Source organism: Ursus americanus, chromosome 25 (genome assembly GCF_024610735.1).
Source record: "Ursus americanus isolate L20-20 chromosome 25, mUrsAme1.1.p, whole genome shotgun sequence".
Lineage (NCBI taxonomy): Eukaryota > Metazoa > Chordata > Mammalia > Carnivora > Ursidae > Ursus > Ursus americanus.
Genome location: NC_142151.1, coordinates 11,712,721 through 11,773,668, shown reverse-complemented (window position 1 = coordinate 11,773,668; position 60,948 = coordinate 11,712,721). Strand labels below are relative to the sequence as shown.

General features: G+C 36.3%; 1 protein-coding gene across 1 annotated transcript; it reads left to right on the top strand.

Moving 5' to 3' along the window:
* Nucleotides 1-15,341: 15,341 nt before the first annotated feature.
* Nucleotides 15,342-29,575, top strand: LOC148107766 (natural killer cells antigen CD94-like). The gene is made up of 7 exons (XM_087855411.1): nucleotides 15,342-15,449; nucleotides 17,458-17,557; nucleotides 17,828-17,911; nucleotides 22,726-22,833; nucleotides 23,396-23,547; nucleotides 26,467-26,573; nucleotides 28,688-29,575. The coding sequence occupies exons 2-7, from the start codon at nucleotides 17,467-17,469 to the stop codon at nucleotides 28,812-28,814; spliced, it is 669 nt and encodes a 222-aa protein (XP_087711537.1). The 5' UTR covers nucleotides 15,342-15,449; nucleotides 17,458-17,466; the 3' UTR covers nucleotides 28,815-29,575.
* Nucleotides 29,576-60,948: the final 31,373 nt, after the last annotated feature.

The following is a 60,948-nucleotide window of genomic DNA, read 5'->3' as shown; positions in this document are numbered from 1 at the left end:
GAGTAATATGCTAAGTGAAATAGACAAAGACAAATACCATATGATTTCCCTCATATGTTGAATTTAAGGAACAAAACGGATGAACATAGGACAAAAAAAGAGAGAAAGGGAGAGAGAGAGAAGCAAATCAAGTACAGACTCTTAACTATGGAGAAAAAACTGAGGGTTACCACTGGGGAGGTGCGCAGGAAAATGGACTAAGTAGGTGATGGGGATTATGGAGGGCACTTGTGATGAGTCCTAGGTGTTGTACGTAAGTGATAAATCACTAATTGCTACACCTGCAGCTAATATCACTTTGTATATTAACAATCTAGAATTTAAATAAAAACTTAAAGGAAAAACAACTACAAAATAAATAAATTTCTTTGGTAAATAAGAATTAAATAAAACAAATCTTCACATGAAACTCATCTCTGAGGGCCTGATGAGAGAGAAAAATGATAAAATAATATCACCTAGAAATTCATCCAAGTCTTCATTAATTAATTGGGAATAAAAAAAACTTGAATTACAGCATTGTGAGGCACTCTGATTATATAACTTGAATCATCCTAACATTGTTCCTCACCTTCCTCTCTGTGAGGTGAGATCTAAGTGGATCTCACACAAATATAGCAGAATTGCTTGTTTGAATGTTGCTATAATTTTTTACATGCAGGATTCAGATGTAAATTATATTTCAACCCATAAGATACGTAATAAGCATCCATTGTATTAAGATGCCATGAAATTTCTTGTGGCTAAGGAATATAAAAGTTTTCACTTCTAAAGAGGATATTAAAATACACGTAGAGGACTCTTCCTCCCAGAATGGTAGCATGATAATCTCTGTAGAACTACTCCTCAGCCGAACAAACATAACCAGTGTAAATCACCGTATAAAAATATCAACATTTAAAGTCTTTGGAACTTGTCTAAGGGCATATGTTAAATTAACAAACATTTATTTAAGGAGACACCTGGGTGGCTCAGTTGGTTAAGTGTCATCCTTTGGCTTAGTTCGTGATCCTGGGGTCCTGAGATCGAGCTCAGCATGCGGCTTCTTGCTCAGCAGGGAGCCTGCTTCTCCTTCTGCCTGCTGCTCCCCCTGCTGTGTGCGCATGCACTCTCTCTCTCTGTCACAAATAAATAAATAAAATCTTTAAAAAAAGATACAGAATAAGCAACGTCATGAAACTGGGCAAGCTGAGTCTTATTTGGAACAATGCCTTCTGTTTTAAGTTACGTGAATCGCATACACAGAGGTTAGGCAATTAAAAGATGGGTAAGCTAGGTCTTCTAAGTGAACTTTGTCTTTTTCTTTAGATGATTCAGTTTTTGTTATCTTTGATTGCAGTTTGAAGTATGTGTTTTCACTTCTGAGTAAACTGGCTTCTCTTTTATCTCTGAAGATTAAAACAGATGTGCCTACTGCTTCATTTCATAGTCTTTGTGACAATGCATGTAAGTTATTAATATGCATGAATAGGATTTTCCCAAATTAAGGAGGTCCATGGAGTCGTTTTCTGCTCAGCAGGTAAAATCCATCAGGTAAATCTTATGAATGACAGAATTTTGAAAATAAGTTAGACATAATGTGTCCTATGCTAAATTATAATGAAATTCTTTAGAGAAATTATTCACAAGGAACAGAAAATAGCATAAGCATTCAGTGAAGATTGGAGAAAAATACTCACTTTCCTTTTGCATCCGCTTCTTGGAAGGAGGATGTTTGATCTTTGTATGTGTTCTATGTTTTTCATTCATCTTGGAGAAATTTTGAGATACAATTCTAAAAGTCAGAGAAATTGATGGTTTTTATTTTTAAAACTAAGTTTTGAGGTTCTACCCTTCCTGGGTTTTCTGTATACCACTGAACTTAGTCTTTCATGCTATTTAACTACCAATGTACAATTTTACCTTTGCAGTTTACTTCCAAGAAAGATTTTTGCTTCAGAATACTTTCTTTTATCAGTGATCATCATGTCTCTTTACATGCTTAGGTATTGTCATTCACTTACCACCTGGAGTCTTCCAGATGTGGTCTTAAATTAATTTTAAGAGAGCAGCAATCTTATGATCTATGAAATATTTAGACTACACTTAAAAGTTGTCCCTATCCAGAAAAATGCCAAAAAATTTGTTATGAGTCATTTGTATTGTAAAGAAAAGTATGTTACCCAACAAGGTATTCTAAAATTTTCCCTTCGTGAACTGTCCTGATACATTATTTCCATTTATCTTTACTGTTTCTTTTTCATGACTCAATGACAATTTGTTTCCCATAATCTCCTAAAGGATCATTGTCACCTCTTCCAACATGATGTTAAAATTGAATGCCCTACAATTAGGACCAATTCAGTTTAGCTGTGCTTCTCTGGGGTGTATTGTGGTATTTCCATAGTATTTGAAGGTGTGGGGTAAAAGCAACCAATTCTCCTTGCAAATTGTTGATTGTTGAGGAGTTAATTAATTTGTTTCAAGTATTTTAAATATTATTTTAAAGTCAAACATGGGGCTCCTGGGTGGCACAGTCGTTAAGTGTCTGCCTTTGGCTCAGGGCGTGATCCCAGAGTTCGGGAATCAAGCCCCACATCAGGCTCCTCTGCTAGGAGCCTGCTTCTTCCTCTCCCACTCCCCCTGCTTGTGTTCCCTCTCTCACTGGCTGTCTCTGTCAAATAAATAAATACAATCTTTTTTAAAAAAAGAGTCAAACAAAGAAATTTATATGAAATAGAGTTCTGATTCCACAAAAATTTTTAAAATTCTTATGCTTGCTTATTTGCCAGAGTTCCATCGAGTTGAACACTTTTTGCATATTTTAACATTTTCAGAGAATTATGCTGGTTTGTTATCTTTTATAATTAGAAGTATATAAGCCTCTATGTTCATTACATTTACTTATGATATTTAATAATTCCCCCAAGACAACTTCTCCTAAGAAAACATGGTCGTACAGAAAAATATTTATAATGCCTTTAAAAGCTATTTGCCAAGTCTGCAATATATCACAATGTGGAAGCTATACACATAAATAAGCAAAGTCTCGATGTGGATGTGAAATAGAGAAGCACATTATTATATAGACAAGAAAAATTAATCATTGATTAAATAATTACTCCTATCCTACCTTCATTGAAGTGACCACTTGCTCTGCTTACTCATGTGGTTAACCCAAGGGATCCAAGAAATATTTGCTAACAAAGCTCTCAGCTATATTCAGTGCTAAACCATGAAAAATTACAGGAAGGAATTCAGCTCATAAAGTAATTTTTAAATCTGAATTGATTAGCTTGTCTGCCTGCAAGGCTGAATTTACTGGATAGAATTTTTAAATCTCTATTCTTTGTGTTCTGTATACACAGTCAAGAGGCTCTAGTTTCAATGATGTATGCTGAGAGCAAGAGCTGCAGATAGAGTTGGTGATACCTGCGTCCATGGGGTGCAGCTTCTGTTGGCTCCAGAGTCTCATCCAACAGGATGAGGGGAGCCCCAGCAGGCAAATGGAGTAGATGTGGGAGCTGGCACCCAAGGCGATTCTTTTGGGCTCTATATGCTCTCTGCTCTTGTTCCCAGGGGACTTCACTATTTGTCAGCTACATGTGAAAGTGTGAGAAAACAGTTCATATCTGAACTTCTGGCTTCTCATCTGCATTTTATCACAGGAATAGGCATTTTTTTTTTAACAGTGAAGGTGAAAGGGCAAAATAATTTAAAGGGCCATGTCTATTTTGCACAGAATCCAAACAGGAAAAAAAGGGGGGGGGGAGACCATCGAACCACTACAATCATCACTACCAAATACTAAGATTCTAAATATAATCCCTATAACAGGTACCAAGCTTCAGAGTTCTAAATAGAAACTGTATTAATGAGATATTTAAATCTGTCTTCTAAACTACTATAGTGTCAGTTAAGTGAAAATCCATGAACACTAATAATCTATCATTATGTACATTTATCTGAAAGAGATTTTGAATAATAAATTCTCAAGTCTTATAGTTTATCAGATTGAGAGCCACTCAATTTCTGGTTTCTTTAAAATACATCTAAATTCAATTGCTTTTTCTTATGAAGCATTTTTCTCCATAACATGATCTTTCTTCACTTTGCTTTTCAGTTCATTCCAGCATAAACATAGAGTATACTGAAACTACATTTCAAGTCTTGATGATTTTTGGTTCCCTTCCCCTCCAGTCTGTAATTATGAAGAACAGAAACATGTTAGCTTCCTTTGTAGTCTGAAGAATAATGCACAATAAAGTACAATGCTTTGCCTGTGGTATCATAAGTAAATGGTGACAAATCAGGTGAAATATATGGGTTCCAGCTCACTAGAAGAAGATTGAAATAGCTTTATCTGTTTTCACATTTAATAATCACAGACAAACACTATAAAGGGATACATTTCAATTGAGGATTTCATGTATAGAGAAAAACATTTGGGAGTGGGACATTTGCAAACATCTACCACTGAGTTCTAATCTGGAGAATGATATAATGGGAAATCTGTTTTGATATTAAAAACAAGGGTTTACAGAAATGTTCAAACAGAATGAGTGCAATCAAATAACCATAGGCAGACTTTGACAGAATAATCCTATTTCTGTTGGCTCTATGTTCCTTTGGGTTTTCTAAAGCCATTTATTTTTGTCCTGCTCTCTCCAACTGCTAAAGACTTCACGACAAAAGCCATCTGGCAAGCTCAGCACTCAACACCGTTGCGATGGGAATATTAGACCCTGAAATTATTTGCTTAGGCCTTAGCTTCTCCCCCTTGCAAGTCCATGAAATGTTTCCATTCTTCTTAGTTACTACTTTCCTCAATTTAAACATTATATCAAAAACCAATGATTTACTATACCTTGGCTAATTGAATTTAAATGAAAAAAATTTAAAAAAAATCATTGCTTTTACTAAAAAAGTAATAAAAATAAAAATGTCAATTCTCTACCCCACTTCTTGATCATTTCCTTTTCACTGTTATACTTTTTTCTGGCACTTTATCTTTTTTAATGAGTGATAGACTGTAATAGCTATTTTCATCATACAACACACGTGCCCCATTATTTCTAAATATTTCATTAATTATTTAATCTTTCCTATTCAACATGGTTCTCTCAGTCTTCACTCTGATTATGTTTCACCTTACAATGTCCTCAAATTTTTAGATATTAATTCCCCCAGATTACTAACACTTTACAAGAATTCAGCACTGCGCTAAGCACATTGCAGGTGTAATTTCACTTAATCCTGAAATAATTTCAAATTTCTAAAAAATAAAAATCACATTTTTTTTATTAGTAGGTGATAATACAGCTAATAGGCATTGTTATCTTTTTGTTTGTTCCTTTCTGTCTTCATTTCAAAAATAAGCACATGTAGATAAATACAAAACCATCCCAAACACTCAGTCCACTGAAGAAGCTGTTATGTCATGTAAGCTCCAGGTAGCCATTGATCAGCATCAAGATCCCAAAAAGCACATTTAAATAACTCAACACTTGCAACATGGAAAACAGGAGAATGATAAAATTTTTGTATTCAGAACACAATATTTGTCATCTACGAAGTATGCTTACTCAACTGGTTTTATTATATTTTTCAAACAATCTTTGTGTTTTATTTCTCTAATTATAAAAATTGAGTCAGTTTTATATTTTCTTACTTCTTTTATACAGTAAATACAGTGGAAGTCTATTTTACTTTCTGTTTCATTTGGTATTTGAATAATATGAACTAATTGGTTACAGCCATTAGCAGCAAATATTTTGCTCTTTGAAGAAAGAAATAGTTTTATTATGTGAGTAGGGTTAAAACAAAATTTTAACAAGACAATAATCACTGAATAAAAGATTTAAATATTGGATAACAGAATGATCTTTGTTATGCCTTTTAGCAAAATTACTGACAGATTTTATATCTTCTATTTTCTTCCAGTGACTAATAGGGCTAAGTGTTACATGTTGTTGCAGACTAGTATTTTTTAAACATAATTTTTTAAAAATAATGAATTATTTTAGAACAAATTTAGATTTACAGAAAAGCGGCAGATGTAGTATAGAGTTTATAGTGCTTACTTTGTTTCCTTTAATGTGATCCTCTTATGTTTCCACAGTCAAAACCCAGACTACAGAACATTGATACATTATAATAAAGGATCTCCAGATTGTACCAAATTTCATCACTTCCTCTATCAATCTTTCCTTCCCTTCTCTTCTCTTCCCTTCCCTTCCCTTCCCTTCCCTTCCCTTCCCTTCCCTTCCCTTCCCTTCCCTTCCCTTCCCTTCCCTTCCCTTCCCTTCCCTCTCCTGCTTTCTTTTTTGCTTTTCTTCTTTCTTAACGTTTCAGTTCAGGATACAAATGACAGCCATTGCCTCACCTTTGTTCTGTGACACTTGCAGACTTTTCTTGTGGTCAGTTTTTAGGTAAAATATCTCTCAATTTTTCTACTTTTCATATTTTTCTCAAGGTTGGACTGGAGCTATGGGTTTCGAGAAAAGCTGCTACAAAGTAACCAACTCATCAAACCTCATCAGAGATACATGTTATCTATGTGACATCACTGGGGATTTTAACCTTAGCACTTGGTTAATTTAATGTTTGCCAGGTTTGCCCACTGTAAAGTTACAATTTTCTGCCTTTCATTCTGTGTTCTTCATATAAAATCAGCAAATCCTGTCCACTCTAGGTGGCGTCTAACCTCCTGGAAAGGGAAAGGTTGAAAATTTTCTGTAAAGATTTCTCTTTCCCTCTCCAATTTATTTCATTCTCAGTTATTGAATCATTTATAATAGCAAGGGCTCATGGTTATTAATTTTATATTTCAGTTATGATCAAATACTACTTATTTATTTTGTTGTAAATTGTTCCAGTTTTGTCTATTGGGAGGTTTTTCAGGTTAGCTGCTGGGTGCCTTTGACATGCCCCAATCTTTATATTTTTTGTGCACTTTCTTACTTTCTGGCCTTATAAGATGGTCTGAGCTTACTCTGTATTTTCTCTGCCCATCCTTAGAATCAGTCATTTCTCCACGGAGCTCTATCTAGTTCCTTTTCCTGGTGAATAGTATTTAGAAACCAGTATCTGGTGCTGGGTACGTGTCTTGCTTGTGGGGTTTCATTGTTTTTAGGTTCTTGAAGCAGACAGAGCTCCATGATATACTAACCCATGTATACACACATATGTATACTTGTTTATTTATTAAACCATCTGTAAATATACTAAGCTAAACATGAGTACACTGACTCTCATCTACTAGGCAGGATTCACTGTCAACTTCCCTTGTTGCTTATCTGTAACTTCGCTCTCAAAGTGTAGAACTTATTGACTGTCAGCCACCATTTATGTGTTTGTGATTTTTTTCATGCTTGGGTAGGTCAGCAGTTTGTTTGGTTTTTGTTTATTTATTATTCCAATTTTTTATCTAAATCGCAGAGTTAACCTATTAGTTTCAGGACTACAATTTAGTGTTTCATCACTAACATTTAACACCCAGTGCTCAGTACAAGTACCCTCCTTAATCCCTATCACCTATCTAACCCAGACCCCTGACAGCCTCGCCCATGGTAACCATCAATTTTTTCTCTATCATTGAGAGTCTGTTTCTTGGTTGGCTTCTCTTTTTTTCCCCCCACGATGTTTATTTGTTTTGTTTCATAAATTCCACTATGAGTGAAAACACATGGTATTTGACTTTCTCTGACTGACATATCTTAGCCTAATACTCTGTAGCTCCCTCCATTTCACTGCAAATGGCAATATTATGGATAATATTCCCTTGTGTGGTTTGTGTGTGTGGGGTTACATCTTTATCCATTCATCAGTTAATGGACATCTGGGCTTTTCCCATAATTTGGCTACTATCGATACTGATGCTATAAACATTGGGTTACATATATTCCTTCAAGTTAGTATTTTTTTATCCTTTAAGTAAATACCTAGTACTACAATTGCTGGATCATAAGGTAGCTCTGTTTTAACCTTTTGAGGAACCTCCATACTGTTTTCGAGAGTGACTGCATCAGTTTGCCTTCCCACCAAGAGTAGTAGAGGGTTCCCCTTTCTCTTGCCAATATCTGTGCTTCCTGTGTTGTTCATTTTAGCCATTGCGACTGGTGTGAGGGGATATCTCATTGTAGTTTTGATTTGTGTTTCCCTGAGGATGTGTGACGTTGCGCATCTTTTCATGTGTCTGTTGGCCGTCTTTATGTCTTCTGTGGGAAAATGTCTATTCATGTCTTCTGTTCATTTTTATAACTGGATTAATTGTTTTTTGTGTGTTGAGTTTTATAAGTTGTTTATGTATTTTGGATACTAACCCTTTATCAGATATGTCATTTTCAAATATCTTCTCACATTCTGTAGGCTGCCTTTTAGTTTTGTTGATTGTTTCCTTTGCTGTGCAGAAGGTTTTATTTTGATGAAGTCCCAAGAGTTTATTTTTGCTTTGGTTTCCATTACCTCAGGAGACATACTTAGTAAAAAGTTGCTATAGCTGATGTCAAGGAGGTTACTGCCTGTGTTCTCCTCTAGTATTTTGATGGTTTTCTGTATCACAATTAGGTCTTTCATCCATTTTGGATATAATTTTGGTGTATGGTGTAAGAAAGTGACCCAGTATCATTCTTTTGCATGTTGCTGTCCGGTTTTCACAACACCATTTATTGAAGAGACTGTCTTTTTTCCATTGGATATCTTTCCTGCTTTGTCAAAAATTAATATACCATATAGTTGTATGCTCATTTCTGGGTTTTCTCTTTTAATCCATTGGTCTATTAGTCTATTTTTTGTGCCAGTACCATATTGTATTCATGACTACAGCATGATCTATAATTTGAAGTACAGAATTGTGATGCCTTCAGTTTTTTTTTTTTTTTCATAGTGGCTTTGGCTATTTGGGTCTTTTGTGGTCCCATAAAAATATTAGGAATACTTGTAATAGCTCTGTGAAAAATGCTGTTGGCATTTTGATAGGGATTGTTTTGATTGTGTAGATTGCATTGGGAATATAGACATTTTAAAACTATTTGTTCTTTCAATTGTTGAGCATGGAATGTCTTTCCATTTCTTTGTGTGATTTCAATTTCTTTCATCAGTGTTTTATAGTTTTGAGAGTACAGATCTTTCAGCTCTTTGGTTAGGTTTATTCCTAGGTATCTAAACGGTTTTTGGTGCAATTGTAGATGAGATTGATTCCTTGATTTCTCTTCCTGCTTTTTTATTATTTGTGGATAGCAATGCAAGGCATTTCTGTATGTTGATTTTGTATCCTGCCATTTTACTGAATTCTTGTATCAATTTGCACTCATGTCAAAATCTAGCAATTTTTTGGTGGATTCTTTCAAGTTTTCTATATAGAGTACCATGTCATCTGCAAAGAGTGAAAATTTGAATTCTTCCTTGCCAATTTGGATGTATTTTATTTCTTTTTATTGTCTAAGTGCTGTGGCTGGATCTTCCAGTGCTATGTTAAGTAACAGTGGTGAGAGTGGACATCCCTGTCTTGTTCCTGACCATAGAGGAAAAACTCTCAGTTATACCCATTGAGGATGATATTAGCTGTAGCTCTCTCATATATGGCCTTTATGATGTTGAGGTATGTTCCCTCCATCCTTACTTTGTTCAGAGTTTTTATCCTGAATAGATATTATACTTTGTCAAAAGCTTTTTCTTCATCTGTTGAAAAGATCATATGGTTCTTATCCTTTCTTTTATTAATATGAACCATCCTTGCAGCCCAGGAATAAATCCCACGTGATCGTGGTGAATGATTCTTATAATGTACTATTGGATTCAATTTGCCACTTATTTTTTTGAAAATTTTGGGTCCTCACTCATCAGGGATATTGTCGTTTAGTCCTATTCTTTAGTGGAGTCTTCGTCTGATTTTGGAATCAGAGTAATTCTGGCCTCATAGAATGAATTTGGAAAGTTTCCTTCCACTTCTATTTTTTGGACTAGTTTGAGAAGAATAAGTATTAAGCCTTTTTTTAAATGTTTCGTAGAATTCACCTGGGAAGCCGTCTGGCTTTGATGTTTGTTTGTTGGGAGATTATTGATTACTGAATCCATTGCTTTGTTGGTTATCCATCTGCTCATGTTTTGTACTTCATTTTGTTTTTGTTTTGGTAGTTCAGTTTGGTAGTCCATTTCTTCCAATTGTCCGATTTGTTGGCATATCGTTTTCCATAATGTTCTCTTATAACTGTTTTATTTTTGCGGTGTTGATGTTCTCTTCTTTTACTTGGTGACTTTATTTTTTTGGTTCCTTTCTCTTTTCTTTTTGGTATGTCTGGCTAGAGGTTTATCAATTTTTTAAAATTTTTTCAGAGAACCAGTTCCTGGTTTCATTGTTCTGCTCTATTGTTATTTTAGTTTCTATAATATTAATTTCTGTTCTAATCTTTATTATTTTACTTCCTTATTTTTTTAACTCTTTCATCACTGCAGTAAGAGTCTTCATAAAGTCTTCTAGTCTTTTCTCAAACTCAGCAAGTATCGTCATGATTGTTTATTTAAATTCTCCAACAGGCATAATACTTATATCTGTTTCACTTAGATGTCTGGTCTGACCTTATTGTGTTGTTTCATTTGGGATGCATTCCTTCGTCCTGAAATACTGTCTAAGTTGCTTGCTTCTTCTGTGTTTAGGAAAGCCTGTTATGTTTCCTGCTCCTGAGAGTAACGGAAGAGGCTCTTCTGTTGGTTGTGGACAGTGTTTGGTCCTTAGCCACAGTTTGGGGAGTTACAAGTAGGTGTGTTCTTGTGGGTTTGTTAAAGGAGACCAGATGGTACTTCCACTAGAACTGAAGCTATGCAGAACTCTCGGGTTGGGAGATGTGGTTTGGACAGAGGTTTCTGCTGGTCTGCTGGGGAAGGGGCCTAGGGGCTGGGGCAAACTTTGGGACTGGGGCAAACTAGGCCAACTAGAGCAGTACTCGTTGAATGCAGGGCTGTGGGACAGTGTAATCTGGTTGGGCAGACAGTGTTGGCGCTGTGCTGTTTACTGTACATGTTTCTGCACTTACTCTGAAGGACAACTGTTGGCAACGGTGCCAGTTAGCTCCTTTGTCCCTGAAGAGGGGTTTCCATGCTCGCTGCTCTCAGGGAAGCACTCTAAGCAGAACGAATAAACTCCTGTGTGTCCCAGGCATATTTCAGATCACAGTTTTCAGACTGTTTTCCTTCAGATTGTTTGCCTTTCTTCTCTCTGGGAGGAGCACAGTGCCCTCCAGACTCTATCACAGCCAAGGGTGCTGACTTTTAAAACTGTAGGTTGTTGTGGGCTGGCGTGGGCAGTGGCCTGTGCTGGTCTTCTGGGGATCGGTCTCACAGTGCCTGAACTGAGGGAGGTTTGACTGAGAATAGCAGTTGTACCTACTCATAGCGGGGAAGGACTTAGAGCAAATAGGCTCGGCAGCCAGGGTAGGGGTGAGCCACCCTCAGCAGCTGTCTCTGTGCCTCTGGTGAGGAGCAGGGAGGGAAATCACACCTACTGGTTTCTGTTCAGTGGAGAGGTGACTCTGCAAACATCACCTCTCACAGATACACTCCAAGAAGAGTGAACAGTCTCTCCCCATGCGCCTTAGGTGATCCTCAGATTATGCCATCTACCCTGGGTTCATTGCCTGCCTGCCTTCTCCCCAGGAGTCAAGCAGTGCAATCAGGGCTCTATTCTAGCCAGGCCCACTGACCTCTAATACCCCAGGCTTCAAGCCCCACTAGTTGCAAAAACTCACGAAAATCATCCCCTCTCATTTTCCCTGCCAATGGTTTGGGGGAAGTGTTCTCCTTGTGCATTCTCCCTGTATAGGTCTCTCCCTCTCACATTTCTCTGTGATCAGGGCTTCCACCCTTCTTCAGCACCCCTGATCCGTTTCTCTCCCAAACTACGTCCCTCTCCTTCCTCCCTTCCTTGCTGTGGCTCTCTCCCCTAGTTGTGGAGTTTGTTCTGTCAGTCCTCAGGTCAATGTCTTGTGTATTCAGAATGATTTGATAGTTATCTGGTTGTGTTTGAGAGAGGAGAAGAACCTGGGGTCCTCCTACTAGCCACTGTCTTAGCTGCCCCAAGCCTGGCCAGATCACCTTACTTCTGATTTAAATCTCAATTGATAGTGAACTCAGTCCCTTTCATATTTTTAGATAATTTGAATATTTAGAAAAGTCAGTTTTGCATCACTGCCTCTACCAAAATGACATTAAAATATGTGACTAGAAAACAAGAGTCTACTTGACATTTCCTGTAAAAACATAACTGAGTATTATTTATTCATAATTGTTCTAGATGGGGTATATGAAATTGACACGGCAAAATGGAAAGTATGAGGGGAAACACGTATTTTTTTAAATGATACTTCTGTTTCTGCAGGCAGCTGTACTGGACTAGAGATTCTTCTTGAAGCTAAGGTAAGAAAGATACCAAGAGAAACAGCTCCTGGAGAAGGAAAATCGAGGCCTAAGTCTTTAGCTACTAGAGGCAAAAGTGTAACAGGAACCCTCCCAAATCCTTTGAGATTTAATGAACCAATGTTTATTATTGAGCCAAAATTACACATGGAAATACTCTAAGGATGACAGATGAAACAAACTGCCTCCCTTCACCATTTTAATTTCTGTTCACACAAGCTCCTATTTCTTGTCAAATTATATCACTTTTCCCTATTCCTTGCCTTGCAACATAACCAAGAATTTTGGACTCATGATTTCTTCACACTCACTTAACTTTTACCAATATTATTATGAAAACAAATAAGTGAAAATAGTATATAAGAAGCACATGATATGAAAAATAAGAATGAAAACCTATTTTCACATGGACCTTTGCTTTGGAATATTATTTCAACATTTTATGCACTGTACCTGCTTTATTATAAATTTCACACTAATTTAGTTAGATCTTGCTGTCATTCTACTTTGATTTGTTTATGTATGTTAGCATGAACATCTCTCTCTCTCTCTCTCTCTCCCTCCCTCCCTCTTATTTCATTTACAATTATTTCATTTTGGGGTTAGATCTTGGTTTCCCCATCTTATCAATATTTTTACTCAATGTCACTATAGTTTTTTCTTTGACACAGGCTAGGTTTGGTGACTGTAAAAATAGTGAACACGAGTGATATTTTAGAGAAACCTTACAGGATAAATAAAATTTGAAGTAGAAGTGAGGTTAGGAAACATTTTAAGAAGCACTAAAAATACTTTGATATCGGTTAAAAAAGTGCGTGGGTGTTTTAAGGAAAGAAAGACCTTTGGGAATAATGTCTTTACAATGGATTGGTTAATAATAGACTCATTACTCAAAATAGTTAGAAAATTAAAAGTAAATCTTAAAAAAATAGTCATACATGCATACTCTGACAATAATACTTTATATTTTTACTTCTTATAAATAGTGTTAATAAAATATTTAAAGCTATATACCTTGATAGGTTTTAGAACTTATTACATCTATTTTAGTTATAGTACACCTGGCATCTTACTTAAAAAGCCCTAACAATGAAAACTGCTAATAAGTGTTTTTCACTGGTGATTTGTCCCAAATTTTTAGGGATATATATGTACCAGTTGACCTGTTAATATCAAACAATGATAAACATAATCTATTCAATAGTCAAAAAAGATTAGAGGCAATGCATTCCTGTGAATGCATACTAACTTTTAGAGTCAATTTTCCACTTGGTTCTTAACATATAGAAATATTATTCAATACCACCTAATGGATTCTGATCCTAAGGCTCAATCTCCCACAGACTCATTTGCTTGGAAGGTGTTCTGGATGCTGCTGAAGAGGATGGGGCTTCCAAAGTCAGTCACTTCTCTCAGCTGCTGCTTCAGAAGCAGAAAATTATAAACTGCAGTCAGGTCTTAATGCCCCACACCCCAAAAGACAGCTCTGCACTGAGAGTTTAGAAGTCACACTATTCGCCCTCTAAAACACACATTCACAGTCAGTTTGCTGGCTTCATCATCCTTTACCAGTAAGGTATATAGCATTCAGTAACAAAGAAAGAGTTATCAACTCTATTTCTGTTAAGTGATTTATTTTGGTATCAGGGAATTTGACATAAGGCATAGGTGGAGATGTGCAGCTGCCATGCAGAGTAATTGCACCCAGGACCTGGAAGATCTTAGTTCATAGGCATGCCTGAAGACCATGTTTGCCTTTAAGAGAAAGCCCTGTTGCATGGAGAATTTGCAGAATGCTTTCTGTCTTTATGTCAGAAACCTACTTCCTGAAAACAATTAGTTAGAGCTTAGCAAAAAATTGCATGAGAAAAAGGCAAATTTACAAGACAGAAAGCTGGAGACCCTCACATGTGCTACTACCATTATTTAGAAGAGGATAAGACTTTTGTGCTTGGGAGGGATGGAAAAGGAAGCTCAAACCATGGGAGGGTGCTTTGAAAAGACTTCACCTGGTGTAGCTGGCATAGAGGGGGATTTCAGTTGTTATTACTACACATTTCTAAGAATTTCAAACATCAGAGTATTGGGGACCTTGTGGTGCACAGATCAGTGTGGTAGATATGAAAAAAACAAAACAAAACTGCTTTTGTTCCTGCCTGACACTGACTTCTGGGGTTAAATAGAGCTTAGAGCTCCTCACTAAATTACACAAATAATCTCTTTTAAAAATTCTCTGATTGTTTTTGCTACAACTATTGAACAGATTAATTTGACTTTGATGCTTTCAAAGGACTACACACAAATCTATTCAATATTTAAACATGACTCTATGTTTGTGTCTTAATTTTTACTACTTAAGGAGTTAGTTTCTTCAGGCAATTTAAAGAGATCACAGGAAATAAGTAGAAATGTGATACCCTTCAAATCATTCATATCTCACTTTTTGTGCATTTAGAATTATTGCAATATATGAAGCAATCTGGCTATCCTTAGGATGTTTGTTAAAAATAGGATTGAAAATTTGAGGACATTAAACATTCTCTATTTTTAGTGTATATATGTAACAACTGGGAACTTACTTTCATTACATAAAAAGAAAATGTATGAATCTTGTCAGGTAGAATACAGATATTTCGCTTATTATTTTTATAATTTTTAAATTTTATTGTTAAGCATTTCCTAATCTCAAGAGATTTTAGAAGGCCCTTTTCTTTTTTCAATCTTCATGGTACCTGCTAAATCCCAGATTTAAACTGATCCAACAAATATGTACAAGATTTAGCATTTGAGTTTTCTATGACTCTTGTCTGACACAGAGTAGGGTGCAGGAGTTAATGAGATACTGACACCAGTGGAAACTGTGTGTGGGGATATCTAATGTCACATGATCATTGGCTATCTTTCTTCTGACATGGTCTCTTCTGAGATCAGTGAAACATATCAGCAAGTACCTCCTAGAGTTAAAGCAGAGGCGAAAGGCCCGCAGAGCCAGGACATCAGAGCTGTGCTCCTGACCAAGCTATTTCTCCAGCTGGTGAAATCTCAAGCCACAGAAGCAGGTATTGCAACCAGCGAACTTGTGTGACCCATTCCTGTGCTGTCCCATTGTGGAGCAATGAGGGATAAAGTAGAATTTGCTACAGGACAACTAGGTAGGAAGTTGGGAGGGTTTGGGAATGTTGCAGAAAATAATTGACTTTGGGATCTGTGTTAATTCATATCTAACGTTAACTTTATTCTACAAGTGAAGACAGGAATGGATCAGAATGAGAGTGGGTCAAAATATTTCCTATGCAGAACATAATTTTTTTAATCCCTAGATGTTTTAAGGACTATTTAATTTTTATTTTCCTTGGTGTTACCTAACTGATTAGCAATGAACTATCCAAACGTTAAATTCCCTTATCCTTTAGTTAGGTGTAATAAAAAATTTATTCTTTGATAATATGATTATTTTTCAACAAAATAAATCAAGGTTTATATTTGCAAATTTATTTTCTTGTTTTTTTTTTTTTTAATACAGATCTTCAGTTAAAATTCAACTAAACAAAATCCAGTTAGGGAGGAAAACATGACCTTAAGACAAAATTTACCCTATAATTTAGGACTTTGCTAGAAAGCATATTTATTGAAAATCAAATAACAATGTGTTTATACATTTTATAATTATTTGATAATTGTTTAAATCACATTTGTTGACATTCTAAAGTAACTGAAATGTGAAATATTCAGAAATTTTAAAAACCCATTTCAAACAGTTACCTGATTCTCTCTACCCTTACCAAAAATATTCTTTTGGGAAAAATGTTTTCTCCTCTTTAATCATTATGATTTTGTTTTTATTTCTTTATTTAAGATGTTATTTATTTATTTGACAGAGAGAGTGCAGAGAGAAAGTGTGCACAAGCAGAGGGAGAGGGAGAAGGAGAAGCAGGCTCCCCACTGAGCAGGGAGCCCAGTGTGGGACTGGATCCTAGGACCCTGAGATTATGACCTGAGCTGAAGGCAGATGCTTAACCAACTGATACACTGAGGCCCCCCAATTTTGTTTTTATTTCTAGGGGAGAGAATTTATTAGGTGTTCTTTGGAAGGTATTGTTCATATGAGTTAAGTGTAGGTGAAGGATCATATATTTGGATAAATATAAATAAGCTATATATAAAACATATATACTTAACCTAATTATATATTTATATATTACATATTTAAGTATACTCTATAATATTTTAATGTATTTATTTATTTGAACTAGACTATATCTAATATATTTTACACCTATTTATTTACCTATATTTATAAGATTTATTTTTATTTTAATTCAAGACTACCATTTACTTGCTGTCTGACCTTGCAAATGCCGTTTATGCTCTTGGAGCCTCAGTGTTCCTCATCTACAAATAGAAAGCACCACTGTGCAGCACTGTCTTTAGAATTAAAAGTTCTGCCTCTCTCACGTAATGTTACTTCTGTAACTCCCTTTTCTTGGGCCCCATGATTTCTGCATTTTCCTCACACTCTAAAAACAGGGTCATGACCCAATGACTATAAAGGTCAAGCGATAATGTAGATGAATGAGTGGGGTCTGGCATAAGCCATGTGGCAGGTGTGGAGTTTGTCAAATTGGGATGTGTGTGTCTTTACTAAAGAGGGAGTTACTCTATTTGGTGTCAATAAAGTTGCCACGTGGGCATAGAACAGGCATTAAGTGATCAGGCATAATTTTTCAAACGGTAATATAAATCTATTTTTTTAGGTAGGTATGGAATACATAAAGTTTTAAATTTGGCAAAAAATTCAATTAAAAGAAAGTGAAACATAGCATGCTCATAAACGGTAGTGGATCATTATTTAATTGTGTAGGATCTCCACTTAAGTCATTAAAAGAGAAATGTAAAAAAAGAAAAAAATTTTTCCTAACACTCCCAGATATTTATTACAACTTGCTTATTTCAGATGATCATGCTTACCATTTATTTAGTTGTCACTGTTACTTCATGATAAATAATGTTATTTTCATGCCTCAAGAAACATTGCCTAGGATTTGAGCTGCGTTTTTTTGCCTGTAGCCCACAAAAATGAGCAAGGAGAGAGTGACGTACATGAATCTGAAATTACCCTATTCAAGGAAACAGAAGGGTGAAAGACGTCCAATGGATAAAAGGAAAGGTAAAGGTTTTTGTTTCCTTGTTTCTGAAAACACTATGTCAAGTAAGAAAAAGTGAAAACATGATAATTATGTCTACACATTTTGATACTATATTTCTGGTTCTTTATATATGAAGAGGTATACTTAAATGTAATATTCAATGAGACTTGTGACCAGAGTAAATAGTGATATTCATTTTAAGTTCCAGAATTAATTTCCATTTGTTCTAATTTGAGGGGCTTCCTAGGCTCAATGCTGACTGTGCATTTTGCTTTTTGATTTTTGTACAGAATTTCCATGGCGTATTGTTTCATTATCCCTGGGAGTTATAGGTGTTATCCTCCTGCTGACAATCACAGGCTTAGGATATATGCGTGAGTATCAGGAATACAGTTCTTATGAGAACAATGAGTGGAAAATGAGATGCTATAACCAATGAACTTTTGCTGAACCTTTATAATTATAAAGTTCTATAGAAATGTTAGTCATGATGATAGTGCTAATGATAATATTGATGATGATGACTTTTTTATTTTGCTAGCACTTAGGTTTTATACCACACAAAATAGTGTGAGCAATAGCAGTAATGGCAGAAAATTTGGCTGAAATGTACAACGAGACTTACATAAATATTCATGCTTATATTTTATGTAAAAAGAGGTGCTCCATATGATCAGGGAACAGGAAAAAATCTTTACTTGAATATCATACTGCAATACTGCTTCAATCACAGAGGAATATAAAGTTGATCTATTTTCTATATCACTTTTTAGATTTCATATCAATGTTTTAAAATTTGTACTGAATACTTGTTTTTAATATCTTTTTCCTAATGTTATTAATTATTCTTTGTTTCATTCATTCAACCACAATTTTGAGTATCTTTGCTGGGTCAGGAACTATGTATGGCACTATAGATACAGGAATTTTAAAAAGGGAACTCAGAGGGAGCTCAGTTTAAAGGGGAAGACTTTTTTTTTAATGAAGCCATTTTTAAAATAAATATTATTAGTGCTGGGGCAATGGCATGAAGATATCAGATGGATAGAATAATCCATGCTGAGGTCAAGAAAGTTTCCTTTAAGAGATAGTAGTTGACATGATGTAAAAGATAAGTAGGATGTAATCAGGAAACTCATGGTAGAGAAGACTCTTCCGGGCAGAAAAACATGAACAAAAGAACATATTGATCATTTATAGAGAATTATAGTTTTGGGGCAAATAAAAGAAGTAGCTAGAAATAGGTTTGTCCAGGTAGCAATTTATGATAATTTTAATATCATGTTAAGAACTTTAGGTCTGTTCTAAAACCCAAAAAAACACAAATAGTGGAAAACTTTACCCGAGGACAAAACAGGAGTCATGTCCCATGAGCAGATAGAGACTTCGGTGTTCAATCTGAATAGACTGGAAAGTGGGTGAGAGGACAAGATAGGAGGATGTTTCAGGAACCAGGGTTAGTTAGAACGACTGAATTAGTGTCATGGAAGAAGTAATGAAGGGTTGGGAAAATCATATGGGAAATATTTAATGTGTAGAATTATTAGGATATGCCTTTTCGTGGGAGATAATGAATCAGTGATACCATTTGACATCGGGCTATACACCTTGGCAAATATATTCCACTAAATGTTTTAGAACACAAGATGGACTTTAGGGCGTGTGTGTGTGTGTGTGTGTGTGTGCGGACACACTAATAATGGTGAAGAGTGAGGTGCTGGTCTCATATCATTGGAGATTACCAGAAAGAATTAGATCAGTCTGAGTCTTCTAGAGTGAATTTTGACAGTAGACACAGATCATCAGCACATGTATGATAGGATCAAAAGTCTGAAGATCAAGAGAGATGCCTCGATTAGAGATATGAATGGCGAATTCAACAACTAATGTAACAAGTATTAGAAAGCATGGTAGAAGAAAGCGGAAGCTAGACCATGTGTGACCTTGAAAAACCAGGGAGAGTAGATTATGCTAGAAGAACAAGGGTGAGAAGGATGATTCTTGGGATAAATCAACATTTAGGCATGCAAGAGGAGCAAATAGTGAAAAACAGTGATGGTTTGGTAAAACAAGGAGGGGATCCAAAACGTTATGGCATTGTATGGAGAGGTGGGTAAAGATAGTTACAGATTCCAAGTAGTACAGAAAGATGAAGTATTATAATGTGAAAGATATGCTTAGTATATTTGGCAAGAGAGAAGCCACTAATGACATTTTCTAGAGTAGATTCAGGAAAATGGTGGGTTTGATCAAAGCTTGATTACAATGACCGAAATTTATTTAAACATTAGAAGCTGAGACACTGAGTGCAAAAAATTATTTTTTGAATTATGTCTAAGCAAAAAAAAAATTACCAAGTGTTGAAAATATGTGGATGTACAGGATCTCATACATTGTAAAGGGACTATAAACCGACACAAGCACTTTGTCAGTTTGGTATTATTTCCTAAACCTGAACATGAATCAGTCATTCTCAGCCTAAGTATACGTCTGACAGATATATTCGCACATGCACAGACATGCACTTCTACGGACTGTTTGTAGCAGTGCTGTTCACAATATCCAACATCTCAGTACACAAACGGCCATTAATGGGAGAGTAAATGAAACCTCTGGAATTTATGTCCCAATGCAGTTAATATAACAATTAAAACAAACTACAGTGGTATAGAACAATGTGAATGAAATTTATGAAAATAATATGAAATGAGAAAAGAGCAAGGCACAAAAGTTCTTGTATATCATTATACTTTCTTACAAACCTTAATATTGAAAAACAAAATAAATAGTAATCTTTCAGAAGATACATAAAGAGACAATAAAAGTATATGTAATATTTGTCAGAGGGTGTTTGTAATGGGTTTTAGTGACACTGTTTGAGAGAGGTATGAAGATGAGACGAAATAAAGTATAAAAGTAGATAAATGTAATAGTTAAGGTGTTAGCTACAATTTTGGGTGGTTAACAAATTGGCTAAATAAATAAGAAAAATAAAAGTTCTGAGAGCAAAGTTGAGAGTGTTTCAGGAATGAAGTATTATGAACAACCTTATGCTATCCGCAATCTAAGAGTTAGAAAAACAATGCTGTTACAAAAAAATAAGAAGAATAAAGGACAGGAAATTTCTTGGGAGAGGTGACTTGAGATGAGCATATGCAAGAGAAGGGAACCGTGAGAAGGAAAATGTTGAGGGTTCAAGAGGGTTCAATATAATAGTAGGAGATCGGGATCACGGAAGATTCAATAGGGGATGAAGTCCAGACCCAGAGTGAGAGTTTCAGGCTTGCTCAGTGAGAAGCAACTTCCTTTTAGATAGATTGAGGGATACCTGTGTATTTATAGGAGGTGAAGCAGGATTTTGAGAGCAATGCATACTTGCTGCTGACTGTTTCCATGTGAAATAACAGATGAGGCCATCTTCTGAGGGGGAGGGTCAGGGAGGTATTCTGGAGAATTTAGGAAAAGTATAAATACTTGAAATTGCTGTTGAATTGAGAAAAGGATGAGATTCAATAACCACACTGTGTAATGCTGAGGTGAAATAGTGATGAGAAGTGTTAGGTGTTGGTCAGCATTGAACTGTATGGGTACGGTTTTGTGGTTTTAGGTCATCTGACTTTCAGAAGCCTTGTAGAGATGAGATGGTGAATGCCAGGAGTGTCCAGGGTTGGTAACTTTCGTATGTTTTTTTCTTTCTTTTTATTTTTTAAGGAGCCTCACACCCAACATGGGGTTTTACCTAAGACCCTGAGATCAAGAGTCACATGCTCTACGCACTGAGCCAGCATGTGTCCCAATGAATTGGCTATTTTTAGATGTGCATAAAGAGTATGTTGTAAGTTTCTTGGAGGTCCTGCCAACATTAGTTCTGTACCATGTGTCCTTGGACAGACAGCAAGGGAAGGACAAGGGAATAGATTAGTCACTAGAACTTGAAGTATTTAGGTATCAGAGGTCCTTACATTTTTAAAGATTTTATTTACTTATTTTTTTGAGAGAGAGAGAAAGAGAGAGATAACAGCAGAGCACAAATGGGGAGTTGAGGGAAAAGCGGGCTCCCTGCTGGGCAGGGAGCCAGATGTGGGGCTCCATCCCAGGACCCTGGGATCATGACCTGAGCCAAGGGCAGACTAACTGACTGAAACCCCAGGGATTCCTAGGTATCAGAGGTCTTAACATGTCTTGTTTTTTTTTTTTTTTAAAATTATTTACTTATTTTACAGAGAGAGAGAGAATGAGAGCACTTGTGCAGGGGGAGGGACAGAAGTAGAACTAGCAAGCAGACTCCATGCTATGCATGGTGCTGGTGGTGGGACTCCAACCCAGGACCCTGAAATCATGACCTGAACTGAAAGTTGGAGGCTTAACTGACTGAGCCACTCCTGTTCTCTTTCATGTGTCTTTTTAATTCAGAACCAGTATATAAACATTGGAATGGATGGCTGAATTGAAGCAATAGTCATATTTATTGCAACTGACTACATTAAGAGACTGTGCAGTGGATATTGTTGATTTTTACCAGTAGCCATTGAATTTGATTGAAGGATGGATGGATCCTAGCAGATTTGGAAATTACGTTCTCAGTTGTGTAACAAATCCTTAAAGGATTTTTCTTTTAATGTTCACACACTGAAAGAGCCATATACTTCATGTTTTCACATTTTTTCTTTGTGAGTTTTGGGGAGATATTGTTATTTCTCTTAGAGTATGTTAACTTTCCTTTTGCATATTAGAAGGAGACACATGAGCTCTTACTCCGTGCACATTCAATGAATCAATTATAAGTTTATTCTAGAGGGGAACCAAATCCCTGTATTTAGCTTTTCATGAAAATACTAAATGTGAAATAATATCCTGAATACTCAATTTCACCAACTTTGAAATCTTCATTTGAAGTGTAGATGGCATAGATACTAGTAATATATTTGATTTCCTGTTTATATTTTCTATTTTATAAGTTAATTACTGTTTTACATACTTAACAAATAATAGATATCAAGTTATAGTTTTATTTAAAAATATGTTTTATGTTCTGACACTTTATAGTATCTTATCCTAACATTTCCTCTGATGGTACTTTCATTTGGTCAACAGCATTCACCAAGTAGTTTAGAATTAGAGTAAGTGATTATAATAAAGTGACCTATTAAAGGCATTCATGACCTTAATTTTCTAATATGGGTTGAAGTTTTTCAGAGGTGTCCTGGAAACACAATGCAACATATGAAAGACATAAAGGACAAAAATGCTTCCTTTGCAGAAGTTGTAGATAACTCAGTTTTACTACTTATTCCAGGTATGTACTGAATACTTACACTGTTAGTTACAGATGTGTGGTTTTTTTCATGGAATTATCTCCTTCTGTTCCTTTTTAATATATAATTTTAAAACTTTACATTGTATTTTGTCAGGTCCTTTAAGTTTGCTCAACCTTTTAAAATCAAATCCATTTTATTATAGGTCATTGAACTCTTGACTTTCACAAAGTCATGTTGATTTGATTATTTGAGTAATTTAGCCTCACGAATGAATTTTCCCCAATATAGATGCCTTGGAATTAATACCATCCTTGTATTTTCCATTGGTGGATTTCTCCTAGAAGGGAGACCTGCTCCATATTGCTGCACTTTATTTGCTCTTGAGAAGACAATGTTTCTCAGTGCAATGGTCTGATGTCTGTCAGAAACAGTCCCTGGCTTCACAATTTGGCCAAAGAGCTATTCCCAACATCAGACTTTTGGGATACAGAAATACCACTTATTTTTTTTGGCATCAATCTGAACTAAGCATGAAATATGTAGAAGGTGCAGGTCTGTAAGTGTTCTTGGTTGAAGATCGTGTTGGATTTTGTTTTCAAGATAAAGGATATACCATACTTCAAGAAAAAATATACTGCTGTGGAAAAAGCTGTTACTATTTTTCAAAGGAAGAGAAGACTTGGGAGAGGAGTCAGGAGTCATGCCAAGACCAGCGTTCTAATCTCATTAAGATCGATAATAAAGAGGAGCAGGTATGACTACTTTATAAAACTCGAGTAAACGCTTTATGAGAAGTTCCTATATTTTCAGTTAGTATAATTGCTTACACTTTCATTCAGTATTATTTGACCACTTTGTGTTGAAGTATTTGCTAACTGGTCTAGATTGCTCTGCAGAAGAGACACGTATGTCTAGGTCTAGAGACCTAGAAGAACCACTGTCTTAAACCAAAAGAAATGGCTCTGCTGTGTGTGACATGAAGTGATTTTCAGTCTTCAAATTTAGTATACATCAAGCTGTTCAGTTTTTATTTTCTCAGGGCTAATATAGGGTAAATGAAATACTGCCTTCAGTGGTATGAGCATTCTGAAAGAGTCATTTTCTCATTGTACTGAATTCTGTTCAGTATTTGGGAGGGATCACACTTCTAAGGGAAAATGAGTCTCTCACTTTCATGGCTATGGGAAAAAGGATGTAAAGTCAAGAGGCTGAATACAGCAGGAATGGTTCTCTAAAAATGAACTTTTCTTTTACTTATCTAGAATGACAGAGGAAGCACCTCTCTTCTAGAAGAGACATTTAGATCACATTTGCCATTCCTTATGGAATTTAGGAATATTAAGTCAACAGATTGGATTCTGCAGCTTTTCTTCTAATGATTCCATTTAGGTCCTGAATTCCAGTTACATTGTTTAGTGCTAGCAGTGGTCTTTCTATTAGTGTCTAGTGAAGGAAGACTTAAAAGCCTCAAGTTAAAAAGAAACAAACAACAACATTCAAGGGTGTCTGGCTTGCTCACTTGTTTGGTAGTGCGTGTGATTCTTGATGTTGGAGTTGTGAGTTCAAGCCCCATGTTAGGTGTAGAGCTGACTTGAAAAAAAAAATGAAACATATGTTTTTTTGTTTCTGAAATTCTTATTAAAATAACAATATGAATCAATCACTCTTAAGTATAAGAAACAGAAAAACTAATAATAGCATATGGAGTCAAATAAATTTTAAAAATATGGGTATATCTTATGAGTACCTTGATTAATATAAATCTCAGTTGCTATCAATCAATTCCTCAATAATTTGAATTTTCTTCTCTCAGAAATTAAATTTATTTGTAATCCCTATGTCCCCTGTACTTTCCAAAACAGTTTTCTTCAGTTTTAGTCTTGCCATTGAAGTTTCTAGGCTTCAGAGTTTCACTGAAATGTCATATACTTGTTATCTTTTTATTTCCATGAACTAATCTAGGGCCTTTGAAATTCCATGAGGCTTTTGTCATGGGTTAGAACAAAGCTGAGTTTCATAGTCTCTCGCCTCATTTGGTGACAGCCTGTTGTCAGGATCTAAACTGGAATACTGATGCACTATACAAACCCTGCGACAGTCTTTGTTGTAGGACAGCATTACTTTTATACTAATGGTTTAGGATTTTAGTCTTTTTTGCTTTACGGTGCCCAAGAGTGTAATGAAAGCAGTGCCTTAAATCCATTGATACTGGAAACTGAGATTGGCTTTTATATATTACTGTACACTCCTAACTATAAGAAATATATGTGAATGAAAGAATCAATGAACTTTTAATTTTAGTGTTTCTTCGGAGACCCCGAAAAGTTTTGTGATGCTTATATAATACCCACCCATTTTATCTACTCTAAAAGATGCACTATTAAGAATTTTTCTTATACAACTTAATTACAGTGAAAAAATATTGGAGTGTGTGTTTGTATGTGTGTGTGTGTTGAGAGAAAGAGTGAGGGAGAGAGGGGATTAGATTACATTGCTTTTAGGAAGGAACATTAATTTGTTTCTTCATATTTGCATCCATAGGAGACATTTGAAGTGAATAAATATGTCAATTGGAATAATGATTACAAATAATTTACAGTTTTTTATGTTAAAGGTATTTTCAACACTGCATGCATTATTCAGTGCACAAAATCCTCAAAACAGTCAATATGATTCTCACTGTATCATAAACAAAATACTCAAAGAAGTTTTATTTGCTTCAGTGTACATAGCAAATAAATGACATAAGCTGTTTTAATGCCTGTGGACATAGTTTCTTCATTTTCACTGTTGTATAATATTCCACAACTTGGGTACACTTCGTCCATTCTCTAGGTGATGGGAAATTGGTTTTTATCCAGCTTTGTTATGAATAGTCCTTCATTAAACATTCTTAGACATGTCTCTGTGCCAAATTGTTCCATGTGTCCTCTTTTCTCTTTATCACAAACCTACCTAGGAATGGAATCATTGGGAAATAGGATTTGTACAAGTTCAATTTTATATGAGAATTCCAAATTATATTTCAATATGATTTAACAACAGTTTTAAAGATATTTTTGATCTTTACCATCCCACGAACTTGGTGTGGTTATTTTTACTTTCTGCCAATTGAGTAGTTATAAAATTTATCCCTGTGGCTTTGTTTTGCATTTGCCTGATCTGGTAAGCTTGGCTCTTTCTATATTTATTGGCTATATGCTTTATTTATTTGAAATATGTTCTTATGTTTTGTCTATTTTTTCTTATTAGATCATTTTGTTTTCTTATTGATTTATAGAAATATGTATTTATTCTATAAATTATTACAGATGTCTCCAGATTTGAAACCTGCCTTTCTACATTCTTAAAATGTCTTATGATGAAGACAATTTCCAGCTTTCATGCAGTTGTATTTACCCATCTACTTTATTATATGTGGAGATTTTTTTTAAGTCCATCATGTGCTTTGTTGATATTTTTCATCCAGTCACAAGGACTTTTGAGTGATTCATTCAATGAAAACTTTCCATTTTAATTTTGTCTCTGCACCATATAGAAATTAGCCTGCCTCTTCCATTTATCACAGTGGCATTTGAAGATAAAAGTGCCCAGTATTTTAGGAGTCCTTTGCAGATGAGGTGTTTTCATTGATAATATGAGTAATATCAGTAATTTTACTTTTCCCACAGAACTTCATTCAGTCAAAAATAAAACACAATTATTGGATTGGATTATATAAAATAGGAGCTAAGCATCCCTGGAAGTGGCTGGATAGCACACTCCTATCTCAGACGGTGTAAGTTTTCATGTCCCAGTTTTCATTCCCTTTCCTGCTCAGGAAATGCCTGCTAGATTATAGGTCATGAATAGGAAAGGATCCTTGGGGACTTAGGGAATATCTTGAATCCCATTTGCTCTCACTTCTCAGATAGGCAACCAAATGCAAATCTCAGGCTTTAAATAGATCCAAAGAGCATTATTTATTCCCATGTTCTTTAATAGAGTGTCCTTCCAAACACAATAAAGTGACATTTTGCTTTTGTATCTTTTTCTTGTGTGTTCTGTGATACTAGCATGTTCACTGGCATAGTTGCAGGAAATGGTAAAAATATAATGAGGAAAGAAAAGTTGTATCTAAACCCAGCTTTCTGTCAGTGCGACTTATATGTGTTTACTCGGTATCATTCAAGAACTAAGAAGAAAAGAACTTTTTCCAATAAATCATTTAGTAATCTTGTATGTCTAATGTGGCCACTACTTAGTGTCTTTCATGTTATTATTTCACACAAATCCACATAATTTCTGGTAGTCCTGTCTCATTAGTAAATCCCATAGATTTATTGGTTTGATGTCCAGGAAACTAGTTTAGAAAATGAAGAAAAATGGACTGTTTTAACTAAATCTAAGTAACATGGGGGACAGTATGAGAGACATGGGCTATTTAACATGCTCTTTTTTGTTTGCCTGTAATGTGCCAGACACTTTTCTAGCCATTGAAGCTACAGAGATGAATAAAACATGCCACAGTATCCTCCCCTTATGGATATTACATCCTAATGCAGGCATGATAGTGCTGGTGAGGATGAGTGAGGACAAACCAACAATGCTAAGTAAATTATATGGCATATTAGAAGAAGATAAATGTTTTGGATTGTTGTGACGTTTCTCACTTTTTGCTACTTTAATGTCTTTTGTGTATGAAGGTAAGAGGAGGAGATTTTACTGTTTTAAAGGGGGGTGCTCAGAGACAGTGTCCTTGAGAAATGGTGTTTGTATAGTATATTGAATGAGCAAGCCCTGTGGATTATCTGATGGGACAGCATCCTACCAGTAGAAACAGCTAGTGTGAAGAATTCAGAGATAGAGATAAACCATGAGAGACTCTTAACCCTGGGAAACAAACTGAGGGTTGTGGAAGGGAGGGGAGTGGGTGATGGGGTAACTGGGTGATGAGCATTAAGCTGGGCACATAATCTGATGAGCACCGGGTGTTATATGTAACTGATGAATCATTGAACAGTATATAAAAAACTAATGATATACTATATGTTGGCTAATTGAATTTAAATTAAAAATAAATAAATAAATAAATAAATAAATAAATAAATAAATAAATGCCTGATAAGCAAACAAACAAAAGAAACAGCTGGTGTAAAGACTCTGAGGTAGGAGTGTATGTAGCGTGCTTTGGGAAATAGCAAGAGGGCCTGTGATGCTGGAGTAAAGTGAGAAAGGGGGAGAGAAGTAGGTCAGAGAGGTAATGATGGTGAGTGTGTGTAGGACATAATAAAAGTGTAAGAGCTTTTTTTTTCATGTGGGCAATGAGAAGCTATTAGAAGGTTTTGAACAGAGGAGTGACAAAGGCAGGTTTCCTGTTTCAGAGACTCCCTCTGGACATTCTGTTCAGATTAGATGGCATGTGTTCCTTGGTGGGGTGAAGAGTGGGGACTAAAAGCTGAGATGCAGGAGACCAAGAGTCTTTTGGATTCATCCAGCTGAGATGTGGTGTCTTGATGAAGATGGTAGGGTTGGTGCTGGTGCAATGTGGTCAGATCCCACGCTTCTTTCAAAGATGTGTGAGAGGGGAAAAAAATGTGTGAGAGAGACTGACAATTCAGGGATGTTTCCAAGGTTTTTGGGCCAGTAATTGTAAGAATGATGTAGCCATTAATGTTAATAGGGCATATTTGGAATTCAGTTTTAGATCCAAGTTTAATGAATCTATTAACCAGTTAGCCACAATTGGGGGTGGCACTTGGGAATGGTGATACATGATTAAGAAGTTCAAGTGAGAGATCTGTGTTAAGAATGTAAATGTTGTATGTGCATTGAAATAATTTCACATATGTTTTAAATTCGTGATATCACCTGAGAAATGACTTTCTAAAATAAATATATTCTCTGCTGCAGGAATTTCCAACAGAGTTTACCGGATATAAAATGTGGATACCTCGAGTCATCAAATATTTTTAGTGCTGATTGTAGTAGACGCTTTCGTTACATTTGTGAAAAGGAGTTCATTGGCCCTGATAATTAAAAGAATTATTGTCATCAAAGTTTTAATATTTTCATTCTTTAATAGGTAGGAAAAAACTTAGGATGTTCCCTCAAATTAGTCAACTATGCATGACTTATGAAGGATTATGATCTTTCAAACAAGCAAGGATGAAAAAAATAAGTTTTATAAAGAGTAAAATTATACATCCAAAAAATAAATGTATTGTTTTGGAAGTTCAAGAACCAATCCACCAGACAATGTGAAAACAAATTCATTTTGATCAGGTATAAGATTTTATATTTTAAAAAATAATTAAATGATCTTGATATATTAGGTAATTAATACGTTCACATTGTTCAAAATATAAGAGATATGAAATAATGAACAATTTCTCTTTATCTATCTCATCCCCTATTCACCTAGTTCCCTTCTCAGAGGCAAACATGTAATAGTTTAGATAGTATTCAGACATATTTTAGGAAAGTGCAACCATATACATGCTATCTTCTAAACAAAATGCTACATAACTACAGACAATAATATTGCTTCTTTAGGCTTTTGTTTAAAAATGTACCATGCAATTTGGTCCATATCTGTACCTAAGGAGCTGCATCAGTGTTTGTAAGCAGCTGCAAATGCTACATTAAATGGGTGCACCAAAATTTATTTACCAGTTTTATTTCCATGAATATTTAGGTTTGCCCCAGAATTTTATAATTGTAGAAAAATTCTGGAATAATTAACACTTAATACAGTATAATTTGCCATTGAAAATATATATAACGTAAATCTCTAGCTGTAAAATTTCTCTGTCAAAGGTGTATATATTAAATTTTAATAAACATGTAATATTTCAGTAGAGGTTGTACACCTGTCATCTCCACACAACATCCAAGAATTCCCGCTTCCTCACTTCTTTACCACCACGGTGTGCTATTGATCTGTTTGATTTTGCCAATAAAAGCTTCACCAATGAAAGGGTTTTCTTGTGTCATTTAAATGTACGTTTGTCTATTACTTATGTGGTTGAACATCTCTTTATGGTGTTTCTTTTTATTGAAACTATTTGTCCAGGGGTGCCTGGGTGGCTCAGTTGGTTAAGCATCTGACTATTTCAACTCAGGTCATGATCTCAGGGTGGTGAGACTGAGCCCTGTGTTGGGCTCCACAGTGATCATGGTGCCTGCTTGAGTTTATCTCCTTCCCGCACCCTTCCTTCCCTGCCCCCACCTCACTTGCCCATTCACTCTCTTTCTCTCTCCAAACAAAAACAACAACAGGGGCACCTGGGTGGCTCAGTCGTTAAGCATGTCTGCCTTCGGCTCAGAGAGTGATCCCGGCGTTCTGGGATGGAGCCCCACATCGGGCTCCTCCACTGGAAGCCTGCTTCTTCCTCTCCCACTCCCCCTGCTTGTGTTCCTTCTTTCGCTGGCTGTCTCTCTCTGTGTCAAATAAATAAATAAAATCTTTAAAACAAACAAACAAAAACAACAACAACAATAGCAAACTACCTGGGGCACCTGGGAGAGCTCAGCTGATTAAGCATCCATCTTTGGCTGAGGTCATGATCCCAGGGTCCTGGGATCCATCCCTGCACCCAGTTCCCTGCTGAGCAGAGACCCTGCTTCTCCCTCTCCTTCTGCAGCTTCCCCTGCTTGTGCTCTCTCTCTCTCTGTCAAATAAATACATAAAATCTTAAACAAACAAAAGCAACAACAAAAAATAACTCTCCATGTCTCTGTGGATTAATCTGACAAACTTAATTTTGAGCAAAAGAAACCAGACACAAAATAGTTCATCCTATAAAATTCCATTTATTTTTAAGTTTCAACACCAGGTAAATTTAATCTCTGCTCTTAGAAACTAGGAAAAATGTTCCTACCATGTGTATTTCTTCCTAAAAGGAAAAATAATGGGTTATGAATAGTATTTACCATGGTGCAGAGTTAGTCTTGGAAGGAAACAATGTCCAAGGGGCATTTCTCATGTGGTGATAAGATTGGGTGTACTAATCTGGGTGCTGGTTACACGGGTGTTATAGTTTTTCCTTCGGCTGCCAGAAGTACCACAACCTGGGTGTCCTTGAACCACATCTACTTATTTTTTCATAGTTCTGGTGGCTAGCAGTTTAAAATGAAGTTGGCAGGGCCAAGTTCTGTTTGAGACTCTTTACTCTGAGTAATTCCTTCTTTGCCGCTTCCCAGCTTTTGGTGGTTGTGGACAATCCTTGGTGTTTCTTGGCTTGTCTGTATCACTCCCATCTTTGTCATCTCATGGCATTCTTCCTCTGTGTCACTGTTCAAATGTCCCTCTCTTTATAAGGAGACTCATCTTATTTGATTAGGCCCCTCCCAATGACCTCATTTTAACTTAATTACATCTTTAAAGATCCTATTTCAAAATACGGTCATATCTACAGGTCACAGGAATTAGAATTTCAGCATATTTATTTTTACCTTTGTTTCTTGTGCTTTTAGTGTCATATCTAAAAAATATTGTTACCAAGACCAATGTCAGGAGGTTTTACTCTATGTCTTCTTCATGGAGTTTCATGGTTTCAAGTTTTATGTTTATGTCTTTAATTCATTTTGAGTTAATTTTTGTGAATAGTTTAAGATGAGCATCCAATTTCACTACTGTGGACATGGTTATCTAGTTTTCCCAATACCAATAACTGAAGAGACCATCCTTTATCCATTGAATTTTCTTGGCTTCCTTGTCAAATGTTAGTTGGCCATATATGCATGGGCTTATTTCTGAACTCTTGATTCTGTTCCATTAGTCTGTTTATTTTTATGCTGGTACCATCCTGTTTTGGTTACTATAGCCTTTAGTATAGTTTAAAATCAGGAACTGGGATGCCTCTAGTTTTGTTATTCATTCTTAAGGTTGCTTTGGCTATTCAAGGTCTTTTGTGGTTTCATAGAGATTTTAGGATTATCTCCTCTCTTTCTGTGAGTAATGCCATGGAAATATTTATAGGGATTGCATTGCATTTGTACATGGTTTCTTATTGTTGTTGTATATTTCATTTGTAACATACAAAGGAACACCCAGCGGTGCCTGGGTTGTGCAGTCTGTTAGCCATCCAACTCTTGATTTCAGCTCTGGGTCCTGAGATCAAGCCCCAAATCAGGCCCTGTGCCCATTAGGGAGTCTCTTAGGAGCCTCTCTTGCTGTCTGTCTGCCACTCCTCTCCATGTCTCTGTCACTCTCTCTGTCTAAAATAAGTAAGTAAATCTTAAAAATAAAACAAAAAAACAGAGGAACTCCTATCAGGCTACTGGTGGATTTTTTGTCAAAACCTTTTTGGGCCAGAAGAGAATGGGAGGATATATTCAAATAGAGCACAGAAAAAATTGTCAAAGAAGCATAATCTATCTGGCAAAGTTGTCCTTTGGAAATAGAGAGAGATGGATTTTTCCATATACACAATAGCCTAGGAAGTTCATCACCACTAGACCTGACTTGCAGGGAAATCAGACAGAAACTCAGTAAAGAAATAGATGTCTTAACAACACTCTAGCCCAAAGAATACATATTTTTCTCAATTCTCTAAGATGACACATAGAATCTCAAGGGAGTATCAGTAGTTGAAATAATCTTGAAAAAGAAGAGCACAGTTGAAGGTCTTACACTTCCTCATTTGAAAACTTCTTACAAAGTTACAATTATCAAAATACAGACTTTCCTGAACTTATGATAAGTATGTCCCAATAAACTGATTATAAGTTGAAAATATTGTAAGTTGTGAATGTATTTAATACCTAACCTACTGAAAATGAAGCTTAGACTAGCCTACCTTAAACATGCTTAGAACAATTACATTAGCCTACAGTTAGGCAAAATCATCTAATACAAAGCCTCTATTATAATAAAGCATTGAACACCTCATGAAATTTATTAAATACTTTCTTGAAAGTGAAAAGTAAACATAGAATGGTTGTATGGGTACTGAATGGTTGTAAGTGCATCGGTTGTTTACTTTTGTGATCACATGGCTTTCTGGGGGGTGTGTCCCCCTGCCACTGCCCAGCATTATAAAAGTACGGTACCACATATTGTCAGCCTGAGAAAAGGTCAAAATTAATAATTTAAAGTGTGGTTTCTACTGAATGCATATCACTTTTTCACCATTATAAATTAAAAAATCGTTAAGTTGACCCATCATTTGTGGACCCATTATAGTTCAGTTCTGTCTATAGGATGGTACTGCCATAAAGACAGACATACATGCAAATGTAATAGAATAGAAAGCCCAGAAATGAACCTTTGCATATATGGTCAAATTATATATATATATTTTAATAGAGAGAGAGAAGGAGAGAGAGAGAGAGGATGCGCATATGCCAGGGAGGGACAGTGAGACAGTGAGAGAGCAATCGAGAGTCTGATGCCCAACCGAGCCACTCAGGTGCTCCTGGTCCAACAATTTTTAACAAGAGCGCCAAGACCAGTTGATGGAAGAAAGGACAGTCTCTTCAACTACTAGTGCTTGAAAAACTGGATATTCACAAGCAAAAAATTAAATTTGACTTTACCTTTTACCATATACAAAACAAATTCAAAATGGATCAGAGCACTAAAGGTAAGACATGCCATTATAAAAATCATAGGAGAAAATGGAAGAGAAAATCTCACTGACATCAGATTGGCAATGATTTCTTGTATATGACACCAAAGCATAGACAACAAGAGTTTAAACAAATTAGTTGGACTACAACAAAACTGAAAAAAATTCTGCATCAAAAGATACCACCAACAGAATGGAGAGGCAATTTACAGAATGGACAGGGTGGCAAGTTATATATCTGCTATATCCAGAATGTATGGAGATTTCCTACAACTTAACAAGAACCGGGGTGCCTGGGTGGCTCAGTTGGTTAAGGGGCTGCCTTCGGCTTTAGTCATGATCCTGGAGTCCTGGGATCAAGCAGCATGTCAGGTTCCCTGCTCAACAAGGAACCTGCTTCTCCCTTTCCCTCTGCCTGCTTCTCTCCCTGCTTGTGCACTCTCTCTCTCTCTTTCTCTCTCTCGTCAAATAAATAAATAAAATCTTAAAAAAAAAAAACACAAAACAAACAAGAACAATGGAAATAAATTACCTGGATAAAAAATGGGCAGAGAACTTGAATAGACACTTCTCTAGGGAATATATACAAATGCCCAGGGGTGCCTGGGTTGTTCAGTGGTCTACCTTTGGCTAAGGTCATGATCTCTGGGTCCTGGAATTGAGCCCTCTGTCCTGCTCCCTGTTCATCAGGGAATCTGCCCTTTCCTCTCCCTCTCCCTCTGCTCCTCTCCACCACTCTTGCTGTCTCTCTCTCAAATAAATGAAAAAAAATCTTAAAAAAATAAACCAAGAAAACCCAAAAAACAAATGTCCAAAAGGGATATGAAAAGATGCTCAACATTACTAATTATTGAGAAAATGAAACTCAAAGCTATAGTTAAGATATCACCTCACATTCATTAGAATGAAGTCAATGAAACAAAGAAAAAAAGAAAAACCAAAAAGCAAAATACCAGAAGATGAGGTGGAGGAAAGGAAATTGCAGGAAGGTGGTCAAAAGGTACAAACTTCCATTTATAAGGCAAATAAATATTAGGGATATAGCGTACAAGATGATGACTGTAGTTAAAACTACTGTGTAGTATAATTGAAAGTTGTTAAGACACTAGGTCCAAATAATTCTTATCATATTGAAAAAAACATGTTTAATTTTTCTTTTTTCTTTTTTTAGTATCTGTATGAGATGATGGATGTTAACTAAACTTATTGGGGTAATCACTTCACAATATGTGTAAATTAAATCATTATTCTCTATACCTTAATCTTATAAACTTAAACTCAATGATAGCTCAATAAAACCAGAAAATCAGATAAACAAAATGGTGAACTCTGAATAAGTTCTGTTGCTTATATCAATGTCAATTTCTGATTTTATATTGTAAAGATTTCTATGTAAGCTGTTACGCAAATATGCAAAATGTTACATAAGATGCTACTTTTGTGTATACTTGGCGTAGGAAAGCTGAGATCTCTGTAATATTTTTTCAAATTCCTGTGTGTCTGTGATTATTTCAAAACAAAAAGGAAAAAAATAATTGAAAAAGACAGTTGTCGTGTGTATAATAAGATTTCTTTATTTTGTCAGAGAGAGAGAGAGCACAGGCAGGGGGAGCTGCAGGCAGAGGGAGAAGCAGGCTCCCCACCAGCAGGAAGCCCAGTGTGGGACTCAATCCCAGGACCCTGGGATCATGACCTGAGCTGAAGGCAGATGCTTAATCGACTGAGCCACCCAGGAGTCCCGAAAAAGAAATTTGTTTGATAAGAAATATAACCTAATATCCAGGGGTGCCTGGGTGGCTCAGTCATTAAGCGTCTGCCTTTGGCTCAGGGCATGATACTGGCATTCTGGGATCGAGCCCCACATCAGACTCCTCCCCTGGGAGCCTGCTTCTTCCTCTCCCATTCCCCCTGCTTGTGTTCCTTCTCTCTCTGGCTGTCTCTCTCTCTGTCAAATAAATAAATAAAATCTTAAAAAAAAAAAAAAAGAAAGAAAGAAATATAACCTAATATCCAGAAAGGCTGATTATAGGAATAGGTTGTTTCACTTACGGACATGGTGATGGTCACTGCAGCATTATTGATAGAGAAAAATCAGAAATACTTGAGATGTCTGAGAATAAAGAAACAGATGAATGAGGTATATTATATTTCATACAGTGGAATTCTGGATTGCATGTAAAGTGAAGTTCCAGATCCACTTGTGTCGATATTGGGAAAAGGTGGAAGACATAGTGCTGAATAAAATCGCCTTGTGGATCGTGCACTGCAATAGCTCCATTAGGTGTACTTCCCTTCTGTGTATTGTTCATTCATGATTACGTCATATATATAAATCAATATATAGCAGCATGTATGTAGTCATATAAAAGTTGTCAATATGTAGTCAAATACAAAATCATGGACAAAGGTACACATAAACTTCAAGACAGCGTTGTCCCTATAGAGAGAGTGGAATGGGCATGGGAAGGAGTACAAAGTCCTTCCCACTACATCTAGATCTAAAGTACATAGAAAAATATTTTTATTACTGCTTCAATTTCCTTGCTGGTTATGGGTCTGTGCAGGTTTTCTATCTCTTTCTGTTTCAGTTTTGGTAATTTATGCATCTCCAGGAATGCATCCATTTCTTCCAGGCTTCCTAATTTGTTGGCATATAGTTGTTCATAATATATTCTTATAATTGTTTGCATTTCTTCAGTGTTGGCTGTGATCTTTCCTCTTTCTTTCATGATTTTATTTAATTAGGTTCTTTTTCTTTCCTTTTTGATAAGTCTGCTAAGGGGTTTATCAATCTTATTAATTCTTTCAAAGAACTAGCTCCTAGTCTCATTGATCTGTTCTACTGTTCTTTTGGTATCTATTTCATTGATCTCCACTCTGATTTTATTATTTCTCTTCTCCTGCTGGGTTTAAGCTTTATTTGCTATTCTTTCTCCAGCTCCTTTAGATGTAAGGTGTAGTTGTGTATTTGAGACCTTTCTTGTTTCCTGAGAAAGGCTTGTATTGCTATATACTTCCCTTTTAGGACCACCTTTGCTGCATTGCAAAGATTTTGAACAGTTGTGTTTTCATTTTCATTGGTTTCCATGAATTTTCAAAATTCTTCTTTAATTTTCTGGCTGACCTATTCATTCTTTAGCAGGATGACCTTTAGCCTCCATGTATCTCAGTTCTTTCCAAATTTCCTCTTGTAATTGAGTTCAAGCTTCAAATCACTGTGGTCTGAAAATATGCAAATATGCAAGGAATGATCCCAATCTTTTGGTACCAGTTGAGACCTGATTTGTGACCCAGGATGTGATCTATTCTGGAGAATGTGTATTCTGTCTCTCAGGAAGAATGTGTATTCTGTTGCTTTAGGATGGAATGCTCTGTGTATATCTGTGAAGTCCGTCTTGTCCAGTGTGTCATTCAAAGCCCTTGTTTCCTTGCTGATCTTCTGCTTAGAAGATCTGTCCATTGCCGTGAGTGGGGTGTTCAAGTCACCTACTCTTATTGTATTAGTGATGTGGTTCTTTAATTTTGTTATTAATTGGCTTATATAATTGGCTGCTCCCATGTTAGGGCATAAATATTTACAATTGTTAGATCTTGTTGGGTAGACCCTTTAATTATGATACAGTGTCCTTCCTCATCTCTCACTACAGTCTTTGGTTTAAAATCCAATATATCTGATATAAGGATTGCCACCCCAGCTTTCTTTTTATGTCCATTAGAGGGGTAAATTATTTTCCACCCCCTCACCTTAAACCTGGAGGTGGCTTTGGGTCTAAAATGAGTCTCCTGAAGACAGCATATGGATGGGTCTTGCTTTTTTTTTTTTTTTCCCTTTAATCTAATCTGATACTCTGTTACTTTTGATTGGGACATTTATCCCATTTACATTCAGAGTAACTATTGAAAGATAAGAATTAGTGCCATTGTGTTACATGTAAGCTCACTGTTTCTGTATATTGTCTTTGTTCCTTTCTGGTCTATGTTACTTTTGGGCTTTCTCTTTGCCTAGAGGATCTCTTTTAATACTTCTTGCAGGGCTGGTTTGGTGATCACAAATTCTTTTTGTTTCCGTTTGTCCTGGAAGTCGTTTATCACTCCTTCTATTTTGAATGACCTGCTAGCTGGATAAAGTATTCTTGGCTGTATATTTTTCTCATTTAGCACCCTGAATATATCATGACAGTCCATTCTGGCCTTTCAGGTCTCTGTGGATAGATCTGCATCAGTCTAATGTTTTTACCCTTGTAGGTTACAGACCTCTTCTCCAGAGCTGCTTTCACGATTTTCTTTTTTTCTCTGAGATTTGCAAGTTTCATTATTATGTTGGGGTATTGACTTATTTTTAATGATTTTGAGGTAAGCTATCTGTGTATCCTGCCTGTTTACTTTTCCCAGATTGGAGAAGTTCTCTGCTATATTTTCCTCCAATATACCTTCTGCCCCTCTCTCTCTTTCCTCATTTCTATGAATCCATTTATTCTAATATTGTTTTGCTTTATGGTGTCATTTATCTCTCAAATTCTCCCCTTGTGATCCGGTAGTTCTTTATTTTTCTCAGCTTCTTCATCCTCCATCATTTTGTCTTCTATATCACTAATTCTCTCTTATGCCTTATTCATGCTACCAGTAAGAGCCTCCATTTTTTTTATTGAATCTCATTAATAGCATTTTTTATTTTGACTTGGTTAGATTTTAGTTCTTTCATTTCTCCTGAAAAAGGGTTCTCTACTGTCTTCTATGCTTCTTTCAAGTCTGGCTAGTATCCTTATAATCTTTATTATGAAGTCTAGTTCTGACATTTTACTTATGTACATACTGATTAGGTCCCTGGCAGTCAGTTCTGCCTCTTGTTCTCTTTCTTGGGGTGAGTTCTTCCATCTTACATTCGGTCCAGAGAAGGAGACAAACAAGAGAACAAAATATTAAAATGGCAACAATGACCCCAGAGAAATATACACTAAACAAATCAGAAGAGACCTGAAACTGAAAAAAAAAAAAATTAAAGAGAATATAATCAGACAGGTGAACCAACTAGAGCAATACACTAGATCCTGTGTGTATTTTGGTCTGTTTGAAAACTAGATCCCAAAATTGTAAAGACAGAAAAACTTATATATGTACAAAAATAAAATTAAATACAATGAAAGGCTAGAACATAAGTGTAAAAATGAAAATTAAAAGACAAGAAAAAAACAAAAGAGAAAAAAAGAAACAATAACAACAACAACAGAAGGAATATAAGCATAGAGGTGAACAGAACAGAGCAATACACTATATCCTGAATGCATTCTGGTCAGTTTGTTAGACGAAACTACACCTCAAAACTGTAAAGAAAGAAAAACTTATATACAAAAATAAAATTAAATACATTGAAAGGATAGAATGTGATGCAAGTAGGAGAGGGAGAAAAGATGGCAGAGGAATAGGGGACCCCTTTTTCAGCTGGTCCCCTGAATCGAGCTGGATATCTACCAGACCATCCTGAATACCCATGAAATCAGCCTGAGATGCAGGAAATACATCTGAATCTCTACAAATGAACATCTCCAGTGCTGAGTATTGAGATACGAAGTGGGGAGCTGTGAATCTGCACACAGATAATGGAAGATAAACAGAAGGGGGAGGGAGCCGCTAAGCTCAGGTTCAGGGCAGTAGGCACCTGCACTGGGGAAACCGCCAGACACCCGGACCAGCACCGTGAGAAAGCAGACTGAGACCATGAGCCTGGGAAGATGCCTGTGACTAGACTGAAAACCAGAGCTCCAGAGTGCACACTCTAACTAGACTGAAACTGGGAGCTCAGGAGTATGCATGCAACTTGACTGAAAACTGGAACTGTGGAGTGCTCACTGGAACTGGACTGTTACTGGGATCTCACGAGTGCTTGCGACCAGACTGAAAACTCGTGCTCTGGGGCATGCGCGAACCACATTGAAACAGGGAGATCAGGAGCATGTGCTGGAACCAGGGGCGGCTGGCAGTGTTAGGAGCACAAAGGACAGAGACGTGCCAGCCCTGGAACCGAGGGCTGGGAGAGCAGTTGTGGGGCACACAACCTGGGACGCTGCAAGGTTTTTAGCAGCACCAACAGGAACAGAGTTAAAGTGGCCAGGAGAGCTCAGTGGAGAGCAGACTGCAATCTCTCTGTTCTGAGACAGAGGCTAGGTTTTGGCCACTGCTGCTCTGATTCTCAGAAGAGTCACAGAAAACCTCCAGGGAAAGCTGCCACAGAACAAAAGCCAGGAAATACCAGCTCACATTGTGCCAATCCCCATCCCCCCTCGCAGGGGACAGGGCGACTCTACCCAAATAGGGTTGCCTGAGTATCAGCGTGGCAGGCCCTGCTCCAGAAGGCAGGCTGAAAAATCAAGAAGCCCACATCCCTAAGGTCCCTATAAAACAAGTGCACACTGCCTGGGTCCTGGTCAATAATTTGGGCTCTGGGCATCCCTGCAACCTCTCCTCATCAGAATGACGAGGAGGAGAAATCTCCCTCAGCAAAGAAGAGATAATGAGTCTGTGGCCTCTGCCACAGAACTGATGGATATGGATATAACCAAATTGTCAGAAATAGAGATCAGAGTAACAATGGTCAAGATGATGTGTAGGCTGGAAAAAAAAAATTAACAAAAATATTAATGAGAATATAGAATCTCTAAGGGCAGAAATGAGAGTGAATCTCACAGAAATTAAAAATGCTATGAATCAACTGCAGTCTAAACTAGACGCTCTGATGGCCAGGGTAAATGAGGCAGAAGAACGAATTAGTGAATTCGAGGATGGGATGGTAGAAGAGAAAGTTAAAACAGAAATTTGGCTCAAAAAAGTCCAATCTCAAGAATGTAGATTACAGGAGATTACTGACTCAATGAAACGTTCCAATGTCAGAATCATCAGCATCCCCGAGGGGGTGGGGAAAGAGAGAGGTCTAGAAGAGATATTTGAACAAATTATAGCTGCAAACTTCCTTAATCTGGCAAAGGAAACATGAAAAAATGTTCAAAATCATTAGCCATCAGGGAAATTCAAATCAAAACCACACTGAGATACCACCTTACGCCAGTTAGAATGGCAAAAATTGACAAGGCAAGAAACAACAATTGTTGGAGAGGATGTGGAGAAAGGGGTCCCTCCTACATTGTTGGTAGGAATGCACGTTGGTACAGCCACTCTGGAAAACAGTGTGGAGGTCCCTTAAAAAGTTAAAAATTGAGCTACCCTATGATCCAGCAATTGCACTACTGGCTATTTACCCCAAAGATACAGACGTAGTGAAGAGAAGGGCCATATGCACCCCAATGGTCATAGCAGCAGTGTCCACAATAACTAAATTGTGTAAGGAGCCGAGATGCCCTTCAACGGATGACTGGATTAAGAAGATGTGGTCCATATATACAATGGAATATTACTCAGCCATCAGAAAGAACGATTACCCAACATTTGCAGCAACATGGACGGGACTGGAGGAGATTATGCTAAGTGAAATAAGTCAAGCAGAGAAAGACAATTATCATATGGTTTCACTCATTTATGGAACATAAGAAATAGCAGGAAGATTGGTAGGAGAAAGAAGGAAAGAATGAAGGGGGGGTAAACAAAGGGGGGGTGAACCATGAGAGACTATGGACTCTGGGAAACAAACTGATGTCTTCAGAGGGGAGTGGGGGATTGGGATAGGTCAGTGATGGGTATTAAGGAGGGCACATATTGCATGGAGCACTGGGTGTTATACGCAAATAATGAATCATGGAACATTACATCAAAAACTAAGGATATACTATATGGTGACTAACATAACACAATAAAAATTATTATAAAAAATAAAAATAAAAATAAATAAAATAAAATTATGCACCTAAAGAAGAAAAAAAAGAAAGGATAGTGAGGAGGTCGTAGGATATACATGAGGTTCCGTGCGTGAAGTCCAGAGCCGACGATCAAGAAAGAATTCTTGAGATGTCTTTGGTGCAAAATTGGTGGTTTATTAAAGCACAGGGACAGGACCCATGGGCAGAAAGGGCTGTTGCCCCGGGGTTGTGAGAGGCGGCTGATTATATACCATAGGGTTGGGGGAGATGAAGAAAAGAGGGAGGTTCAGAATATACTTTCATGTTAAGGAAGACTGGCAGGATACTGGAGACCTTGCTATTGTCAAGTTAATGTCGTTGACCCCTCTAGAAGGTTAGTTAATAGTAAGATAGTTGGGAGCTTCCCTGGAGAATGTTACTTTCCTCCTATCACGTGTCCTTGTCAATGGGCTGCAGGTCCAGAAAAAATTCCGGTTTATTTACAATTCCTTCTGCCTCAGCCTCCCTCAATTTTATGGAGGGGATGGTAATGTTAGGGCTTCAGGAAACTGAACTATGGGTCCCTGGAAGTTAGGCTGTTGATAAGAAAGCTCCTTCCTTGTAAATCACTAGGACATGTGTAAACTGAGGGAGACTCAGGCCTCCCAGGATTGTGATCTCCGTCAGTTAATCATTTTTTTTTTTTCCCTTTCCTTAGCTTTTGGGCAGCCAGAGGTGCCTGAGGAATGTCAAGTACATCCCATGGGGCGGGGGAAGGGGGGGGTTTGAAGGACATCAGTTTCTGCTTTGTCCTCAGCTTGCCTTCTGTTCCCTCATCAGATAGAATGTAACTGTAAAGGTGAATTTTTAAAACTACTTTAAGGAAACAACAACAAAAGAACACAAAAGAAAAAAGGAAGAAGAAAAAAAAATATGTTCAGACAGGTGAATAGAACAGAGCCATACACTAGATTTGGGGTGTATTTTGGTCTGTTGGAAGAAATTGCATCCCAAAGTTGTAAAGAAAGAAAAACTTATATATATATATATATATATATATATATATATATATATATATATATATACACACACACACATATACACAAAATTAAGATTAAATACAATGAAGGGATAGAATATAACTGTAAAAAAGAAAATTAAAAAGATTTAAAAAAGGGTTGATAAAATAAGAAATTGTTTGAAAAAGGAAAGAGCTAAAAAATTAAAATTGAAAGAATAAAGAATAATGGGGGAAAAAGGCATGAATTCTATGTGCTATATTCCCCTAGTGCTGGGGTTTTGCAGCTCTCATCAATCTGTAAACTTGGTCTTGGTTGTTTGTTCTTGCTGATCTTTTGGGGGAGGGGCCGTTTGCATTTGAGAAAGTATCTTTGCCCCAGGCGGAATTGCACACCCTTGCCAGGGGCCAGGCTAAGTAAGCTGCTCCAGTTTGCCCTATGTGGCTTTTGTTCTCTGAAGGCTTTCCAGGCTCCTTTAGAGGATGAGAATGAAAATGGTGGCCTCCAATCTCTGACCCCAGAGCTGAAAGCTTGGGGCCCATTCCTCAGTGCACCCTCACAGAAAAACAGTCAATCACTCCTCTCTCCTTGGTCTCTGTTGGCACTCTGTGCTCACCCAGCCTGTGACCAAACATTTCTATCTCAGGTGCAAGACCCTGTTTGGAGTCTCCAAACCCAGTAGACTCCTGCAGTGGGCTCCCATGCCACCCCCCCGTCCCCCGGGGATGATAGTCGGTCTCGCCACTTCTGCCACTTGTTGGTTCCCTGATTGGAGAGCAGCCACCTAACTGTGCCTCAGTTCGGGGTTTATGGTGACTTCACGCTCAAAGCCCACTCCTGGGCTCACTGATTGCAGCCAGGTTCCCCGCTCTGATGCCAGGGAACTCTGCTGCTCTCAGACACCCCGGTCTCCCTGTGACCACAAGGATCCTAAAACCACACTATCCCAGCTAGGGTTCCACCCCTGCTTAGCCGCCTGAGTGACCTCCCTCACCGGAGTAGATCTCTAAAATTTCTGATTTTGTGCTCTGCTACTGTATCACTTCCAGTACCTGGCTGATGGAGGCTCCCTACCCTCTCGGTTTATCTTCCCATACATCTCCTTGGATTCACTTCTCTGCACCTGCCACTTTGTAGAAACTATTCACTCTTCTATTTGTACAGTTGCAGCTATGTTTTCTTAGATCTCTGGGTGAGTTTGCGGGTGTTCAGAAGGATTTGATAGCTATCTAGCTGAATTCCTGGGACCAGAGGAAACTAAAGTCTCTTACTCCTCTACTACCTTGGACTCCTTCCTAATGTGAACATTTAAAAATTCAGCTAAGATCCCATTATTTTCACATAAGTCAGGATACTCTTTCTTTAATGAGACTTAACAACTGATTACTTGTACTCTATTCCTGGCTATGCTTGCCAGGAGGTAAGTAGTTAGGAACTTGTGTGAAGCCAGGCTGTACTGGCTTTGAGCCCCTGCTTCACTAGGATTTGATGGTGGTTATAATTTTTTAAATACACTTTATTTTTTTAGAACAATTTTAAATTTACAGAAAAAAAGGCATAGTTAGTAGAGTTCCTAAATACTCTACATGAAATCCCCCTAAATTAATATGCTATATTAGTATTGCACATTTCTTATAATTAACAAACCAATACTGATATTTTTATTCATTAAAATCCATAATTTACTCAGATTTTCTATTTCAGGATCCCACGCAGGTTACCACATCATAGTTGTTGTCTTGTGTTCTTAAGCTCCCTTTGGCTGTTACAGATTTTTCTTGTTTTTGATGATCTTGATAGTTTGAAGGAGTACAACCTGGTGTTTAAAAAAAACTATCCCTCAATTGAGATTTGCCTGATATTTTTCTCATGAGTAGACTGGGATCATAAGTGTGGGGAGGAAGCCCACACAGGTTCAGAGCCACTTTTATCACTTTACATCAAGAATGCATGTTATGAAGATGACCTATCAGTCCTAATGCTAACTTTGTTAAGTGAGGTAATATTTGTCAGGTTTTCCATTGTAAATTTATTCTTTGTTTCCCTTTCCGTATGATTCTATAATGATTTCTAATCATGTGCAGTACATAGTTACAGAATGAGGAGTTGTGCCCCATTGCCTTGAAGCAGGTGTAAAATTATATTTGGAATTATATGGAAATTTTCTGCATGAAAAAATTTGTCTCCTGCCCCCATTTATTTATTCAATCAATCATTTTATACTATTATGGACTGACAGATATTTATTTATATTTTGGTTTATAACCCATTACTATACTTTGTTGCTTAAATTGTTCCAGCTTTGGCCATTGGGAATTCATTCACCTGGCTCCTCGACCCCTTTGAAATACTGCCATTATTTTAAGTATTCCCCTATTTTCTGGCCGTATACATGCTCCAGGCTCATCTTGTGTATTTCTTATTCCTGTGTTACAATCAGCCATTTCTCCAAGGAGCCCTGGTTCCTTTTACTGAGGTAATGGAATTATAACAAAAATATAGCCACTAAATTAACTCTTCTTTTTGCAAAAAAAAAAATTGTCAAATGACAAAGTAGGAGAACTCACATTATCTTACTTGAAAATTTACAAAAAGACAAAATAATCAGGTTAGTGGTGAAAGAAGATAGATACTCAGATCAATGGAACAGGATAGAGAGTTTAGAAATAGATTCACACATAATTGGTCAATTGATTTATGACAAAAGTGCCTTGATATTTCATAAAAGAATCATGCTTTCAATAAGCGATGCTGGAATTATTTTAAATATATATATATAACAATTATGCTAAAACTTAAAAAAAGGAACTCAACCCATACTTTGCACCACATACAAAAATTAAGTTGAAATGGAGTCTAGAATTCAGCATAAACTCACAGCTTCCAGAAGACTGCAGAGAAGAAAAAAATTCACCTCAGGTTAATTAAAAGCTTCTTAGGATAACAAACCCTCAGAAATCATGAATTAAAGAAATGATTAGATTTTAATAAATTAAAATTTCTGCTCTTCTAAACTTCTAAAAACTTGTAAAGACAAAGTTAAGAGAATGAAAGATAAAAATGATCTTACCTGTAGAGACCAATCCGACAGCTAGTGGAGGGATGTGTGGTGGGGGATTGGTTGAATAGGTGATGGGGATGGTGGAAAGCACCTGTGATAAGCACTAGCTGTTGTACATAACTGATGAATCACTGAAGTCTAAACATGAAACTAATAAAATAAAGTAAAATAAGATAAAATATAATAATATAAAATTAAAAAATATTTCAGACTGGTTACTCTTAAAAAACCCACTGTGTACTCATTTTTCAGAGTACATGTTTTTAATTGAGGTAAAAAAAAATTGTATTTCAAGCTTGCAATGCTAAGAAGAAAGTGAAAGTTGCCATGTATTTGTCAGAAGCAATAAACCCAGGTTTTCCTACTCAGGGGGAAGAAAAAAGAAAGAGAAGAATGAAAGACTGAACAATATTTACAAAACACATCTCTGATTAAATATCAGTATCCAAAATATAACTAACTTTCATTACTCAAAAACAAGGAAACAACCAAACAAAAATAGGTAAAAATTTGCATATCATAGAAGATATAATGTTGACCAAAAAAACACATGAAAATATGGTTTGAATTATTTATTCATTAGAATAATACCAATTAAAACCACATTTAATTACACAACACCCTAATGAAAATGGATTTTAAAAACTGACAGTATTATATGCTGTAGGAATACAAACAATTGGAACTTTCCTACACTGCTGATGGGAATGCAAAATGATACAATACCTTAAAAAAGCAGTTTGTAGTTCACCCACTGTAAAGGAAATTAAGATAAAGAAGTTTGATCTTGCCAGAGAACACATAGCTAACTCAAACTCAGATCGGATTCAAGATACTAATCGCTTTCCAGTGTACCGCACTGTAAAAAGTAAGGTATCAGAAAGAAATGCATACACAGTTCATAGACAAGAATAATTTTACTTACTGGTGGCATTGGTTTCCAGACAAAATGTGCAGGAGAGTGATCAAAGTTTGCAGGATTACTTCCTTATGCTGTGTGAGTTACAGAAATAGAATACAGAGGTGTTTGCTTCTTAATCCTCATTAAAAGAACTGATATTCTCTTAACTCCACCAAACTGTGCTCATACCGCGACAGTCTCCACGTGAAAAGCAGAGGTGGAGGGTCCGATGTACCTCATTCTGGTGTACCCAATACTCCAACCTCATATCAGTCAGAAGCTGGAATATGGGTACAGCCCATAAATGGGCAGAAGTATTCTGAAATGAGAAAGGAAGTCTCTAGGTCTTTCAAGAGCTTGGGTCTTCATGAGAAAAAAAATATTGTCCTTGTCATCTGTTGTTGTATGAGGGGGTCACCGAAGCAATTTTCTTCTCACAAAGAGAGTGCATGAATTTGGAACAATCAGAAGCAGCCATCTACCTTCTGCCATGCTTGCACAATATCCGTCTTTTCCGTTTTCCAACATTTGACATGAAATAGGGGAATATAAATGATGTAAAATAAATATTTATGAATGCAGATATAGTAGAAAACTTTGGTCCAAAGATATAGTGGTATGTCTTCTCTTTCCTTACAGAAACTATCCCTTTGTGCCCTGGTCTGTCCCAGAGAGTGACTTATAAAGAAGACAGCCATGAAATTGGAAAGCCTCTGTCTCTGCTCAGACTCATCTTCTGAGTTTATGTCCTTGGACGTGTGTGTGTTGCCTGTATGCGTGTGGACACATACATGTTTTTATATGTGCCTATACATGTGTGTGTGCATGCTTTTCCTCTATACCTTCAGGAATGCAAATGCTTGTGGGTGATAATAGAACATACAAGGAAGTATCTATTCTAGAGGCTTACATTTTGAGGAAGGCTGGTGAGTTATCCTCCTATGTCCAGGAACTCCTGGTTCCTTTACAGAACAGTCCAATCCAAGTGTAATAGGACACCCTACTTTTAATGAAGTTCTGTATAAAAGGAACATATGCTGTGAGTAAAAATCTTTTTATGTTTCTGAAATAAATAACAATCTTGTTAATATTATTTTATTACTGTGAATAACCACAAGTATAAAATTGACTTCTTCTAAGTGGTTCTAGTTAACTGAACATAATAATTAAAAAATTATAAAATAATGGAATCTCAATTGTAGATATTTTATTAAATACAGAGGCATGAGTGAGATAAAAAATAAGAGTCTGCTGGGTTAACTATATGTTTATTTCTTAATTTCTTTGAGGAGTATTCCTGTAGCTCAAAGATAAGTTCTTTTTTTTTTTTTTTTAAGATTTTATTTATTTATTTAACAGAGAGAGAGAGAGCCAGCGAGAGAGGGAACACAGGCAGGGGGAGTGGGAGAGGAAGAAGCAGGCTCCCAACAGAGGAGCCTGATGTGGGGCTCCATCCCAGGACTCTGGGATCATGCCCTGAGCCAAAGTCAGAAGCTTAATGACTGAGCCACCCAGGCGCCCCTCAAAGATAAGTTCTGAACAAAGTCTGATTTGTACCTTGGAGTGCAGGTGTGATATCTATGAGATTATTACCAATGTTGTTTTATGTGTTTGTTCCACAAGCACTGTGTTTATTTCTTGCAAAATGAACAGCTTGAGGAAGGAGTCCTTACCCCATCACATGAGGTGTTTATGTAGTGGCTGCACTTAGTATAAAATAATTGAAATTTATCTTGTACTTTAATTTCTACAAAACATCTGCACATCTATTATCTTTCTTTATCTTTCTAAATGTGTTGGAAAGACAACACAGTTTTTTTTTTGGGTGGGGAGAACTTAAGATAGCCCATTTATTCATTTATTTGAATATAGGTAACACACAATTCTTAATTTCAGGTGTACAGTCAGTACAGTGGTTCAACCCTTTGTACATTCTACTCTGCTCAGCACAAGTGTAGCTACCCATGGCGGCCAGTTTTACTATATACTCTCTGCCTTTTGCAATTGGGTAGACTGATGACTGTGAAAGGGAGTTAAATTAGGGTTTCTTTTTTTTTTTTTTTTAAAGATTTTATTTATTTATTCGACAGAGATAGAGACAGCCAGCGAGAGAGGGAACACAAGCAGGGGGAGTGGGAGAGGAAGAAGCAGGCTCATAGCGGAAGAGCCTGATGTGGGGCTCGATCCCAGAACGCCGGGATCACGCCCTGAGCCAAAGGCAGACGCTTAACCGCTGTGCCACCCAGGCGCCCCTAAATTAGGGTTTCTGACTGTGCTTTTTCTCCATTCTGTTTTAACTTTCGCCCTTAGTTTTCACCCTACCTCTTTGAGACGATGATGGAAGCTTAAGTCACTCTACCCAGAGATGTGAGCATCTGAACCTAAGCTGTGGCGCTGGACTTCAGGGTTTCCCCATATGGCTTTGTCAATGTAGATAGCCTGCAGGAAGGATCAGGGCTTGTAGAACCTGAAACTCATGCTTGGGCCCTTTCTATGTCCGTGGAATCCAAATTAAGATTTCTTATGTCAAAAGATGCATCACCTGTGAGTAAATCAATAGAGGATTACTGAATACACCTTTTACAACGTTCTTCTGAAATTTCTGTAAGTCTATAGAAAGGCTGCGGGTGAACAAATTCAGTTAAGCTACAGACACTCATAGGAAGAGCCAAAGTTCCACAGGCTAACCCTTCTCAGTTCTTTTCCTGTGCTTCTATAATAGTTCTGGGTGGTATGAGTACAGTTACATAATATTTCTGACAATGTGGTCACTATCCATGTATATTATATAATTCTCATCTAAGAAGATGATAAGGTATTTTCTCACCTAAATGTGATTGTCAATTTGTGATGAACAGACAGATTTCACAGTCATTCCATTACCTGGCCACTTTTATATATATATATAAAACATGTGTATATATATAAAATACAGATACACACATATATATATATTATAATTTCTTTTGCGAAAGGGGATCCTAAGCAGCCTCCATGCCCAGTATGGATCCCAAGACAGGATATGATCTCACAATCTTGAGCCAAAATGGAGTCCAGCACTTATTAGACTGAGCATCCCTGGAACCTCAATATATTAATTTTTATATAAATCCTTTACCTTACGTGCAAAAAAATTAGGATTTAGAAATTAATCGTATAAACAAAAAATTTCAATTTTCCTTTTTTTAATCTAAAATAAAATGGAAATATAAGATTATATTAGTTTCACATACAGCATATTAGTTTCACATTAGCAATATTAGTTTCATTTCAGCATAATGATTCACTCTGTGTGTATTGAGAAATGATCACAATTAGTCTGGTTAACATCCTTACGATACAAGAAATTTTTTATTGGAGTAAAACGGAGGTCAATTCAGACTCTGCAAATGTCTTCTTTCTGGATTTTAAGTTTGCTTTGTTTCATTGATGATTTTCAAGTTTGTATTTTTATAGCTATTTTAGAGCTGTTGAAAGCCAACATATGGATAATGTACTAGTACAGAAAACTGAGAGATTCTTACTGTTTATCAGTCAATCTTTGAGAGGATATTAAAAGAAATATAATAACCTCATGGACCTGGGCAAGCAGACTCTTATTTGGAATAGTGGCTTCTGTTTTAAGTTACCTGAATCACATACACAGAGGTTAAGCGACTGGAGGACAGGTGAGCTAGGTGTTCTAGGTGAACTTTGCCTTTTTCCTTAGATGTTTCAGTTCTTATTATCTTTGTCTGACTGCAGTTTGAAGCATGTGTTGTCACTTCTGAGTAAACTGGCTTCTCTTTCATCTCTGAAGATTAAAACAGGGATGTGTTTACTGCTTCATTTTCATATTTTATCTGAGAAAGCATATAAGTTATTAATATGCATGAAAAGAGTTGGCAGAATAGAATTTTTTCCCAAATAATGGAGATCCATGGAATTGTTTTCTGCTTAGTAAAGTCCATCAGGTAAATCTTTTAAGTGAGAGAATCTTGAAAATAAGTTAGACATAATGTGTCCTGTTTTATATTTTATATATTTATATTTTTTATATATTATATATATATTTTATATATATTTAAATATTATGTATATTTCCAAAATTATAATGATATTCTTTATATAAATTATTCACAAGGAACAGAAAATAGCATAAGGATTCAGTGAGGATTGGGGGAAAGTAGTCACTTTCCTTTTGCATCTGCTTCTTGGAAGGACGATGTTTGATCTCTGTATATGTTCTATGTTTTCATTCATCTTGGAGAAATTTTGTGATACAATTCTAAAAGTCAGAGAAATTGACAGTTTTTATTTTTAAAACTGTCTTTTGAGGTTCTACCTTTCCTGGGTTTTCTGTATACCACTGAAATTAGTATTTCATGCCATTTAACTACTAATGTACGATTTTACCTTTGCGATTTACTTCCAAGAAAGATTTTTGCCTCAGATTATTTTCTCCTATCAGTGATCAGCATATCTCTTTATATGCTTAGGTATTCTCATTCACTTACTTCCTGGAGCTTTCCAGATGTGGTCTTAAATTAATCTTAAAAGAGCAGCAATTTTATGATTTATGAAATATTTAGACTACACTTAAAAATTGCCCCTACCCAGAAAAATGCCAAAAAATTTGTATGAATCATTTGTATTGTAAAGATAAGTATGTTACCCAACAAGTTATTCTAAAATTTTCCCTTCATGAACTGTCCTGATACATTGTTTTCCATTTATCTTTACAGTTTCTTTTTCATGACTCAATGACAATTTCTTCCCACAATCTTCTAAAGGATCATTGTCACCTCTTCCAACATGATGTTAAAAATGAATGCCTGGGGAGCCTGGGTGGCTCAGGGGCGCCTGGGTGGTGCAGTCGTTAAGCGTCTGCCTTTGGCTCAGGGCGTGATCCCAGAGTCCTGGGATCGAGCCCCACATCAGGCTTCTCTGCTAGGAGCCTGCTTCTTCCTTTCCCACTCTCCCTGCTTGTGTTCCCTCTCTCGCTGGCTGTCTCTGTCAAATAAATAAATAAAATCTTAAAAAAAAAAAAAATGAATGCCCAACAATTAGGACTAATTTGGTTTGGCTGTGCTCCTGTGGGGTGTGTTGTGACATTTCCAAAATATTTGAAGGCATAGGCTAAAAACAACCAAAACTCCTTGCAAATTGTTAATTGTTGAAGAGTTAATTTGTTTCAAGAATTTTAAATATTTTAAAATCAAACAAAGAAATTTATATGAAATAGAATTCTGATTCCACAAAAATTTTTAAAGTTCTTATGCTCACTTGTTTGCCAGTGTACCATCAATTGAACACTTTTTACATATTTTAAGATTTTCAGAGAATTACACTGGTTAGTTATCTTTTATAATATAATTAGAAATATATAAGCCTCTATGTTCATTATATTTACTTATGATATTTAATAATTTCCCACAAGACATCTTCCCCTAAGAAGACATGATTGTACAGAAAATATTTATGATGCTTTTAAAAGCTATTTGCCAAGTCTGCAATATATCAGAATGTGAAAGCTATATCATATAAATAAGCAAAGTCTCAATGTGGATGTGAAATAGAGAAGTGCATTATTATATAGACAAGAAAAATTAATCATTAATTAAATAATCGCTAATATCCTACCATCATTGAAGTGACCACTTGCTCTGCTTACTCACCTGGTTAATCCTAGTGATCCAAGAAATATTTGTTAACAAAACTCTCAGTTATATTCAATGGTAAACCATAAAAAATTACAGGAAGGAATTCACTTTGTTAAATAATTTTTAAATCAGAATTGATTAGTTTGTCTGCCTGCAAGGCAAAATTGACTGCATTTTTTTTTTAAATCTCTATTCTTTGAGTTCTGTATACACAGTCACGTGGCACTAGTATCAGTGAGATGTGCTGAGAGCAAGAGCTTCAAATAGAATTGGTGATACCTGTGTCCATGGGGTGCAGCTTCTACTGGCTCTGGAGTCTGATCCAAACAGAAGAGGAGAGCCCCAGCAGGTGGATGGAATAGACACGGGAGCTGGGACCCAAGGTGATTCTTCTGGGCTCCAAATGCCCTCTGTTCTTGTTCCCAAGGGGCTTCACTATTTGTCAGCTACATGTGAAAGTGTGAGAAAACAGTTCATATTTGAACTTCTGGCTTCTCATCTGCATCTTTTATCACAGAAATGGGAAGGGTTTTTTTGTTTAGTTTTTTTTGTTTGTTTGTTTTAAACAGAGAAGATGAAAGGGCTAAATAATTTAAAGGGAGATGCTATTTTGCACAGAATCCAATCACAGAATAAAGAAAAAAAAAAAGAGACCATTAACACCACTACAATCATCACCACCAAATACTTAGATTCTAAATATAATCCCTATAACAGACACTAAGCTTTGGTTTTCTAAATAGAGACCGTTCTTAATGATATATTTAAATCCATCCTTTACTACTATTGTTAAGTGAAAATTCATGAACACTTATAATCTATCACTCCCCACATTTATCTGAAAGAGATGTTGGATAATAAATTCTTAAGTCTTACAGTTTATTACATTGAGAGCCACTCCATCTCTGGTTTCTTTAAAATGTATCTAAATTCAATTGCATTTTCTTTTGAAACTTTTTCTCCATAACATGGTCTTTCTCCAGTTTACTTTTCAGTTCATTCCAGCATAAACATAGAGTATACTGAAACTATATTTCAAGTCTTGATGATTTTTGGTGCCCTGCCCCTGTAGTCTGTAACTATAAAGAACGGAAACCTGTTAGCTTCCTCCCTTGTAGTCTGAGGAAGCTTTGCCTGTGGTACCATAAGTAAACGGTGACAAATCATGTGAAATATATGGATTCCAGCTCACTAGAAGAAGATTGAAATAGCTTTATCTGTTTTCACATTCAATAATCACAGAATAACATAATAAAGGGATGCATTCAATTGTGGATCTCGTATTCAGAAAAACATTTGGGGGTGTGACATTTGCAAACATCTTCCACTGAGTTCTAATCTGGAGAACAATCCAGCCTTTGAGAGAGTAATCCTATTTCTATGTTGGCTGTATGTTCCTTTGGGTTTTCTTTCTTTTTTTTTTTTTTTTTTTAAGATTTTATTTATTTGACAGACAGCGGGTGAGAGAGGGAACACAGCAGGGGGAGTGGGAGAGGAAGAAGCAGGCTCCTAGCGGAGGAGTCCAATGCGGGGCTCTATCCCAGAACTCCGGGATCACGCCCTGAGCCGAAGGCAGATGCTTAACGACTGCGCCACCCCAGCGCCCCACCTTTGGGTTTTCTAAGAACCATTTCTCATTTGTGTCCTGCTCTCTCCAATTGCTTAAGACTTCACCACAACAGCCATCTGGTAAACTCAGCACTCAACACCATTGTGTTGGGAATATTAGGCCTGAAGTTATTTGCTTAGGCCTTAGCTTCTCACATTTGCAAGTCCATCAAATGTTTCCATTCATCTTAGTTACTACTTCCTTCCACTTAATTAAAAAGCCAATTCTCTGTCCCCCTTCTTGATCATTTCCTTTTCATTGTTACATCTTTTTATAGCACTTTATCTTTTTAAACGAATGATAGACTGCAATAGCTATTTTCATCATATAAGACGTCCCCAATATTTCTAAATATTTCACTATTTTTTAATCTTTCCTATTCAACATGGTTCTCTCAGTCTTCACTCTGATTATGTTTCACTTTACAATGTCCTTCTCAAATTTTTAGATATTAATTTCTCTATGTACAAGAAGTCAGCACTGTGCTAAGCACTTTGCAGGTGTTATTTTCTTAAACACGAAATAATTTCAAATTTCCAAAAAATAAATATCATATTTTTTTCATTAGTAGGTGGTAACACAACATAATAGGCATTGTTATCTTTTTGTTTGTTCCTTTCTGTCTTCATTTCAAAAATAAGCACATGTAGATAAACACAACCATCCCAAACTCTCAGTCCACTGACGAAGCTGTTAGGTCATGTAAGCTCCAGGTAGCCATTGATCAGCATCAGGATCCCAAAAAACACGTTTAAATAACTCAACATTTGCAACATGGAAAACAGGAGAATGATAAGAAACTTTTTGCATTCAGAACACAATATTTGTCATCTACAAAGTATACTTACCCAATTGGTTGTATTTTATTTGTCAAACTATCTTTGTGCTTTATTTCTCTGATTATAAACATTAAGAGTCAGTTTTATATTTTCTGACTTCTTTTATGCACTAAATACAGTGCAAGTTTATTTTACTTTCTTCCTCATTTGGTACTTGAATAATGTGAGCTAATTGGTTACAGCCATTAGAAGCAAATATTTTGCTTTTTGAAGAAAGAAATATTTTTACTATGTGAGTAGGGTTAAAACAAAATTTTAACAAGACAATAATCACTCAATTAAAGATTTAAATATTGGGTAACAGAATGATCTTTCTATGCCTTTTAGCAAAATTAGTGACAGATTTTATATCTTCTATTTTCTTCCAATGACTAATAGGGCTAAGTGTTACATGTTGTTGCAGATAAATATTTTTTACATGTAATTTTTTAAAATAATAAATTATTTTAGAATAAATCTGGATTTACAGAAAAGTGGCAGATGTAGTACAGAGTTTACTTATAGTGCTTACCTCATTTCCTTTAATGTAATCCTTTTATGTTTCCACATTCAAAACCCAAACTATGGAATATTGATACATTACATTATGATAAAGAATCATAATTGAATCAGATTGTTTTAAATTTCATTACTTCCTCCCTTCCTCACTTCCTCCCTCCCTCCCCCCTTCTTCTCTCTTTCTGTCTCCCTCTCTCTCCCTTTCTTTCTTTCTCTCTCCCTTTTTCTTTCTTTCTTTCTTTCTTTCTTTCTTTCTTTCTTTCTTTCTTTCTTTCTTTCTTTCTTTCTTTCTTTCTTTCTTTCTTTCCTTTCTTCCTTTCTCTTTCTTTTTCTCTTTTCTATTCTTTTCTTTTTTTTCTTTTCAGTTTCAGTTTGGGATACAACATGACATTACTAATTGCCTCTCCTTTGTTCTCTGATACTTGCAGGCTTTTCCTGTGGCCAGGTTTTATGTAAAATGCCTCTCAATTTTTTTCTTTTCATATTTTTCTCAGGCTTGGACTGGAGCTATGGGTTTCTAGAAAAGTTGCTATAAAGTGAAGTAACCAACTCATCAAACCTCATCAGAGATACAGGTTATCCACATGACATTACTGGGATAATAACCTTATTGCTTACTTAATTTAGTGTTTGCCAGGTGTGCCCACTGTAAGGTTACCATTTTCTGCCTTCCATTCTGTGTTCTTTGCAAAATGTCACTAGATCCTGCCCATTCTAGGTGACATCTAACCTTCTAGAAAGGGAGCAGTTGAATTTTTTCTGTAAAGATTTGTCTTTCCCTCTCCCATTTATTTCTCTCTCAATTATTAAATCATTTATAAAAGCATGGGCTAGTAGATATAAATTTTATACTTCAGTTATGATCGAATACTACTTTATTTATTTTGCTGTAAACTGTTCCAGTTTTGTCCACTGGGAGGTTTTTCAGGTTAACTTCTGGGTGCCTTTGACATACCCCCATCTTTATATTTTTTGCACGCTATCTTACTTTCTGGCCTTATAAGATGGTCTGAGCTTACTCTGTATTTTCTCTGCCCCATCCTTAGAATCAGTCACTTCTCCACGGAGCTCTAGTTCCTTTTACTGGTAAGTAGTATTTAGAAACCAGTATCTGGTGCTGTGTCTGTGCCCTCCTTGTGGCGTTTCATTGCTTCTAGGTTGTTTAAATAGAGCTCCATGATATACCAACCCATGTATACACACATATGTACACTTGTTTATGTATCAATTGTTCACATATATACTAAGCTAAACATGAGTACATACTGATGTCTCTGATTCTGACCTAGTGGCCGGGATGCACTCTCACCTTCCATTGTTGCTTATCTGTAACTTGCCTCTGAAAGTGTGGAACTTGTCTTCTAACAGCCAGCATTTATGTATTTGTGGCTTTTCTCATGCTTGTGTGGGTCAGCAGTTTGTACATTTATTTATTATTCCAATTTGTTATCTAAACTCCAGTTAGTTAACATATAGTGTAATATTAGTTTCAGGAGTATAATTTAGTGTTTCATAGCTTACATACAACACCCAGTGCTCAATGCAAGTGCCCTCCTTAGTTCTCATCACCTATCTAACCCATCAGCCCCTTGCCCACCTCCACCCTGGTAACCATCAATTTTTTTCTCTATCATTAAGAGTCTATTTCTTGGTTTGCCTCTCTTCCCCCCGCCCCATGTTCTTTTTTTGTTTGTTTCATAAATTCCACTAGGAGAGAAGACATGTGGTATTTGGCTATCTCTGACTGACTTAATACTCTCTAGCTCCAATCATGTCACTGCAAGTGGCAAAATTTCATTCTTGTGGCTGAGTGATATTCCAGTGTGTGTGTGTGTGTGTGTGTGTGTGTGTGTGTGTGTGTGTGTGTATTACATCTTTTTTTAACTCTTCGTTAGTCAATGAGATGGACATCTGTGCTCTTTCCATAATTTTGTATTGTTGATACTGCTGCTATAAACATTGAGGCACATGTATCCCTTCGAACTAATATTTTTATATCATTTGAGTAAATACCTAGTAGTGCAATTGCTGGATCATAAGGTAGTTTTATTTTTACCTTTTTGAGGATCCTTCATACTGTTTTCCACAGCGCCTGTACCAGTTTTCTTTCCCACCAACATTGCAGGAGGGTTCCCCTTTCTCTGCATTCTCCCCAACAACTGTTGTTTCTTGTGTTGATAATTTTAGAGATTCTGACTAGTATGAGGTGATATTTAACTATAGTTTTGATTTGTATTTTCCTGATGATTTTCATGTGTCTGTTGGCCATCTTTATGTCTTCTGTGGAAAAATGTCTTTTCATGTCTTCTGTTCATTTTGGATTATTTGTTTTTTGAGTGTTGAGTTTTAGAAACTGTTTATATGTTTTGGATACTAACCCTTTATCAAATATGTCATTTGTGAATATCTTCTCTCATTCTGTAGGTTGCCTTTTAGTTTTCTTGATTGTTTCCTATGCTGTGCAGAAGCTTTTTATTTTGATGAAGTCCCAATAGTTTATTTTTGTTTTGGTTTCCATTGCCTTAGGAGACATACCTAGTAAATAGTTGCTATGGCCAATGTCAAGGAGGTTAGTATTTGTGTTCTCCTCTAGGGTTTTGATGGTTTCCGGTGTCACACTTAGGTCTTTCATCCATTTTTGGATATATTTATGTGTATGGTGTAAGAAAGTGATCCAGTTTCATTTCTTTGCATGTTGCTGTACAGCTTTCCCAACACCATTTGTTGAAGAGACTGTCTTTTTTCCATTGGATATTCTTTCCTGCTTTGTTGGACATTAACTGACCATATAGTTGTGGGTTCATTTCTTGGTTTTCTATTTTGTTCCATTGATCTAAATTTCTTTTTTCTTTTGTGCCAGTACCATACTGTCTTGATCACTACAGCTTTGTAATATGGAAGTACAGAATTATGATTCCTCCAGCTATTATTTTATTCCCAAGGTTGCTTTGGCTATTTGGGATTTTTGTTGTTCCAAACAAATTTTAGGATTCTTTGTTCTAGCTCTGTGAAAAAATATTGTTGGCATTTTATAGGGATTGCATTAAATCTGTAGATTGTTTTGGGTAATGTAGATGTTTTAGCAATATTTTTCTTCCAATCCATGGACATGAAATGTCTGTTCATTTCTTTGGGTTGTCTTGAATTTCTTTTTTTTTAAGATTTTATTATTTATTTATTTATTTATTTATTTATTTATTTATTTATTTATTTTTTATTTATTTATCTATTAGAGAGAGAGAGCTAGTAGATGGGGGACAAAAGGAGAGGGAGAGAGAATCTCAAGTAGACTCCGTGCCGAGTGCAGAGTCTAATGCCTGGCTCAATCTCAAACACCTTTAGATCATGACCTAAGCTGAAATAAAGAGTTGGATCCTGAACTAAGTGAACTACCCCAGTGCCCCTGTCTTGAATTTCTTTAATCAGTGTTTTATAGTTTTCAGATTATAGATCTTTTATCTCTTTGGTGAGGTTTATTCCTAGATATTATGGTCTTTGGTGCAATTGTAAATAGGATTGATTCTGTGATTGCTATTTCTGCCACTTCATTATTTGTGTACAGGAATGCAACCTATATCTGTACAGTGACTTTACTAAAATCTTGTATAAGTTTTAACAGTTTTTTAGTGGAGCCTTTCAGATTTTCTATATACAGAGTATCATATGTCATCTGCAAATAGTGACTTTTTCCTTGCTGATTTGGAAAACTTTTCTTTCTTTCTTTTTTCTTATTGCTGTGGTTAGGACTTCCAGTACTATGTTAAGTAACAGTGGTGAGAGTGGACATTCCTCTCTTGTTCCTGACCATAGAAGACAACCTCAAAGTTTTTCCCCATTGAGAATGGTGTTTGCTGTGGGTTTTCATATATGACCTTTATTATATTGAATTATGTTCCCTCTCACTGTACTTCATTCAGAGTTTTTTTCATGAATAGGTGTTGTACTTTGTCAAATGAATTTTGTACATATACTGAAAGTATCATAATGTTCTTAGCCTTTCTTTGATTAATGTGGTGTATCACATTGATTGATTTGCAAATATTGAACCACGCTTGCAGCCCAAGAATAAATCCCACTTGATCTTGGTGAATGATTCTTTTAATGTACTCTTGGATCAATTTGCCCTGTATCTTATTGAGAATTTTGCATCCATGTTCATCAGGGATATGGACCCGTAGATCTCTTTTTTAGCCGAGTCTTTGTTTTGGAATCAGGGTAAGGCTGGCCTCATAGGATGAGTTTGGATTTTTTCCTTTTTTTCTTTTTTTTTTTTTAAATAGTTTGAGAAGAATAAGTATCAACACTTTTTAAAATGTTTGATAGAATTTCCATGTGAGGCCATCTGGCCCTGAACTTTAGTTTGTTGAAGATTTTAGATTACTGATGTAATTTACTTGCTGGTTATCTGTCTGTTTAAGTTTTCTATTGCTTCCTGTTTCAGTTTTGGTAGTTTATATGTTTCTAGAAATTTATCTCTCTTTTCCAGGTTGTTCAGTTTGTTGGCATATAGTTTTTCATAATATTCTAGTTTTTGTATTTCTGTGGTGTTGGTGTTAGTTCTCCTCTCTCATTTGCTGTTTTTATTTATTTGGGCCTTTCTTTTTTTGTTTTTTGATAAGTCTGGCTAGGAGTTTTTCAATTACATTATTTTTTCTCAAAGAACTAGCTCTCAGTTTCATTGATCTCTTCTACTTTTTTTTCCCCCTATGTCATTTATTTCTAGCTCTAATCTTTATTATTCCCTTCCTTTTGCTTTGCTTTAGGCTTTGTTTGTTCTTTCCCCAGCTTCCTTGGGTATAAGATTAGGTTTTGTAATTTGAGACTTTTTTTTTTCTTCTTGAGGAAGGCCTGTATTACTTTCGTCTTAGGACTACTTTTGCTGCAGGCGATTGGACAGTTTTATTTTCATTTTCTTTTGTTTCCAGGTGTTTTTTAAATTTCTTCTTTGATTTTCTGGTTGACCCATTTATTCTTTAGTAACATGCTGTTTAACCTGCATGTATTTGTGCTCTTTCCAAATTTTTCCTGTGGTTGACTTCAAGGTTCGTAGCATTGTGGTCAAGAAGTATGCATGGCATTTTCTCTATCTTTTTGTACTTGTTGAGGCGGGATTGTGACTTAGTATGTGATCTATTCTGAAAAATATCCCATGTGCACTTGAAAAGAATGTGTATTCTGCTGTTTAGGACAGAAAGTTCTGCATGTATTTGTTAAGTCTATCTGGTGCAAAGTGTCATTCAAAGCCATTATTTCCTTGTTGATTTCTGCTGAGGTGATCTGTCCAATGATGTAAGTGGGGTGTTAAAGTTCCCTACTATTTTTGTATTATTTTCAGTGAGTTCCTTTATGTTTGTTATGAATTGTTTTATATATCTGAGTGCTCCCATGTTGGGGCATAAATAGTTACAATTGTTAGATTTTTTAAAAGTATTTTATTTATTTGAGAGAGAGAGAGCATGAGTGAAAGGAAAGGCAGAGGGAGAGGGACTAGCAGATGCCCCACTGAGTGAGAAGCCCATAGCGGGGCTCAATCCCAGGACCCCAAGATCATGAATTGAGCTGAAGTCAGATGGTTAACTGACTGAGCCACCCATGCGACCCTAGATCTTTCTGATGGATAGTCCCTTCTAGTGTGATATAATGCCCTTCTTCATCTCTTGCTACAGTCTTTGGATTAAAATCGAGTTTGTCTGATGTAAATATTGCTACTCTAGCTTTATTTAGACATCTTCTTCATGATAGATGTTTCTCCATCGCCTCATTTCAATATGCAGGTGTCCTTAGATCTAAAATGAATCTCTTGTAAGCAGCATATAGATGGATTTTTTTTTTATCCATTCTAACACCATATGGCTTCTGATTGGAGCACTTATTCCATTTACATTTAGAGAATTATTGACAGATATGTATTTACTGGCTTTTTATTACTTGTTTTGTCATTGTTTCTTGAGATTTTCTCTGTCCTTTTCTTGCCTTTCTGCTTTTGGTCTTTCCTTTCCACTTAAAGAGTCTCTTTTAATATTTCTTGCAGGGCTGATTTTGTGGTCATGAATGCCTTTAGTTTTTGTATTTCTGGGAAAATACCTCTTCTTCTATTCTGAATGACTGCCCTGCTGGATAGAGGATTCTTGGCTGCAGATTCTTCCCATTCAGCACCTTGAACATATCATGCCACTCCCTCTGGCTTGCCAAATTTCTGTTGAGAGATTTGCAGCTAGCAGTATGGTTCTTCCCTTATAAGTTAGGA

Bases quoted from the DNA above. Each gene is read 5' to 3' on its own strand.
- LOC148107766 (XM_087855411.1), top strand. From the start codon at position 17,467: ATGAGCAAGGAGAGAGTGACGTACATGAATCTGAAATTACCCTATTCA. The intron at 17,912-22,725 runs GTGAGTATCAGG...TATGGGTTGAAG, and splicing joins CACAGGCTTAGGATATATGC to TTTTTCAGAGGTGTCCTGGA. The intron at 22,834-23,395 runs GTATGTACTGAA...TTTGTTTTCAAG, and splicing joins AGTTTTACTACTTATTCCAG to ATAAAGGATATACCATACTT.